We start from the raw sequence: 72089 nt of genomic DNA on the forward strand, positions 1-72089 counted from the left end.
CCAAAAATAAATGAATGTTAAGAAATGTCATCATTCTATATTATTATTTAATATCTATTTTTTCATAAAAATGATATTAATTGACATATTATCTGTATGGTATCAATTGTAATGTAGTTTTTTTGTGTATGTGATTAACCTAAATTCAAATAAATTTCAAAAAAGAGCAAATTATAAATTAAAGTTTCCTGTTCATTTTAATATATAGAAATAAAAAATAAATAATTATACGAGGATTATTTAATTTATATTATATTATCTTTATTATATTTTGAACACCCTTTTAAAATTAAATATTTATTATTATTAAAAGTTTATTTTTCCTTTTTATTTCACTATAAAAAATAAATATTTATAAAGGTTATTTTTTTCTTTTCATTTCATTATATAAAAACAAATGTGATTTATATTATAATTTATTCGTATAATATTTTTAATATTATTAAAATTAATATTATATGTAAAATTATATTATATTTATTAGTTACAGGTTTGTTAAAATTATACTATAATATATTTATTATATTTTGAATGTCATAAAAATGAATATTTGTTACTATTAAAAGTTAATTTTTCCTTTTCATTTCATTATATAAAAATAAAAATGATACATATTATTTAATTTTTTTTTTTAATTAATGTACCTGTGTAAAATTTTTTAATATCAATAAAATTAATATTATATGTAATATTATGTTTATTTATTACATACTTTTTCTATTTCAGTATACAAAAAAAAATATAGTTTCATATCTAATTATTTAATATTTTGGACCCCTTTTTTAATTAATTTACTTTTGGAAATATTTTTAGTATTAATAAAATTAATATTATATGTAATATAATATTTATTTATTATTGTTCAAAATTACATTATATTATGTTGTATTGTATTTTGAACAGTCCAAGTTAAAATTACAACATATTTGTTTATTATTTTACATTTTGAACCCCCTTTTTACATTCATTTTATTTTTGTAACATTGTTAAATTTAAAATGAAAACTGATTTATATAATAAATTAGACGTTTCACGATTTTTATAATAGTAATAATTATTTATATTATATAATTTTTTCCAAGTTTGTTCTCTAAAAATTATATATTAAAAAAATAATTGTTCCTTATTCCTCCATTATATAAAAATGAATATGAATACAAGATTATATTTATTTATTAGAATTGTGAATATTATATTATTATTTTGTTTATTGTATTTTGAATCCTCTTTATAAAAAATAAATATTTGTTATAATTGAAGGTTAATTTTTCCTTTTTATTTCAATATATAAAAATGAGTATAAAATATATCATATTATATTTAATTATTTTATTATATATTTATCTTTATTATATTATAATCTTTTTTAAAATCAATTTATTATTGTTAAATTTAAAATAAAAACTGATTTATATAATAAATTAGACATTTCTTGAATTTTGTAATAGTAATAATTATTAACATGTTTATAAATCTTCCCAAGTTTGTTTCTTAAAATTATAAATTAAAAAGAATAATTGTTCCTTTTTCCTCCATTATATAAAAATATAAATTAGTACAATATTATATTTATTTATTACAAGCTTGGTGTAACTATAATATATTATAATCATCATTGTTATTCATATTTCCTTTTTTAGATAGATATTTCTTGAATTTTTTATAATTATATTAAAATATACCATTCATTTAAAATTAATTTATTTAAAATTTTAATTTAAAGAGGGGAGACAAATTTCTTGAAGTCCTTAACATTAAGAATTTTTCAATTGTTCCAATTTGCTTATAATAAAATAAGGTTTTCTTATTCACTTATTGTATGTTTAACAAATACATAATCATTATATTTTGAAATACTTCTCTAAATATGAATTATTTAATTATATCTTTTATATTTATGATTCAACTATTCTTAGTTATTATATACATATATTACTGTAATTATTACTGATATTTTATTATTCTTTTAAAATGTTCCTAAAAAAGGAAAATAAAAATATTGTGATTAGTGTAAGAAAAGTGCAAAAATTTAAAAAGAAATTAAACAATACAATTTGTGATAATTTAATTTATTATTATTAGTAATCAGTAGTTGTTTGTTGTTTCTTATTCTGTTATTGGAGGACAATTACAAACACATAATAAATATTGATTACAAATTTGTTTTTCTTGTGGTTAATATATTATAATTTATTTATTAACATGTCCTGTTTTATACATATAAGTACCCATTTTATAATAATATATAAATAATAAATATTCAACGAGTTGGTAATATATTTTCCATGTTAACAATAAAATTTGTACAAGAAAATTAATATTTTCTATAATTTTAATATATTAAATTAATAAACTAACTATGATTTATTTATTAAATCGTTAGAAATATTATTTCTTATATAGTATGTATGAAATTAAAATTAAAATCATGTTTACTGCATCAATACTTTCCATTCGTATGCGATGTAGTAAGTGGAAGGGTTAATTGATTATCCTTGAACACAAATGTTACTTTAAAAATTTACCACACTAAACTATTTAAAATCTAATTACGGCCCGAGGATTTATTAAAAATCGTTCTGAATAATCCTCGTTCTTGCTTTAAGTGTAGTTTTTTTTGGTCTATTATTAAATACTCATTAGACAAGCAATGTTGTCAATTATAAAGTAACGAAAAGTTCTAGGTACCTATTATTAAATGGTAATTTTTCGTTTTTTATTTATGGTTTTCACTAAATATTTGCGTATCTTTGTTAATAACTAACAAAATAGGTTAGAGTTTACTTTCTTATTCTTACATACAAAAAATCAAAACAAATATATTTAAAAAGATATTACCATTAGAAGCATTATCAAATTTCATATTATAATTGTTACTAAAAATATTCAAATTTTAATAACATAAATAAAAAAATAATTAGCAAATACCAGATAAAGATAATCCCAACAATTTTTCGTTTAAACTGTTAAACTTATATTTTATTAAGTACTTTATATATTTTTAATTTACTCAGATATTTGTCTATCAGTAAAAAAATTAGTTTTTCAATGCAAATGAATTGATTAATGAATGAATTGCTATTTATACATTTAATCTATAAAACTAAAACTCTCATTTTTGGTTCATTATTTTGTTATATTTAGACCATTCGTTATACAACCGGATACTCTTAACAAGAATAGCTAATTTTAGACTCGAAATTTCTTAGAACATGTCTACAAGTTGTAGACTACTGGTTGACAGGTAACTAAACCATAAAATTTTTCCTATTATTATTTTATTCATTATTTTTAATAATTTATCTGTTGATTGTTTTTAATACTTTTACAACTTTGACAATACAGTTGATAAATATTTATTATGTACTTATAATAACAATAAAAATAAAAATTGTTAATAAATAAAATGGTAAAAGATAAAAATAAAGCATATATTTCAAAATAATTAGAATTATTTCATTTTAAGATAGACAAATAAAAATAAATTTTATAAATTTCATTTTATTTTTAATTTTTTAAAAATTGATAATAATTAGAATAAATAATTTTAGTATATTTATATAAAATTAGAGAAAATTAATAACATTTTTGTATTAACCTTAATAATAAAAAATATTTATTTGATATAAATGAATTATGTATTAATTTTCTTTTTTAATTTAGTGGTACCAATATTTAGACATTTTTTTCTTTTAATTTGAACACTATATTCAAATATTCGTAACCCCAACTAAAAATTGACAGGTAACAAAATCATTATTTTGTTACCTGTCAATTATTCTTGAAATTATTTTATTCAATATTTTTAATAATTTATCTGTTGATTATTTTTAATTCTTTTATAATTTTGATAATACAATTGATAAATATTTAGTATGTTCTTATAATAACAATGAAAATAAAAATTGTTATTAAATAAAATATTAAAAGATAAAAATAGAGCATATATTTCAAAATAATTAGAATTATTTCAGTTTCAAGATGGACAAATAAAAATGAGTTTTATAAATTTCATTTTATTTATATTTTTTTAAAAATTGATAATAATTAAAATAATTAATTTCAATATATTTATATAAAATTAGAGAAAATTAATAACTTTTTTATATTAACCTTAATAATAAAAAATATTTATTTGATATAAATGAATTATATTATTTTCTTTTTTAATTTACTGGTACCAACATTTAGACATTTTTTTTCTTTTAATTTGAAAACTATATTCGAAAATGAAATGAATGAAATTATTTTACTCAATATTTTTAATAATTTATCTGTTTATTATTTTTAATTCTGATAATACAACTGATAAATATTTAGTATGTTCTTATAATAACAATGAAAATAAAAATTGTTATTGAATAAAATGGTAAAAAATAAAAATAAAGCATATATTACAAAATAATTAGAATTATTTCAGTTTCAAGATGGACAGGTAAAAATAAATTTTTTAAATTTTTAATTTTTTGACACCTGATTAAATACAAAAAAAAATGATTAATATAATTAATTTCAATATATTTATATGAAATTAATATTAAAGAAAATTAATATTTTTTTTTATATTAATCTTAATAATAAAAAAATATTTATTTAATTAATTTTCTTAATTTAGTGGTACCAATATTTAGACATTTTTTTTTCTTTTAATTCGAAAACTATTTCGAATATTCGTTGTAACCTCAACTAAAAATATTCCATATTCTCGTGTTTGAAAACTAAATCCGTGACTCGGTACTTAATTATCTCTATCAGACCAAGTCGAATGTTTATATTCGTTCCGCCCTTCGTCCAGCATAAAAAAACGACGACCGAAAAAAATTGGAACGAAAATGTGTTTTTAATTACCCTAAAAGGAATCGTATCGATTCGAACATAGTTTCGGCGCTATGTCAGCCAGTGAAGCGTGGTCAAATTTCCAAAATATGGCAAGATGGCCTCTTTTACAAGGGATTATTATTGGTTAGCATAGTGTGAAACGCTCCGCCTAACGTCTACATTTGACGGCATGATGAATCAGTCTTCCTGGCCACAGGGGTCCCCGGTCTAGCCTGACTTTCACTTGTTTCTACTATTGAAACACCATATTGGGAACGGAATTTGGACCCTTGCTGTTCCGACGATTTCTTTGGGGGTTATCAAATATTTACTAACAGATTATTGACTGACCGCCAGGTAACTGGATCAAAGTCTGTAAAACTAAAACTTTTCAATTTTCTACCTTCACAGTATTTCAGGCTAAATTATTAATTTTGTGAGGTCTCAAATTTCAGTTATTTAGCACTACATCTAACACTAAATAACATGTAATTACAGAAATTCATTCATAAATATATTGAAATATATATTGACTAACAAAGGTAGAGAGAATGAAGGAGGAACAACCACAGTTCAATGATTTACCAACATAATATTAAAGACTAAAGTACTAATTTGATGTATATGTGGAGTCATACTTTAATGAACCACTTAATGGAGTTATTTACCAACAGAGTAGTAAAAAGTAAATTTTGTGCATATTTTGAATAGAAGATGAATCAATGACTATAAATTTTAACTAAGATACTTAAAGAGGAAAGGATAAAATCCAATTATTTAACACCAGAATATTGAATATCATGGATTACCAGATTAATAGTAGTGGTTCCAAAAATAGATATAACCACACCATGTTTGTTTCCATATTTTTTCCTCTTAAATTTACCACTACAATATTGAAAACTAAACTATAAATTGTATGCATATTTTGTGTAAGAATTTGTTAAATGAATATTAAATTTAAAATTTAATTCACCAAAAGAGAAATAATCACATTTTTCAATTATTTACCACCAGAATATTGAAGGACATGGACTACCAAATTAATAATAAAGTTGTTAAAGATAGAATTAACAATATTTTCAATTATAAACCATCAGAATATTGAAGAATAAACTATTATTTTATCCATAAATTAGGTGGAAATTTGAATGGGAACTCTTAAATTTAAAACTATATTTAACTATACTGATGAACTAATCAATACAGCTATTTACCATTAGAGTACTAAAATCTAAACCGTGAATTGTATGCATATTTTGAGTAAGAGCTGTCTATTTTCAAAGAGGGTATTGAAGCAAAAACAGCTAATTTTATTCATATCTTAGTTAAAAATTAAATGAATGACAACTCTTAAATTTAAAGCTGTATATAACTTTACTGATGAACTAATTAATGCAGTTATTTACATAAGAATACAGAAAATTAAACTGTAAATTGTATACATATTTTGAGTAAGAGCTTAATGACTGACTATGAAATTTAAAACATAAATCAACAAGAGAGGTATAACCATATTTTTCAGTTATTTAACATCAGAATATTGAAGAACTACCAAATTAATAATAAAGTTCCTAAAATAATCACATTTTTAATTATTTATCAGCAGTTTATTGAAGAATAAACTATTCATTTTATCCATACTTTAGGTAGAAATTTGAAGAATGAGAACTCTTCTTAGGTAAAAATTTCAAGATTACAGTTATTTAGCACTAGAATACTAAAGAGACTAAACTGTAAATTGTATGCATACTTATCATAGGAACTGTTAAATTTAAAACATAATTTACCAAGAAAGAAATAATCCCATTTTTCAATTAGTTACCACCAGAATATTGAAGAAGAAGGACTACCACATTAATAATAGAGTTCCTAAAGATAGAAATAATACAATTTTCAATTATTTTTCAGCAGAAACTCTTAAATTAAAAGTTTCTAAATGGAGGAATAACCATATTTTTTAATGTTTTATTAGAGGCAACAGAATATTGAAGGGTAATTTTATGTATATATGGAGCCAAAGTTTAGTGAACCATGTTATTTACCATTATTGTACTGAAAACTAAATTGAAAATTTTATGCTTATTTTAAGTAAAAGTTTGAAAGTTCACTAAGAGACAAATAACCACATTTGTATTATTAATTACTGTCCCCTTGAGTACTAAATACTACAATGATTTTCTGTATATTTTGAGTTTGGTGAACTTCAATTTAAAATAGAGAGTGATAAAATTATTTTCAGACTAAATATTGAGGATTATTTTAATTTTTAATAAGCTTTGAAACAAAGAAAGCTTACATTGAAAGCTCGTACATAAAAAAAATAAATTTATTTTATGGAGGGACGTAATAATTTAAAACAGAAGAAGCAAAGTTCATAAAGTGAAAAACGTTACACACAGAGAAATGTATTTATTCGATAGTTACTGTCAACATTTATTAAATTTCTTTAATAAAACTGCTCAAATTTATTTGTCGGTCGGTTCCTTTTTTCCAAAACAGCGCACACCAATCATATAAAGCACAAAGATGTTTTAAATGTACACCGAAAAATATGAATGTTAGATTACATTTTTGCGGTGGTCCCGTTTCAATACGCGGCCGCCGTTTTCATTTATATTTACTTTTTCAACGTTCGCCGCAGCAAAACGAGATGAATATACTTTGTGAGGTTTTGTATTAGCACTTGGCGCGACATTAATTTATTGCAAGTGCGAGGGTGAATAGAGCCGTTCCCTGCCCATTTTATAAATCATATTTCTATTGTGAAACACCGCAAAGCGTTATAGAATAATTTGATTTAAAAACTGACATGGAAATTTTATCCAACGAATGTGAAGAGCTGAAAATATATGACAAGATATATTGCCCCGTTTTTTTTTGTAATAAAACGGTGCTTTTGTGCTTTTTGCGGTTTGTGGTTGGGTGCTAATTTTTGGCATTATATTCATTATGAAATTTGACATAATAAAATATCTGAACTGATTAAAATTTATACTTACCTTAGGTACTACTTAAACACTTCTTTCTAGAAAACTACTGATAATTATGCATACAACCATGCTACAACTACTACACAAACACAAAAAAACATGCACGTCTTCTACTGAAATTTATTATTTATTGGCTGAAACTTTCTGGGATGGGCTATTAAATTTCAAAAACTGAGTAAATTTACAATAATATTTATTTATACATATATTAATTATATGTACGTTATGTATATATATATTTATATAAGTTTAAATTCACAAGACAGAAATCCGAAGAATTAAATTAATAAAATCAAAAACATAATTTATATATATGTAGTTAGATTTAAAATAATAATAATTTATATTACAATAATCTCAAATTTCAAATTTACAAAATAATATTAAAAACAATTCGACTTCGTGAATGAACTTAGTGATTTTCTGTCAAACTTAGTACTTCCTATGTCTAAAATATTACACCACAGCACAATGAATTTACTATACTCTAATTTGAATTTATCCATATAGGTACAAGTACAGTTCAAGTAAAAGTTCGATAATCATGAGTAAATTTTAGTACATAGTCGATATTTAAAGCATTGTGTCGTACATAGGATGAAGATCAAACTTTTATATTAAATTTATATTTACAATTTTGAAATTTACGTTTTATTTTTAAGTTAGTTAGATCTTTAATTTTGATAAAAAGGTGAAAAAGTTTTTGCTACAAAATGAGTTAATCAGGAATCACATTTACCGAACTTCCACCCAAAGATCTAACACTGCAAGATTTCCCTAAAATTTAGAGTATAAATATCTCAAACGATCAAACAATCTAAATAGGGACGTAATTGTAATAATAATAATAATAATTTAATTATATAAACGTATGTGAGTATCAATTTTACATTAAGATAAGGCCTATTTAATTTGTTTAACCATTTTACATAGTCCCGACTTGATAATAAAATAATTAAATATTACGTATACTTCTTTTTGTAGCAGTGTTTTACGTATTTCGTTATTAATTATCACTTGCAGCCCAACAGGAAACGAATCCACTTGAGTTGCACATTTACCAATTTAATTAAAGTGTATACAAAATATCTCTCTTTTTTTTCTCAAAAATCAAAACTTAAATTCTGAATTTTAACATTGCTTAAATAGTAAATATTTTACAATGCTTTTTGATTCTGAGTATTATTTCTCCTCCTACATGGATAGACAACATTACTTCTAGCTTTGGCATGAAAGTGCATAATTTTAAGTATATCGTATATTTCATATCCTTTTTTTTTTTCTTTAACCGGAGATATTTACAAATTCTTACTTATAGTGTATCTTTTTTTAACCAAATATACATATACAATCGAAATATCTACATTTTTCAAGTAATCAAATTCTACGGTACACTTTCCGAATTACCCTGTCTTCCAAAACTACGACGAACAACAAGCAAAATTAGTACTCAACAACTTCTTTTATTTTTTTGAGGGGGAGGTTGGATTAATTGTTTAATTAATTTTAGAGCTTTTAATGTTGTGTGTTTGTTCGGTGTGTTGTGTAGTGTTAATTTTGCGGGTCCGTGGAGCTAGTTTCGAAAAACAAGTCATGAATATTTAAATAGTCTAATGGGTACAAGTTACCTGGAAGAAATTCTTATAAAGATTTAGAAAATATGTTCAAAAGATTCCACGTAACTTGCAATTTTTCACATGGCGACATACACATTTTAAAAACAAAATGCCAGTCACTGACCTTATTATTCCAGAGGGTCCTCAATTAAATTTTAATGACCACTAATGTTTAAAATATTTTAGTAGGTGTATATATAAAATATTTATACAAAAATTTTAACCGGTATAGTTTTTTTTTCTTTCACTAAATTGCGGCAGTCCAATATCTGCATCACTGAATTGCACATTGCACTGGCCTCTGTAATTTGAAGAGTTCTCCGAGTCCAAAAAACTTGCGCAACAATAATAAAATCAATAAAAAAAAATTCTATTTTATCTACAATACATAAATAAATATATAAAAATCGAAATATAACCGCGTCTCTTCACTTCGTAACTAATTATATCGACTTTAGTTATACACAAGGGACTTGTTGAGAGGTCATTGTGGTTGTAGGGGGGTGAATTTGGAGAGATTTCCTGCCGAAAGTTGGGCACGTCGCCTCCCATCGGACGGTAGCGATCCTCAGAGAGAGCAAATGCATCAAAAAATGACTAAAATATGATTTTAGGTACATGGGTTCCGTCTCCGACACCGGAGACCCTCTACTGCGGCGATCCCTGCGGACTGATGTCGTCGCCGCCGCCCTCTGAGCCGCCCTCGCCCTTGGTCTTGTTCTCCTTTTTCCACTTCATCCGACGGTTCTGGAACCAAATCTTGATCTGTCGCTCCGTCAGGCACAGCGCGTGCGCGATCTCGATCCTTCGCCGCCGCGTCAGGTACCGGTTGAAGTGGAACTCCTTCTCCAGCTCCAGCGTCTGGTACCTCGTGTAGGTCTGTCGGCCCCTTTTCCTCTCTGGAAACAAAACGAAACCGGATTAGTGTTTAGCTAATGTATTCGACGATCAAGTTAATTATTAATTTATATTCACGTTGGCATCTCGATTGGCAGGAAAGTTATTAAACAGTCCGCCAGCATTTTATTTTTCGTTTGTAATTGTTTGGATGCTCTGCTTGTTTTGCAGCTTATGATTAAATTGGGAACGGGTGGTCGGGCCGGGGCATTAATAAACGTCGAAATGGGCGAGCAGTTTAAAAATTCACTCGAATCCCAAAAGGTTTTTCACTTATCTAATTAACGATATTAGATTCGGATGCAGCCAGCGGTGATGAACGCGCCTCTACCCCGGACAAGACATGCAATTATTTTTACTCGACTCTTCTGAATTTGATTTATTCCAACACTGACGTGCGCCCCGATTAGTTCGATGCTTCTTTAATTAACGTGATGCTCGCCATGCCTTTTTTATTTCCTCTCCTTTTGGACTGTTTCTGATGCAAATCATATGTCAAATGTCAATGCTTAAAAAATAGACTTGAATTATGTAAATTTACACGCTGTAGTATAATTTCGCCAACACCCTCGTCCCTCAGCTTTGTCTAAGAACTTACAACACGTTTTTTAATTGCCCCGTTTTGGATTGGGGCAATTTAAATGGAATTCGAAATTAGTAGATTTTTTTATACGCGTTGTGATTACAAAAATTATTACCTGGACCCGACCAACAAAAAGAAGCGTCGACAAGGAACAAAAAAAAAAAAAAAAAAGAAAGGAAAGGTGGACGACGAACAAAAAGAACAATAATTATATACATCAGTCTTTGGGGAGGCTTACGACGCCAATCAAGAGCTGCTCTAGGCGGTCCGGGCCAGCATCTAAGATAATGAGTTTATAAATGTTGCATAAATCTTTCCTCGTCGATGACCGGACTCCGCGGCTGTTCGTTTCCTGCGAAATATCCAAGACGCACTCCACGCCACGTAATAATTACGATTAGTTCTGGTATAATAAGGTTCCTGTCGGGGAATGATTATGACGGATGGTCGGGAGATAAAAAGTGTTTCTTTCGAAATTTACATCTCAAAACCGTAACGAAATCGAACGAATGGCCGTACAATTAAAAACGAATCAGGAGGACGACCGAATTCCTTTCGAAATTGGATTGGTTCTAATTCAAGGTGAAAAAAGTTAAAATAATTTGTTATTAAACAGATATAATACTAGTTTTGTTATTTTATATAGTACTAGATGTTTATGGAAGTTGTACTACAGATAATTTAGTATATAGTACTCTAAAATTCTACAGTTTTTATAATACCATACATTTTCTGTATATTATATAATATTAAATAAAGTAATTAAGTCTTTGTTGATTTATTTTTATGCAGAGCTATATGTCTTTATTGATTTATGTAGTACTGTAGACTTTTATTCACATATTAGTGAAGAATATAATTACTAAATATTTTTGAAAATTTATGTAAATAATTCGACTTATATACTAGTGTAAATTTTTGTTAATATCTTTATATATAAAACTACAAAAATACTATATATAGAGTATTATATGACTATGTTGGTTTATGTAGTTTTGTACTATAGATCTTGGTTAATATTATAAAATATAGTACTATATAAATACTTCAATTTTTTTAATTTATATAGTACAATAATTCATTGTTGATTTATAGCATTACAGATCTTTTATGTTTGAAGAATATGTAGTAATAATTACTACATATTTTTGTTAATTTATTTAGTTTTGTTGACATATATATGGTACTGTATATTTTTGTTGAAATCTTTATATGTAAAACTACCAACATACTACAGTTTCTTTATTTTACAGAGTATTTTATGACTTTGTTGGTTTATGTAGTAGGTACTACAGATCTTTGTTAATATTTTAATATTTAGTATTATATAAATACTACAGTTTTTATTAATTTATATAGAACAATAATTCATTGTTGATTTTTATCATTACAGATCTTTTATGTTTGAAGAATATGTGGTAATAATTACTACATATTTTTGTTAATTTATGTAGTTTTGTTAACATATATAGGGTACTGTATATTTTTTTGAAATCTTTGTATATAAAACTACCAACATACTACAGTTTCTTTATTTTACAGTATTTTATAACTTTGTTGATTTATGTAGTAGGTACTAAGATCTTGGTTATTATTTTAATATCTAGTACTATATTAATATTACAATTTTTATTAATTTATATATTACAATAATTCATTGTTGATTTATAGTATTGTAGTTCTATTATCTTCGAAGAATATATAATTATATAATTATTATATAATTACTACATATTTTTGTTAATTTATGTAGTTTTGTTGCCATATATATGGTATTGTAAATTTTTGTTAATACCTTTATATATAAAACTATCAAATATTCTTTATTTTACAGACAATTATATGATTTTGATGGTTAATGTAGTAGGTACTACAGATCTTTATTAATATTTTAATATCTAGTACTATATAAATACTACAATTTTTATTAATTTTTATAATACAATAATTCATTGTTGATTTATAGCATTGTTGCATTTATCTTTGAAGAATAAATAGTATTACATAATTACTACAAATTTTTGTTATTTTATGTAGTTTTGTTGACATATATAAACTGTAAATTTTTATTAATACTTTTATATATAAAACTACCAAAATACTACAGTTTCTTTATTTTACAGAGTTTCATAAGATTTTGTTGATTTATGTAGTAGGTACTATAGATCTTGGATAATATTTTAATATATAAATTTTTGTTAATTTATGTAGAACATTCATTGTTGATTTATAGATATTAGTAGATATTTGTTGACATCTTAGGATATAATACTAGTTTTGTTATTTTATATAGTACTAGATCTTTATAGGTGTTGTACTGTGTGCAGATATTTTATTATACATATAAATACTCAAATTTTTGTTAATTTTTATAATTCTACTAATTTTTGCTGACAATTGCATATTATATAATATTAAATAAATAAAATAGCTCTTTATTGATTTATTCAGTACTGTATTCCTTTAATTATTATATGGGATTTACCTTTGTTAATTTATCCTATACTATATGTCTTTACTGATTTATGTAGTTCTGTAGATTTTTGTTAATATCTTAATCTATAAGACCACATAAATATTACAGTTTAGTTATTTTATAGAGTATTATTTGTCTCTATTGATCTATGTAGTAAGTACTACATTATTTAATTTATATAGTACTATATTTCATCATTAATTTGTATAGCACTGTGGACTTTTGTTAACTCAGGTTTATGTTAATATATAAAGAACTACATTTCTTTGTGAATTTATGTAGTATCTACTGTACATCTTGGTTAATATTTTAGTAAATATTGTAATTTTTTATGTAGTACTATATGTCTGTGTTGATTTATTTAGTAGATACTATGGATCTTTGTTAATAACAGGAAAAAAAAACATGTATTACAATTGAACAAGAACTAAAAAAAAATTAGCCATTCAATGATATCTGAAAATCAAAAATTGGTCGTGAAAAAACACAATTTTAAATCAAGGAAGTGTTATTATTATACGGGAATCTTTGATGAAAATGGATGACAAAAAGCCATTGAAAATTAAATAAATGATTTATTTGCATCCACACTGCTGATTTGCCTCCTGTCGCATTTTGGCAACACTTCCACAAATCCGATTAGAAAACTAATGAATGTTTACATTTAATGCATCGTTTACACATTTATTACCAAAGAAAAAAGCCACCTAACAAATGTTACTGCACTAATTGCAAATAAATGACAATGACAATACAAGCATCTCTTTGAAATTTATTTTCACATGTGAATAAATGAACTGGACCAAAAACAAACCGATACGACTTCATTAATTTAAACTAATTATGTACGTTGGTGCTTTATAAATAGACATTTTGAACTCGTTGTTTCGCCATCGGAACATCTGAACGTCGTTACGTCACCGGGAACCCGGTACCGTCGCTGAAATTCCGCATTTTTCCCAATCGCGCCCTCCGACAAAAACAATCTGTCCGCAACATTCGTCATAACGGCGTTGTTACGTTCCCCCCCGACGCATTAGGTAACTAGATATTTCGAAACACTCATATTTCCCGGCGACTTGATTAATATTGATTAGAGAACGGCGGTGGTGGAGGGTTTCGTTTCTGCACACATGTTGTTTTTTTCCTCTCCTCTTCCACATCTCCCGGAGTGTTCGTGTCGGAAGCGGCCATTCGTCTTCGTCACTTTCTTTCATGTCGTGCCTCCACCCTCTGCACGGTTCTCGCCCCCGGTCTGCGGAGCAGAAATAAGTTTCGGAGCAAAAACAATTATTTATTGATGTCGAAACATGTTTTCGAATTAAGGGGAGCAAAACTAAAGTAAGGCGATCAATTTTGCTGCAGTGTTGTGTGGTGAAATTATGGTAATGCTTGTAATGTTATAAATGGTGGTACGGTAGCTCCAGCTTGTACGTCGATGGTACGCGTTTAATAATTACAAAATGATAAATAATCTGGGCCGTATAAAGAGTTGACACCTGTCCTCCGAACGTGACCGCAAATTACCAACATCCGAATGCAATTTAACGAGTTCCAGACAATTTTCTGAATTGTCAATTAATTAATTTAATCTTCCGGTAATTGGCTTTCAAGACGTACGAAATAGAAGAAAGAATGAGCCGATTCCGTACCAATTATGCATCCAGTCGGGCGAGGAGGCTGCGAATGACACGACATGATGTGCCCGAATAATTACCAATTTAAGTTCCATTGTTTTTGTGCCAGTCAGTCTCGCCAAGGCACAAGAACTATTAAAATAATTAGGATATTCGAAGTGCTTCGAATTCCGGACGTGCTTGATCAATATTATTAGAAAATAATAGGTATACAGGGCAAAGAAAAACTCGTATGTTTTGTTCCATTTCGCATGCCATTAGCAGCAGCCCCTCTTAAAAGAGATATCACACCCATACAAAAGATCCGACACAGAAAAATTACGTTTTATTGTTACGCCGACGTACAATTGCATAATCTACGGAATAATGGGGCCCCCGTTCTTCCATTTTACGTTCCAGCATTCATTTGTTCTATTCAGTGAGTGCGGTGGTCCCCGGGGTTGAGGCCCGACGCTTAGACTGTGACGGCGTCGACGGTTGAGGTGCAGCGTTGTTGCACATTCGACCGTGGCTTTCTTTCGGCTGACGTCCAGTCAGCTCACACCGATATTTGACATGGGTTTAGAAGCGGAGCCGGGGCCCCCGTATCCATCTGATAAGTCGGCCGGAGAACGCGGGGTGGAACTACATGCATCGGAGGAGGCCATTAATCATGCATCCGGACAGCGTCTCTAATTAGAAGGAGCATGAGATCCGTCTAGGAGTATGGTGCGGGCCGCAACCATGATTGTTTGTAACGAATTTCTACTTGCCGTGGATTAAATCGGCACCAGACGAGGCCACATCAAAAATGCCGGTTTCTAATTACGAAACTTGAAAATTAACCGTTTACTTTACTTTATCATTATGGCGTTTTGTTTTACATTTTCGAGATTACTCACGTACGGTGTTTATTTAAACATTCGCGTGTTGTTCCATAACATTCCTTCGTATTCCTCTAAAGTCAAATTATAAAACATAATTAACAATATATTTTATTTAATTTTAGTTTACACAATATAGTTTGTTTATTATTACCCTATTTCACAACTTTTACTAAATGAACTTGAACAAATTGTTTAAAATGTTATTAAAAAGTTTCCTGTGCAAAACTTTCCAAGTTTATTTATCTCTATGTAATGTCTTACAACCTTAAAATAAATAAATAAAGTGTTTTTATTTAAGTTTTTTAATAAAAATTTGACTAAAAGAAAACTACACCTTTTTATTTCATTTTTTCCAGTCAAAAAGTCTTTTATCAGTTAATTATAATATTTATAATATATATTTTTTAATTAAACATTCAAGCATCTTAATTTGACTCATAGAAAGTAATTTTTAGCAATTTAAATATGATAAATTTTGTTAGCACAATTTAATGAATAATATATTATTATTAATTAATACATAAATACTTTTCCAGAGTAAGACACACATCGCACATTATACAAAATAAAATCGCATTAATTAAAATTCTGTACTGTTATAAATATTTCTGAATAGTAAATAATCAATTTTTTTTTTAAATATTGGGTTTTCCAGTATAAAATGAAATGTATGCATAAATTATTTTAATTTTTAAAAGCTAATGAATAATAATTACTTTTTTCATAAATATAATATTCATAATAATTAACATTACTATTAATTAATTTTAACTAATCTATATTTGAATATTAAATAATCATTTTTTTTTTTAATTTAAATTGTTAATAATACGACTCGATGGAAATTATTATTTTAATATTAACAATTTTTAAATATGAAAATAATGAATTTTTAACATCAAATAATAATGTTATTACTTAATTAATCATATTTTTAAAGAAAAATTATATAAGAAATTAAGAATTATTTTTTTATTAATTTTTAAACATAATATTTAATTAAAACAATTCAAATTTTAATTTTTTTACATTTAAATAATTATATATAATTTTTTAATTTAATATTTCTAATATTATAAACTTAAATTAAATATTTTATTATTTTTTATATTAAATTGTTTTTTATTAATTTTTATATATACTTCTTTTTTAAATTTAAATCTTTATTTTTAATTTTTTTATTTAATATTTCGAATATTATAAATTTAAATTAACTATATTACTATATTTTATTATTTTTTAAAATTTAAATGATTATATTTAATTTTTAAATTTTATATCTTAAATATTATAAATTTAAATTAAATATTTTATTATTTTTAGAATTAAATTTTCTATTAAGTTCATGTATTTATTTTTTTAAATTTAAATGGCTTTTTATTTTTTATTTTTATTTAATATTATTTTATTTTTAATTTAATATTTCAAATATAAATTTAAATTAAGTATTTTATTATTTTTTAAACTAAATTGTTTTTTATTAGTTCTTTAAACATAATATTTCAAATAACACAAATTTTAATTAAATATTTTATTTTTTTAAATTTTAAATGATTATTTTTAATTTTTTTATTTAATATTTCAAATATTATAAATTTAAATTAACTATTTTATTATTTTTTAAATTAAATTGCTTTTTATTAATTCTTTAAACATAATGTTTCAAATAACACAAATTTTAATTAAATATTTTACTACTTTTTTACAATTTAAATGGTTATATTTAATTTTTTTATTTAATATTTCAAATATTATATTTTTTTTTTAATTGAAATTGTTGTTTTTAATTTTTTAAGTTAATGATTCAAATATTAAATTGTTTTTTATTAATTCTTTAAACATAATATTTCAAATAATACAAATTTTAATTAAATATTTCAAATAATATAAATTTAAACTAAATATTTTATTATTCTTCCTATTAAATTGGTTTTTATTAATTTTTTAAATTTATTTATTTATAATTTTTTAAATTTAATATTTAAATTATAAATATTTTATTATTATAGTTTTTTATTTAAATAGTTATTTTTATGTGAAATACACAATTATATGGTTCAATTAATAAAATAATTGTATATATAATTAATTTAATTTTACTAAATAAAATTTTAATGTTATCAATTTCTTTTTTGTGATTAATTGTTGTCGACAAATAAATGCAATAATTAATATTATTATTATTATTTAATTAAACATGTTTTTTATAACATATATATTCGAAATACAATCTTATGTAACATAATTAAATAAATTGGTTTATGTAAAAACGTTTAAATTGCAAATAATCTAATTTGTAATTTAAATGTAAGATGACTGAATACCTTAATGATTTTAATTTATAATTAAACTACTGAATTGACATTGTTAAACCATTAATTATATACACAAATGTATAATATAAATAATAAAATAATTGTTACAATATGGCTGTCGAATATATTTTAAATATAAAATATTAGTTGTAAAATGTGTAAAAAATTTTAAATTTATTTTTTAATTTATGTGTTTTCTTGTGGTAAAGTTAAAAGAAATTTATATCTTAATTATATTAATTATTATGTAATAATTTAAAAAATTAATGAATAATGAATAAATTTTGTCGTCAAATAATTATTAACAATGATAAATTATTATTATTTTGTTGTTAATTAATTTTAATTTATTAATTCAGTACCAACGGTCATTACTTTATCATCCCAATTTCTCAATAACTGAAACTGAGATCTTGGTATTTCACATTCTGATTATAATGGCAATAAATCATTAAAACACCTCATTAAACAAATAAATTCAAGTCGCAGTTGCCGACGGATTCCGTTACGTTCCGCGACGGCAGAAATGCATTTCCCCATTTTTGCCGTGGCAATTTTCTCAGGCACTAACTTTTTTATCCAAACCGATAAATCATTCGACGTGGGCATGTGCGATTTTTTTATTTTCCTCGGCGCGACCTTAAACAATTATCATAATTACGCTTAGCATGCATACTGCAATCCCGGGTGTCGTGATAAATCAATAGGATATATAAAAATGTTCAATCTTAAAAAATGTGTTGGTCATTTGTAAACAAATATTAATAATATTAAATTAAATAAATCCTTGTCACGCCACGTTTCATAAACAATTATGGTCGCGGTAAATTGTGCAATGTGGTGTGAGATTACTTGCCGCAAATTAATTACAACAGCTATAACAAATATAAAAGTAACGTTCCCACATAAATTTGCCTTCCTAAACGACCCATTGCCCAACGTTTTCGAATATTTTTGATGTGCTTATCTCGGAGGCTGGATCAGGTGCTAGAAATGCCAATTTCATGGCTACTGGCACAAGATGAAGACGACTGAAAGCTCATCCAATATTAGCAACGTTCTATTCCAATATTTGGAAGATATAATTTGATGATTTAAACAACAATATGTCAGTAAAACTTTACCATAAACCACAAAGACTTCACTTGAAAGGAGATTGAGTCAATTTAACGTTTAAAAAGTCTTCCAATATCAGCAACAATCCTCTTTCAGTACTTTCATCAAGTTGAGTCAGAAAGACTACTTTTTGAAGGCCTCTACCGAATCTCATAAAAATAACTGACCAAAATGTAATTAACTTAATTATTCTCAATTGTTTATTTTAGTACCAGTTGTGGTACTCCTCCATTATTAGTAATATTCTCTTCCAGTACTCTCGTTAATTATTTATATCCAATTGTTGAAATAAGAAACAATATGTCAGGAAAACTTTACGTTTACAAAGACTTAGTTCATTTGAAAGGAGTTCAGTCAATTTAAAAAGTTTTCCAATATCAGCAACAATCTTCTTCCAGTACTTTCATCATATTGAGTCAGGAAGACTACTTTTTGGGGGCCTCTACCGAGTCCCATAAAAATAACTAACCAAAATGTAATTAACTTAATTATTCTCAATTGTTTATTTTAGTACCAGTTGTGGTACTCCTCCATTATTAGTAATATTCTCTTCCAGAACTCTCATCAATTATTTTTGTCCAATTGTTGAAATAAGGAACAATATATCAGTAAAATTTTACGTTTACAAAGACTTAGTTCATTTGAAAGGAGTTCAGTCAATTTAACGTTTAAAGTCTTCCAATATCAGCAACAATCCTCTACCAGTAATTTCATCAAGTTGAGTCAGAAAGACTACTTTTTGGAGGCCTCTACTGAATCCCATAAAAATAACTAAACAAAATATAATTAACCTAATTATTCTGAATTGTTTATTTTAGTATCAGTTGTGGTACTCCTCCATTATTAGTAATATTCTCTCCCAGTGCTCTCATCAATTATTTTTGTCCAATTGTTGAAATAAGTAACAATATGTCAGGAAAACTTTACGTTTACAAAGACTTAGTTCATTTGAAAGGAGTTCAGTCAATTTAACGTTTAAAAAGTCTTCCAACATCAGCAACAATCCTCTTCCAGTACTTTCATCAAGTTGAGTCAGAAAAACTACTTTTTGGAGGCCTCTACCGAATCCCATAAAAATAACTAGTCAAAATGAAATTAACCTAAGTACTCTCAATTATTTATTTTAGTACCAGTTGTGGTACTCCATTATTAGTAATATTCTCTTCCAGTACTTTCATAAATTATTTTTATCAAATTGTTGAAAAAAGGAACAATATGTCAGTAAAATTATACGTTTACAAAGACTTAGTTCATTTGAAAGGAGTTCAGTCAATTTAACCTTTAAAAAGTCTTCCAATATCAGCAACAATCCTCTTCCAGTACTTTCCTCAAGTTGAGTCAGAAAGACTACTTTTTGGAGGCCTCTACTGAATCCAATAAAAATAACTAACGAAAATGATATTAACCTAAGTACTATTAATTGTTTCTTTTAGTACCAGTTGTGGTACTTCCCCATTATTAGTAATATTATCCTCCAGTGATTTTATCAATTATTTTTATCAAATTAATGAAATAAAGAACATAAAGTTAGAAATAAAAATGAGGAATCTATGACTGATAAAGACATTTTTAGAGGCCCCCACCGCCACCCATAAAAAAGCCTCAAACCACAAACAATTATTATCAAGTTAACCGATGCACTCTCAATTGTTTATTTTATTACCATTTGATTCGTTACACACGCACTCACATCGGTTCAGCGGGACGTAATTTATGGTCGGTCCGATGCCATGTTTACAGTTGTAAAATTTTATGGGCTCTCTTAAGTACTGCCATGACAACAGTGATTTATGTCTTCATTTCGCGCATCCATTTTTATTCATCGACTATTGTCGGTGATTAATTGCAATTGATCTTAAGTAATTACATCAATCGTAAGACCACGAAAAGACCTCGTTAAAGCCGAGAGGAAAAGAAGGCAGTGGTAACAAGTTGGTAAGGATATTAAAGCAGTGCGATTAAGCTAATAGAGCTAGAATTTACATCTGTTGGCAACCATAAGCACAGTAATAACAATATAACCGCCAACGGTGTATATAGGCTACTTGTTGAGCGGAATTTATGGAGACCGAGGATGCTATTCGGGACCCGTTCGTGCCCTTCCGACGTTGCCGACGCCATTAAATAAGCATTCCAGTGATATATTGTGACGGCAGGAGATTTGATAGTGAATGTAAATTATTTAACCCTTTTCATGGGGTAATTATTATTAGGTTAAGCGACGACGCACTCTCGATTGTTTATTTTATTATCTTTTCATTCCCTCAGCACTCGTATGACCACGGCTGATCAAATTTATGACCGGCAACTTTACACGACAATTTTATTTAGTTTATACTGTTTAAAATTCAATGAAACTCCACTAAAGTAACTTACAAATTAAGTTTGGGGCTCAAAATTTGTGCAACCAGGGATAATGCCGCCATAAAACCACAGGACATTTTATTACCAGTGCTTTAGCTTGTCACTTTGAGGCCACCTGCCAAGATAACAGTTTTAAATTGTTCTGCAATTTGCATCTTTTTTATTTTACCATCCTACTAATGTAATTGTGACTCAGTAAGTCATACAACCATTGCCAGGGCACGGCAACGTCTTCACCCAATTAATAACCCTCATTACAACTAAAACGACAGACAATACATCAAAAACCAACAGAAATATTTTAGGGACCACCCCCCGGGGTACGGGAATTGAGACATTATGTAAAATTGAATCAGATTTTCTGCAGAAAACCCATAAATCCAAATAAATGTCGACTTTTATAAAGGCGGCAAGGTCGGAACACCTTTTCGAGAAAAATTTCGTTTGCATTATGTAATTGTTACCTACGGCCGTGACGCATTTGCATAACTAAAAAATACGCCGAACAACAGTCATGACGTCTACGAACTACTCTGGTTAATGCGTTGTTATTTATCTAACGATAGTGGGATGTCAAAGAGGATAATGACTCTTTTTGGCTTTAGTATCTTAATCTAATTCAGTAGTTAGTTTATGGTAATTCGATTAGGTGTAATTAAACGGCGAGGTAAATGAGATAAGTAAGAAAATCGTGAACATTGTACCACGGCGAGGTAATTAATTTATTCGTTCGTGCCTCAGACTTACCAAATTGACTTCTCATCCAAGGATAGAGCGGACTAGGTAACGCCGAGGCGTTGTTGTTTGGAGGTTGTTGGCCTTGCGGCTGCTGCTGCAGGGGAGGTTGCTGATGCGGCGCAGCCTGCTGATGCATGTTGTTGTGCTGGCCGCCGTACATCATTTGCTGGTGGTGCTGCTGCTGGTGCTGGGGATGTTGCTCCTGCATGTGGTGCCCCATGTGGTGGTTGTTCATGGTCTGGGAGTCGAGGGGCGGACTGCCGGTCGGTCCCAAAACCCCGTTCTGCGTCACCGCCGCCGCCTGCAGCTTGCAGCTGGCGTACACGACGGGTGTTTGGTGTCCGTTGGGGGCGGTGCCGCCCATGTGCATGCTGTTGGGGCTGTCGGGCCGGTAGCCCTGGCCCTCCATTTGGGGTTGTTGGGCGCCGTAGTAGCCGGCGTTTCTGATGTCCATGCGGTCGTAGGGGGGGAATCGGGGGTAAGGGGCCATGCCCTGGGGCGGCTGGCCTGCAGCCGGGGGACCACCATAGTGGTGCGGGGGTACGCCCTGTCGCAGGCCCACCACGGATGGGTCTCCGGCGCAGGGGTTTGGGTCCGTTTGGACGGCTCCGCCGCCTTGTGGCACTTGCACGGCCGCTCCATAGTGCTGCTGATGGTGTTCCGCTGACACTACACCACCATTTCGCATGTCCGGCATATAATTCGCGAAGTATGAACTCATGCTAATTACTTTATTCTTGGGTTTAGATCACAGCAGCAATTCCTACACTGAGTTTTACACGAAATGAACACTTTTAACTACAGACGCATTCTAACATCTGATCACCTGGGCACAGTACACACTAAATTCCGTCACTTGGCTGAAGTGAATTGTTCCGCAGTCAGGCCGAAGTCGATTGCTTTTCCATCCAACGTAAAATAAGAGGAATCATATGATCCTGAAACAAAAAACTATTGTCAACATTCTGCGTGGACCACCAATTAAGCCGAATTAGGTTCATTTCGGCTGGACGCCAGTTAACTAGCTCTGTTGCAACAATATTCATTGAAACCCAACAAGCAAATGAGCTCCGATATGTACACACATAAGTAAAGCCTCTAAACAGAAATGACTAACATATGTAAAACTTTAGTCTAATAGTCAATTTAAGTTACACGCTTCATATAAACATGTGTCCGCGAAATGACACACTTGCATCCAGTTAACCATGGCATTTCCTAAATTAAGGAACCAATCCCAGGAATTTTGGGTCTTTTGATTCGGAAATGGGTCTTGGGCACTAACAAGAGGAACACACATATAGACCTCATTTATCAAGTTTAGGTTTCAAACAAATCCATCTTTGTGTTACACCTAATAACTTATTTTTAGTTTTTGAAGTATCACAAATACGTTAACAGTAGTTAAAATGATGAGCTTTCGTAGCTTTTACCTTGTTGGAAATGGTGCACAGCACTGAAGCAATAAAACATTTTTGATACGGTTTTGTGAATTATACTAAAAACCAGCCACACTTTATAGACAGAAATCTAAAATAAAAATTCTTCTCTACTTTGATCTAAATATAATTTCTGTAGTAAATGAATTAATTTGACTCCCAAGAATTAATGGCGACTGCTTTTTGTTGACACCTAATTTTTTTCGGGCCACTTTGTAACATTACCCTTGTTATATTTATAAAGAATGTACGTGGCAAAATAAAAAGCAATAAGCAGTTGCAAAATTGTCGACTTTTATTACCTTGTATTTTTTGCAAGTGGTTACATAAATAATATTAAAATTTCTTGTTTTATATCAACATAATGGCCATGTGAATGTGTGAACTTTTCGTAGAACACAATAAAAATACCACTTGTTTATTGAAACAAGCGTCGTGTCCCATGATGTATCATGTCCTCAACATGTCCACTTTTTTCTATTCGTTTGCAATTACTGCTGCGTCTTCAATGTCAGACGTTACAACAACTTAAAGTTTGACCTTAAATAATACCTCAAGTGCATGTGCATCAAGACCTACCCCTATCATTGGTGGTACCAAAGTGAGGAAGTACTAAATTACCACACCGTTAACTGTTAACCGATTACTCACACCCGACATAAATTACTTTAAACAATTTTACAACCCATCAACGTTTTTTTTTGGACTGCACATAATTGCAACAAATTAAATTAATTAAACCCGAAGTAATTGGTTATTATAACGCAATTTCCGTCACAGCGTATTGCTTTTGTAACGTGCGGTGCGTTTTCCTGTCCCGTACCGAAGAGTGAACATCTGAGGAATTCCGAAATAATGGTGGTAACAAACAAATATTCTAATTAGCCGTAATTAGCCCGCCACAAATTCCGCCTTGGACTTGCTGATTGCGTGCAATTTACAACAACAAAAAAAAATTAGCCACAATGGGCTTATGTATGTATTATTTATGGTTGCGAAATAAAAATGTCTTGTGGAGCTAAGTTATGTAGGAGATTATGTGATAAGTCGATCACGTTAGTAAACAAGACGTTTCTGTCGAAGATAAGGACTGCTTTGAAATTTAATTTATTAATCTGAACTTTGGCCCGAGTCATTTTGAAGTGATACTCGATTCCCAGTAGTAACATATGAGTCAGATTGATAACCTGACATCAGAAAAAGCGAAGATAAGGATAAGGTGATGAGACTGTGGGTCTAAGTAAGCTTCTTAACATCTTTGTTAAGTTGCCCACTCACATTTTCGTGGATTAAATCACGTCTAGACTGTTCCTGGTAAACCTCAAAACGGAGGAAAATGTGTAAATGTAATAAACAAGCGGCCATAATTCATCCTACGGGCAATAAAAACCAAGAACGCGGTGACTCAGCCATCAAAAACCAAAAGAAGAAAAAAACCAGTTGACATACGTGACATGTCCAGAACACGTGTATCAAGTTTATGGAGAAAACAAAGTGGTTATGTGTATACGTTAACTAGGTGTACATATTTTGGCGTTGCGGAGACGGTGCACGGTTTAATGGGGTCGGGTCAGAAGTCGTTTCTGGCTTCGTACGACCGGACCGGTCGGCCCGATCTAAACGAGATCCATTCTAGGAAGGTAACGGCACACAAAGAAGAAATTCCTTACAAGAGACAGGATTCCGTATATAGACGCATCACATGTAAATGCACCGGAGAGAGATTGTAGGAAAAAACGGGTTGGGTAATAGGTTTCCATGTGATAATTACAATGGAAGCCAGAAAACCGGTAGTTTTTTGTACGTACATCAGTATTTTTAATAAAAGCGTGCTTTTTACATCTGTAGGTGATAAATTAATGTTTTTTGCTGCGACCGAGGAGCAATTCCCATTAAATCCAACGTGGCCCACAATAATGAAGAGCACACAAAAACTAATTAATAAGAATGACAGTGGTACGTGTATGAATAATATTTTCGTTTGCCCGCTGAAAATGACCGCGTACCGAGTCCGGGCAAAAAGGCGCAAAAGGTGGGGCGGCCGAACAACGGCTGGAAATCTCATTTGCACATCCAAAAGCATTTTCTCTTCGCCCGCGTACCGACCCATAAATCTGCGACATTAAAAAACAAAAGCGGCGAGTACATCAAAACATGTCTGTGCGGGCAAAAAATGCGGCGGTTTTGCAAAAAGTCAAAGGCAACCGGGATGGTGGCGTCACGTCGGCTGGCCGCGGTTAACGAATTACATGTGTGTCGGAGCCACTTGACAAATCACGCCACACTCGCCCATCACCGCCGCACCGGGATGGCCACGTACGGGAGGAAAAAAACCCGCTCTTGTTGCCTTTCTAGGTTCAATTATTCAATATTAGAAGGGAACGCGGCCATTAGTTTCTCGCAAAAGAAAAGAAAGCAACGACCTCAAAAATCGATGGATGGAATCCTCGTTCTCGTGTCGCGGACAACCTTGTTTTATGAAAAATTTCTGTGTTCCCCAACTAGTTTCGAACATGGTGCACGAGCAGAAAGTTTGACACACGAGCCGAAGAAGCAACACTTCACAACTTTTATTTTTTCTATTACCACATTGGATTCAAGTTCTTAATGCCATTAGCAGAAGAATTTCATGAAGAAATGTATCAATAAATGTTTCTAGTCACCAATTATTGAGTAGCTATTAGCATCGATCGTCTCCTGATTGAAAATTTGATGGCTAAAGACAAAAATCAACATAATTTACTTTGTCTAAGACAACTACTTCTTAAGAAATAGCTGAAGGAACTCAGTCTTCACAAGGAGACTGTAGAATCAATAATTCCTAATGTCATTAATAGAAGAATATCATGAAGGAACATATGAATAAAAGTTGCTGGCCACCAATTATTGGTTAACCATTATCATCCATCGATTCCTGGCTGAAAATCCGGTGGCCAAAGATATAAATCAAGAGTCAACTTATTTTGTCTAAGGCAGCTACTTCTTAAAATTAAGACCTTAACTGAAGGAACTCAGCCTTCACAAAGAGACTGTGGAATCAATAATTCCTAATGACATTAATAGAAGAATTTCATGAAGGAACATATCAATAAAAGTTGTTGGCCACCAATTATTGGCTAGCCATTATCATCCATCGTCTTCTGCCTAAAAATCCGATGGCCAAAGATATAAATCAAGAGTCAACTTATTTTGTCTAAGGCAGCTACTTCTTAAAATTAAGACCTTAACTGAAGGAACTCAGCCTTCACAAAGAGACTGTGGAATCAATAATTCCTAATGACATTAATAGAAGAATTTCATGAAGGAACATATCAATAAAAGTTGTTGGCCACCAATTATTGGCTAGCCATTATCATCCATCGTCTCCTGCCTAAAAATCCGATGGCCAAAGATATAAATCAAGAGTCAACTTATTTTGTCTAAGGCAGCTACTTCTTAAAATTAAGACTTTAACTGAAGGAACTCAGTCTTCACAAAGAGACTGTGGAATCAATAATTCCTAATGACATTAATAGAAGAATTTCATGAAGGAACATATGAATAAAAGTTGTTGGCCACCAATTATTGGCTAGCCATTATCATCCATCGTCTCCTGCCTAAAAATCCGATGGCCAAAGATATAAATCAAGAGTCAACTTATTTTGTCTAAGGCAGCTACTTCTTAAAATTAAGACTTTAACTGAAGGAACTCAGTCTTCACAAAGAGACTGTAGAATGAATAATTCCTAATGTCATTAATAGAAGAATTTCATGAAGGAACATATCAATAAAAGTTGCTGGCCACCAAATATTGGCTGACCATTATCTTCCATCGTTTCCTGGCTGAAAATCCGATGGCCAAAGATATAAATCAAGAATCAACATAATTTATTTTTTCTTAGGATTAAGACCTTAACTGAAGAATATCAGTTTTCACAAAGAGTTTATAGAATCAATAATTCCTAATGTTATATTAATAGAAGAATTTCATGAAGAGATGATGGCTATCCATTAATATCGATGTTCGCCTTGCTGAAAATCAGGTTGTCGAAGATATAAATCAAGAATCAGCTACTTAGAATTAGAATAAGACCTTAACTAAAGGTGCTCAGTTATCACAAACAGATTGTAGAATCAATAAATTCTAATGACACGCCATTAATAGAAGAATTTTATGAGGGAATGTATCAATAAAAGTAGCTAGCCACCACTTATTGGTTAACCATTAGAATCGATCGTCGCCTTGCTGAAAATCCGTTGGCCGAAGACATAAATCAAGAGTCAACTGGCTTAAAAGTATCGTATGACGCCAAAACAAATGGTGTTTATTCGAAAACAGGATGCTTAACCTATTGGCAACTGTTAACGTTTGTAAATGGACTGATAATTCTCCATTTCCTCATGCAAATTTTGAACGAAACACTAATATTGTTTTTTCCATTGTTTTCGCCCACGCCCATAATTTATTTCACCCCTTATACTTTGCCCATTAGATAACTTATTCAGCTATTCAAATCATGGCATCTAAAATCGGAATAATTCCATTCCGAAAGCGATTCCCTTGATTAAAATCCTTGGCCAAATAAAGATGTCTGTTTAGAATTTTGAATAATTCATATATAGATTCCAGTGTGCCGCACGAGACGAAACAGGGGCCGGCACCGTTAAGGGTTGTGAATATTAATTGGCCCGCTGCGTGGGCCCCGAAACCGCCATCCGACTAACGAAAGTACACCCCGCCACCGCCATTTCATCCAAAAACACCCCTGAGTGTCAAGTTATTTGATTAAATTAAAAGTTGCGCCCCTACCACCGTTGCCATTTACATGGAAATCTCATTTAAACATCAACCCAATTATCAACGTTGGATGTGAGGGATGCACACACGTACAACTAGTGCTGTTGTTAATATTTGCAGCCACCCCACCCGCACCTGTGTTGTAGTAAGTCGAAGATAATGGGAAATTTACCTTATCACAAAGGATGTTGATAATTTAATAGACACATCCGGTGATATAACTATAAGAATGGGCACATTTTGTGGAAATGAATAACGATTTTCTAAAACGCCGATGAATCCATTTCATTTGTCATTGCAACAACAAATAATTTTTGCAACTGACAATTAAAAATGGCTCGTAAAGTAAACAAATCCGGGCATATTGTTTAATTTATCATATATCATGACAATTCGCGACTGGAAAAAAAAATGTTTGAACAGCGAAAATATAGAAATTCCATCGATTTCGGATTATAAACGGACGACGGCGATAAAATTTATGCGTCCCAGTAAATTATTATGCATTGTTGTGCAATTTTAATAAGCTTTTATTCGCAAATTAAAATAAATTATTTATAAAATAGCTATAAATCGTCTAAATAAATTTATCATTTAACTGTTATGTTAAAAATGAAAAGCATGCGATAACCGTATGAGTGTTTGTTCGGGTAGGTATTGATTTATCGTTTGGATTTCTCACACTACCATTCCATACTAAACACCGGACCCATTACTACATGATTTCCAGACGAATAATTAAGTCTTTTTTGGGTTAATAATTAATGATTTATTAAAATCAATGTCATGAAGTCATAAAGTAAACGACAGGACATTAATAGAGAGGTTATTTATAGGCGTAACTGTTTAAATATAAATCTTTGGCGGTACCACAGGATGTGTAGTAAACAAGAGTTAACACCGCGTTTATTTTGTCTCAGCGAATTAACGATCTAAATAATCACGAGAACAATCCATTACACCGAAAATAACAAATCGCCCTGATTAATGGGCACGTAGCTTCTTATTTTACCATTGCACGTTGTCTTGTTGGTCCTCAAAAACCCGTGCTATGACCGGTCGACTTCGGTTTGATTTACGGGGCCCGTTTTAAAAATAGCGCCCCGTATCGATGGGCCTCTATCGGCTGGAGGTCGAAGTTTTTTAAAGATCGTAACATGTATCGTCGCCGGTAAAACAGTTAACTGGACGAAACGCGTTTTAATGGGGTCTTACGGGGCACCTGTAAAATTTATGGGGCGGTGCAGTTACCTGTAAAGTAAACCGAAGACAACTCTCACAACAAATCTTATAAGAATTACTCATTATTATTATTATTATTATTATTATTAAGCTTAATTAATTAACCCGTATTAAATGGTTTCCTCAAGTTTAATTATTTTTAAATGTAGAAAGAAATAATCAAAAAAGTCATAACAGAAAATTGGACTTAACTTATAAAAATTAATGTTAAAAATTATTTATTTAATAGTAAAAATTGTGAAGTTTGTTCTAATTAACAGACACTAGAAAAATGAACAAAAAATGATTAAGATACAATCAATAACTTTTCCTGCGCATTCGCCATTTTTAAATAAATTAAATTAAATTGGAGTTTGATTTTTTCGAATTGCTAAGTGTATTTTCTGGTCGTCGGCGTTTGTTTATCAAAAAATGATCAATGGTTATATAATTTTTGACGCTGCAACAGCAACAATAGTAGGATTTACGAGTTGTAGATAAAAGAGATTGTCAACTATCGGGTGATGCATTCCATCCGCAATAATTCAGTAAAAAAAAAAAAACAAATATGTACACATGCATGTATATAAAAGCCGACCGTGTCGTTTGGGGCCGGTGTAGGTCGCAAAATCATAAATTAAACATGGTGCCGACACTTTGTGCAGTTCTATTTAATCGGTATAGTGATCGAGTATACGGAAGTTCGGGTAGAAGTGTACCGAAATAGGATTTATCTCCATCCGGCCTAAAGTTGGACGCAGATTGTTTTAGCTCGATTAAAATTCCTCTCGCGGAACGAAGGGGTCCGTCGATCGAGCCTTTTGTCGTTCGAACGCCGACCGTTTTCATAAAGTACCCCGACGCACAGTGATGGGAATTTATTGGGTAACAGGCACATCAAAATGTGGAAGTCAAAAAGGAGTTGGTGGTGCACTGTGAGAGGTGTTTTTGGTCCTTTTGTCGTTGCGGGCGATATTCGGTTAGCATTTTCATGCAGTCCACCCCCATGGCTGGCAGCTATCGATTCCCCATCCGCGTTGATGAATTGTTTTCATCATGTGCGATTACTCCGCCGCCCGATTTCAATTGGCTTTTCAGTGGTCCCTTGATATGCAAAGCGGTAAATCACGGAGACACTATCAAACCGCTACGATAGGTGCAATAGCTTGTCCATTCCACGTCAGATTACAACGGTCCGTCGCATTGTTCCAACCTTAATGCCACTATCAAACGACAAATTCCCATCGTGCCTCCGCAACGCTACTTCTCTTCATTCATTCATTTGTTACTATCTCAATCACATAAACGAGCCACATAAATCCATGGACATACGCCAAATTATTCCAAAGTATTCGATCGTTTGTTCCAGCCGGATGCATTGTCATACGTGTTTGCATGTGTGATTATCGAAAGCGGCACTCAATTACATCCTGTGATAGTTCTAAAGATTGTATTGGCCAAGGTATAAAATCCATTTTGCTGATAAACCAATGTGACTAACCTTTCACACAAAAATTATATTAAATTAATTCAAAATATAAGAAAAATCCTTCCACTGGGTTTATGTTCAAAAGTAATAATAATAGATTAAATGAAGAAAGTCTTTAATGACATAAGTACTTCTATATATCTGCCTATGGTGTACCCCTTCATTCAAATATCTCAACCTATCATTGAATGAAGGAACGTATGTAGAAGGACCTTAATGGATATACATTGTAATTCTCAATAAACAAACTTAATGGCACTTTGAACTCTTTGTAAGACCTCAAATTGACATCAGTTGCTCAAGCTTTTAGTGGACTTCTTCAGTGATGTAAATATTTGAATCTACATCATTGATTAAATGGCACCAAAAAAAGTTTCCTATTGGCTATTGTCACTAATTTATGGTATTTTGAATTCTTTGTATATCCTCAAGTTGACACCAGAGCATACATCATTGATGAACATGGGAAAAGAAAGTTATTAATAGATGGCCTTGTTTTTCTCAATAATTAAAATTAATGATATTTGGAACTCTTTGTAAATACTCAATATATAAGTCCACAGTGGACTCCTTCTTTGAAGCAAATATTTCAACCCACATCATTGATTGAATGGAATCAGAAGCTTCTTAATAGATTTACTTTGTTCTTCTCAATAGGTAATTTGAATCCTTCATGTTGACAGCTCAACTCATTGATGAAGGTATCAATAGAAAGTTCTTGATAGATATACTTTAGTTTCCTCAATAATTAACCTTAATTATCATTCATTCCTTGAATACCATCTAAATAAAGTCCTAAGTGGACTTTTTTATTAACACAAATATGTCACATCAATTGATTGGATGACATGTTGTCTTCAGAAGCTTCTTCCTATACAAATATCTCTATGATTGAATGAATTTGTCACGTCCTTTAAGAAACCGTAACAACCGAAGAGCTGATATCAATATCATTGATTGATTAGAGTCAGAAGAACCTTCTTAATAGATTTACTTTGTTCTTCTAAATAACTAATAATATTTTGAAACCTCATTGATGAATAAATCAATAGAAAGTTCTTAATAGATATGCTTTGGTTTTCTCAGTAATTAAACTTAATTATCATTAATTTCTTAAATATCATCCATATACAAGTCCACAGTGGACTTCTTCATTAACATAAATATGTCACATCAATTGATTGGATAACTTGTCTTCAAAAGGACCTTCCTATATAAATATCTCAATGATTGAATGTGTTACGTCTTTAAGAAACCTTCTACTGAAAAGCTGGTGTCAACATCCTTGATTGAGTGGAGTCAGAAGAAGCTTCTTAATAGATTTACTTTGTTCTTTTCAATAACTAATGATATTTTGAATCCTTCGTATATCCTCAAGTTGATAGCACAACTTACATCACCGATAAAGGTATCAAGAGAAGGTTCTTAATAGATATGTTGTGGTTTTCTCAATAATTAAACTTAATTATCATTAAGTCCTTGAATATCATCTATATACAAGTCAGTCCACAGTGGACTTCTTCATTAGCTCAAATATATCACATCAATTGATTAGATGAATATGTTTTCAGAAGGTCATTCCTATACAAATATCTCAATGATTGAATGTATCACGTCCTTAAGAAACCTTCTACTGAAGAGCTGGTGTCAACATCCTTGGTTGAATGGAGTCAGAAGGAGCTTCTTAATAGATTTATTTTGTTCTTCTCAATAACTAATGATATTTTGAATTCTTCGTATATCCTTAAGTTGACAGCACAACTTACATCATTGATGAAGGTATCAATAGAAGGTTCTTAATCGATATGTTGTGGTTTTCTCAATAATTAAACTTAATTATCATTAAGTCCTTGAATATCATCTATATACAAGTCAGTCCACAGTGGATTTCTTCATTAGTTCAAATATATCACATCAATTGATTAGATGAATATGTCTTCAGAAGATCATTCCTATAAAAATATCTTAATGATTGTATGTGCCACGTCCTGTAAGAAACCTGCTACCGAAGAGTTGGTGTCAACATCATTGATTGAATCCAATAATTAAGCTTAATTATCATTAACTTCTTGAATATCCTCTATATACAAGTCCACAGTGGACTTCTTCATTAACTAAAATATGTCACATCAATTGATTGGATGCACATATCTTCAGAGGGAAGAGCTGGTGCCACCTTTAAAAGTGATAAATATTATAATGGCTTTTAAATTGAATCTGCAATTTTTCGTCATTATTATTAATGACCGATGCAGCGAATTCATCCAAATTCCACTCATTAGCGGCCAAAATTAAATTATGTAAATTCATGCAAACAGCCACTAATTTGCCCGGTAATTATATTATTTTCGGCATCGGCGAAAGTTAATTGCGGCAACTGAGATCTAGCCAGTCCGAGATTCGTATCTTTGTATTGTACCTGTTCCTCGAGACGATAACTCATCGTTCCGCCGCCCCTTGAACTACTTTTTCTTAGAAATGATATTTTAACAACGTACAATCATATATCGTCGTGAATGTGACATTTCGTCAGACCAGAACCTGCTTGACCTCTTGTCTCTCGCCTTTCCCGCCTCGAAATCCCAGAAACAAAGTTTAAAAGTTCATCGCGATCTTTTACGAGATTATTTTTAGTGGTTCACGTAACTTTTTTAATGTTTTCCATGAAGACTTGGATTTATGGCTCCGGTTTTGGAGCCCAGGAATTAAAAGGGCTCCCGCCGTCGAGCCTTGTACCCTCTTTCAACAAGTGCAAAAACTATCAATTAACTAGTTAAAGATTCCATTAGGCCCGGGGGATCAAGATGTCTTGGTCGCACCTACAGATGGCGGCAGAAGTCATACGAACGGTGCTAATCTTCGGGGCCGGCACGATAGCGGGGTGGGGGTCTGGCAAAAGGGGTTGTCGGCCACCCGAAGTGATTGAATACGGGGTGGAGTTTAACCCCGATGGGGGAGAAAAGGAAAAATTCAAAACAATCATGGCTGCTATCCATCAACATGGCTGCTATTAGAGTCACGGCTTCGGCGATGCGTCCGTCGCTAATTCGTTTCTTTTTATTTTATTTTTTTTTTCTCTCCCATTTCGGATCTAGTGGGCCGGATGAGACGAATCAAATTCTACGCGATTAAAACAATTGAAGCAATTTAGATTTCGTGTTTTATTTCGTCGGGCGCCAACTCGGAAACTAAAAAACGACGACCGGCTATCGATTTAAAAGAATTATTGCATCGGGGATATTCATTATGTATTAGGTTGTTTTTGCTACTTCCAAACAAAGCACTACTATCTAATCAACCATCTAATTAATATTTTGCTCCCAATGTAACTTTAGATTAATCAAATTGGACTATTTATAGGTTTTTATCAGCCAATTAAATTTTAGCGCCATATTAATATTTCACTAATTGAGTGTAGAAAACCACTCGTGCGAATAGTTAAGTGAGAGCTGAATTTTTTCGAATATATTGTGTCTGTTTTAAGTATTCACTAATGATGTCACTGAGCTATTAATAACAGCCGCTACATGACTAGAATACAACCCGATGATATAATGATAGAATGGTTTGTGTACCTACGTTTATATAAATCAGACTTTTTTGTAAATAACATTTGTACGATTTCCCAGTTTTATGATTAACGGAACATCATTTCGGACAACATTGTAAAACAGCCAAGCTGTAAATTATGATGACAAAGTGTCGCGCTTAATTTAGGCCTAAAATATTCGTCGGATACCATTATAAAAATCGGGTTCATTGATGATGTTTTGCCGCATCACGTTTGGAATTTGTATTCCATCAAGGCTAAGATAAACAAATTTTCCATTTGGTACATTTCAAATCAATGGAAACTTTAACAAACTTCTTTAAGAATTTATATTCTTAGTGAAGACCATTGAGATAAAATTAAATTTATTAAATTAGTAAGAGGTAATTTAAATGCATCATATAATAAATAGTGTTTCCTCATCATTAACTACTGTTAAAAGATTATACAACTAGATAAATTTTATTGAATATAATTAAAGTAATTTCTAATGTTAAATGGTACGACATTCAGTGGAATCATTGGTAGTTATCAAGTTAATTGGGAAAACAGTACGGTACATCCAAGTCATTGGAAATTTTGTCAAAATTTATTTCAAGTTTATATTCTGACTTATGACAATCTAATCAAAATTAGGCCTATTAAATTAATAGAAAAGAATTTAATTTTAAGAAGATTCTCCTTTCCTTATAACAGTACTACTAAGAGATATATGCAACTAAATATATATTATTAAATCTGGTTAAAATTTGCTTATTTTTATTCAATTGAACATTTAGTAGTTTTCAAATAAGGTTTGGAACAATACGGTACATCAAATTTTATAAAAATTCTTTAAAAGTTTATATTGTCACTTTTATCAAAATTAGCCGTAAAATTGCTTATTATCTAATGTAATGGTACTACATTCAAATGAACCACTAGTAGAATTCAAATGAGGTTTGAAAGAGTACGGTACATCCAAATCGATGGAAATTTTGTCAAAATTCTTTAAGAATTTATACTATCGCTTATCAAAATTACCCGTTTTAAATTAATAGAAGAAATTTTAATTTCAAAAAGATTCTTCCTGACTTATATTAGTGTGTTTCTCCTCTGGAAGTACTCTTGAAGATCTAGGCAACTAGATAAATATTACTAATCTAGTTAAAATTTGTTTATTTTCTAATGTAATGGTACTACATGCAGTTTAACCTTTAGTAGAATTTGAATGAGGTTTGAAAGAGTACGGTACATCCAAGTCAACGTAAATTTTGTCAAAATTCCTTAAGAATTTACATTACCGCTTATCAAAATTACCCTTTTTAAATTAATAGAAGAAATTTTAATTTCAAAAAGATTTTTCCTGATTTATATCAGTGTGTTTCTCCTCTGGAAGTACTGTTAGAGATCTAGGCAACTAGATAAATATTATTAATCTAGTTAAAATTTGTTTATTGTCTAATGTAATGGTACTACATGCAGTTTAACCTTTAGTACAATTTGAATAAGGTTTGAAAGAGTACGGTACATCCAAGTCAACGGAAATTTTGTCAAAATTCCTTAAGAATTTACATTACCGCTTATCAAAATTAGCCGTTTTAAATTAATAGAAGAAATTTTAATTTCAAAAAAAATTTTCTTGTCTCATATCAAATGTGTTCCTCCTCCGTAAGTACTGTTATAAGAACTATTCATCTATATAAATATTATTAGATCTAGTTAAAATTTGCTTATTTTCTAATGTAATGGTACTACATGCAATTTAACCTTTAGTAGAATTTGAATGAGGTTTAAAAAAGTACGGTACATCCAAGTCCATGGAAATTCTTACTTATCACAATCTTATTTGTATGAAATAAAAAGAAGAAATTTTAATTTTAAGACCATGTTTTAACAGGGTGTTTCCTCCTCATTAAGTACTGATTAAAATTTTCTTATTTTACTACTGGTACTACATTAAATTAAACTAGTATCAAACTTACATGTATTAAATTAATAAAAAACATTTTAATTTTATGAAGATTTTTAAAGTCTTTCCCTCATTAAGTACTTCAAAGACGTATTGTAGGTGAGTATGTGAAACTAGACAAATATTAATAATAGATAAATTGATAAAAATCATTATATTCTATATAATTTAATCAAAATTATCTGTTTTAAATTAATAAGACTTTTAATTAGATTTAAAATATCTATAGTAGTACTGTAAGAAAGTTATTGAAACTAGTGGAATTATGGAACAGTTAGACAGTGCACGAGTGTAGCGTAAAAGTGTAAAACTTTTCGAGCTCCCGTCCAGCAAAACGGCATCTCACAACAAGATTCGGTGCAAATTTCTCCTTAGCACGCTGATGAATATTAATTATCTCCGGGACTAGAAGTGCAGACACAGACGTGGCACTCGTGCAGCGAAATGTATGCAATTTTAAATGGTGAAATTTATGATTACGGCGATGTGCGTTGAGTTGAAAGTAGGTATGTGTGGTGAAGGTGTGAGGGTGTCACAGTGACGGTGAATTATGGCTGCACTTTATCGAGTTTGGAGCGCTCTCTCGCCACGCTACACCTCCCGGTCGCTCGTCGTGCTGATGCTGCAACACTCCACTCATGTGTGTGCCATGCCTGATAATCGGGCCTTCCTCCAGCTACGACTCTGGACTGGATATATGTACATACTCACTTTTTTGTCGCCATTTTTGCACTGTTCCCGGTTATGTTTGTTACTAACTAACTAACTGGTACTAACATTTTTCGGTACTCACTCGTTAACAACGTTGGAAAGTATAAAAAGCCAATTACCTGTAACAAAACACATTCGTTAGGCGTCAATTACATGTTCAATTTATGCATCATTATATCAATTAATCCATGTGTAAAAACTAATATCCTCCAGGCCTTCAATCATTATTCAAATGGCTGGATAAAGAACGAATTTCTCCATCGTGCGCCGCTAATAGCGATACGCAACAATTAATAACAATTATAACTATTAATAATAAATTGTTTACAATCAATAAACGACTGCAATTATAAGAACCCATACATATTTAAATGGCAAAAATAGTACCACTGGTAATCGTAAATGGAGAACGATTAGAATGAATTGATTCTCGGCCACTCAATGTTTAAAATTGAAAATGCATTTTACTGCACGCTGTTCCAGTTAATAATTATATACCTGCATGCCTGCTGATTTATTTAGTCGATGTTTGTATGTTTAACTTTAAAAGAAATAAACCAAATTATATGCATTAAAGGCCCCACATATCAATTATTTGTTGAAGTGGAGCAACCGTCCATTATTGTAGATTTTTTACCATTTTGTGTGTGTGGAACATTTTGAGCCCGCCTGGTCAGATGATAATCGAAAAACATATTTGCTAGTTGGGCGCAAGCATGAAATCATTTTCAGCTCCCGGAAACTATAAACATGCCGGGCAGAATTTATCTCGCCGAGGGGGGAAAGGAATTCCATCCAGTCAATTTTTATAAACGCTTTTTCAACTAAATCACCTTCCAAATTGATTTAAATGCGGAAGATATAAATTGCGACGAAAACCGCCATTTGCCCGATTAAAACTAAACATGACCTAATCGGGGGATGAATGGGGCCCAACAGCAAACCCTAGTTTTTTTCGGGCACGGCCGTTACACGCGATTTACATTAACTTTATTGATTCTTTATTAAATTCGGCCGCGGATCGATACAATGATAACAACAAAAAATGCACCACAGCATTAAAACCAAAGTATGATTTATATTTGTTGCATTTAAATTGACGTGTAATGAATTCTAACGCCGATGCACAAGGCAATTAAATTGTGGATTTTAATTAATAGCCCCGAGTGTACTTTGTTTTGAATTTGGAGTGTAACTGAAAATTGGTAACTAATCGGAAATCGATTATCATAAATTAGCCCCGGACATACGTTTTTAATAATGCACCATCGGCGTCCACCGAAGGTCTCATTCAATTTTGGAAAACGGACACACAACTAAGCACAAAACTAAAAACTGCGCCACAAAATGCGGTTTTCTTGTTGTAATTCTCTAAGAAGACGTGCCATAAATCATAGTCTTGTTTTATAAGCTCTTGGCAAATCTACCTTTTCTGATATTTTTGTGTGGATCGTCGTAAATCCGTGCTGACCCAATTTCTTGTGCAATTTTACCTACAAGGACAATGCGTAATCCACTTGAATAGATACTGACTCGCCGGTTTGGATATGACTAAAAACTGAAAGGAAATAGAAAGTTCTACCTGATTCCACGAAATTGGGCCTCAGAGGAATGTTTTCTCTTGCGCAACACACAACAGTTGATGCAAAAATCAACATCCAGTCGTGTCGTGTTGTAATTAAGATAAATCTAACATTTTATACGTGCACCACTCATAATAGTTAAAAATTAAGCAAAAATACGATTTGAAATTAACGCAATATCTACTCAGTGAATTAATTTTAAAATGGCTCAAGGCTGGCATTTTAAATTATAATGGGAAGTCCAAAGTTTACGTAGGTTGCACCAGGAAACATAACGAAAACTGGTTTCACAATTTTTTCATACTGTTGTTACACCAAAAATAAAATAAAAACGTAGTTCTAACATAAAGTAAGTTGTGACTAAAGTTATGGACTCCCTTTACCAAAAACTTAACTGAAGAAAAAACATAAGGAAAATAAAATTTTCATAAAAATTAATCTTCAGTTTTTGTTCAGAACTCCATTAAGAACTTATTTATATTAATGTTTAAGTCATTTATGATCAAATTTCGAAAGAAAATAATGTTGTTTCTTTAAACATTAGAAAAATTGTTAGTTTTATTTAAAAAATATTAGAAGAAATTTTATATTTCTTCAGCTTCTATCCAGAAATCTAAAGACACTTTTATTTATCTTAATTTTATATTATTTATTTATTTATTTCAAAAAAATATATATTTTTTAATATCAGAAGAACTGTATGTCTTACGGAAAAAATATAAAAGTTTTATAAATCTTTATCTTCTATCCAGAACTCTAAATAGAAATTTTCATATTAGTTATGGAAAAATTTTATTTTTCTGGAACAAAATCTATTTTTTAAAATACAATTATTTATTTTGTATAAAAATATAATAATATATAACTTTTATTTCTTCATTTTCTTCCCTTTATTTTTATTAATTTTTATATTATTTATTATTATTCTCGAAAAATATATATTTTTTTAAAATATCAGCAGAACTTTTCTATTCAGAATTTGTATGAACTTATTAAAATTATTACCTATTTTATATTAGAAGAAATATTAATTTTCTATAAATATTACAAATATCCAGAACTCTAAAAAGAATTTATTTGTATAAATTTTCATATTAGTTATGGTGAAATTATATTTTTTCAATACAAAATCTAATTTTTTTAAATAAAATTATTTGTTTTATAAAAAAAAAGAAGAAAGAAAAAGAATTTTTATATCTTCCTTTTCTTTCTATAACTGTAAATATAATTTTATTTATATTAATTTTAATATTATTTATTATTTATATTTATATAATAAATATTAAAATATATATAAGAAGAACTTTTATAATTCTTCATTTTCTATACAGAATTTATGTAAAGTTTCTAAAATTATTTATTATTTTTTTTTTGTAATTTATCGTAAAATTTATATTTCTTCAAAATATCTATTTTTTTATATTAGAACTGATAATTTTCTGAAAAAAAAAAAAAACAGTTTGAGTTTTGTAAATCCTCATCTTCTATCCGGAACTCTAAAGAGAACTCTTATTTGAATAAATTTTCATATTAGTTATAGTAAATTATATTTTGTTGAAAGAAAATCTAATTTTTTAAAATAGAATTATTTGTTTTATAGGAAAATAGTTAGGAAGAAATTTTATATCTCCATTCTCTTCTCATAACATCAATTAATATTTTTTATTGTAAAAAAATTAATATAATTCTAAAAACACATTTTTTAAAATATCAGGTTAACTAAAAAAATAACGGTTGGAATAACTTTTTACTTTCCACCCAATGTGAAATTATTTAATTTATTTTTTATATAATTGTATTATAAAATTGCATTTATTAGAAAGAAAAAAGTAGAAGTAGTACTAAATGTGCTATTTTTTTTTATTTTATATGATAAAATAATTAGAAGACACTTTATGGCTCCCAAATTTCTATTTAGAATTATATAAGACCATATTTATACTAATTTTTATGTAATTTATTGTAAAATATAATTTTTTTAGAAAAGGAAATCAATTTTTTTTAACTTTTTATACTTAATTGTTATATAATTTATTGTAAAATTTACGTTTTTTTAAAGAGAAATCAAATTTTTGAATGTTAAAAGAACTTTTTGATTTATAAAATGACTAGACTAAAAGACTAACATCATAAAACTTTCAGTAATTAATTATTGGTAGACCAAGTCACGTCTATGCATAACAAATAAAATATTCAGCCTCACATTGTCAACGGTAATAAATTATTGCTCACTTTTATTTATAATTAATAATTCATTCATTAATTGGGCTATCCTTCCTCAAATTTCGAGGGTGTCCCATTGGCGGCGTGCAAATTACATTCGCCCGAACGAGATCCATAACCAAGCACGGCGTGCTAACGTATTTTGATTTACGATTCCGGGGAGAATCGAACCTGATTAGACAGAAGCCAGATACATGCATATGCATGACCTCGTGCTCCACATTGAGACCCCGCCGCGGATACACTTATTCGTAGGTGATGTTGGGAGATCTCTCCCGCTCTCCCTCGATTTCCCCATAATTTATTGCGTCGTGCAAACTAACACATTAGCGATTTTTTTTAGCAGTTTTTAAAGGGTGTTTTTGGTTGAAGCGAAGCGCAAGGGAAACGTGTGTACGCGCCGACAAGATAATGTGTATCCACTTTTCAGGCCAATACATCATAATGTTTGTACGTTGTGAAAAATGGGCATACATCATCCGCCGTAATGCGGTACACATATAAAATAAAAGAACAAACAATAGAGGGAACTCTTCATATATTACATTTGTGCTAATGTTGTTGCCGGGAGTGAGAGTGCAAAACTACAGTCAACAAATCGGTGGGGGAGAGAGAGAAATGTCGCGGCAGCGAATTCTGAAATTGATAAATTGACCTCGGCCCTGGAGCGTTGGCGGCATCAGCGGCGGCTGCGGAGCCGACCCGATGAAAATCAAACGATCGCCTCCGGCCGCAACTAGCACCATCGTGCATTTCATAATAATAACAGTTTAATAAACTTTTATTGTATTAGCTTGGCGCGCAAACGCCTCCAGATCCCCTATGGATGCCACAAAAAAAGTACCGAACCGTTGTAAACGATAAATTTTATTTAAAATTAACTATAATATTATATTATTGCAGTTCGTTCATTTTAAGTACGACGTATTTTGCCAAAGGGAGTGTACAACTTTTATCACAAGTTACATTACAACTAGTGTTACAATTAATCTCATTATTTATTTTATTAAAATCAATAATGCACCATGAAATGATTAGAAGAAATTTTTCTAGTCAGAATTTTCTGAAAAACTTTTTATTTACATTTATTTACTAATAAAATTATTAGAACCTTCGTAAGTTCTTTTCTATCCAGAACTGACAGAACTATAATCAGAACTTACAGCATAAACTGATTAGAAGAATTTTTTCTATCCGGAGTTGTCAAAAAAACTTTATTTTATAGGATAAAATGGTTAAAAGTTTTATAACTCTTTATTTTCCATCCAAAATTGTCAATATTATAAACAGAATTTTATGCTATAAAATTATTATAAGAATTTAGATCTATCCAGACTTGTCCGAAAACCTTTTTGTTTTATAGGATAAAATGATTAATAGTTTTATAACACTTTATTTTCTATCCAGAATTATTTGTAATGTAATCAGAATTTACATCCAGAACTGAGAATTCATTTATATTAATTTTTATGTATTTATTGTAAAATATACTTTTTTTTAAGAGGAAATCAATTTATTTAACGCCAGAAGAACTTTTTGTTATATATATATATATATATATATATATATATATATATATATATATATATTAATTTTAATGTAATTTATTGAGAGACACATATTTTTTGGAAACGGTAAAATAAGGACATTTTATTTTACATAACATAAAAGCATCAGAAGAAATTATATAATCCTTTATTTTCTACTCACAATTATAATAAAAATTTATTCATATTTTTATGTAATTTATTGTAAAATTTACATTTTTTAAAAGAGAAATCAAATTTTTTATAATTAATGAAATTTTTCTTTTATAGGATAAAATGATTAGAAGAAGTTTTATAACTCTCCTATCCAGAACTGTAATTAGATCTCATTTATATTAATTTTTATGTAATGTATTGTCAAAAAGTTACATATTTTAAAAGAGAAATCAAATTTTTGATTGTTAAATATTTTTTGTTTTATAGGATAAAATGATTAAAAGAATTTTTATAACTCTCCTGTCCAGAATTGTAATGAGAACTCATTTATATTAATTTGTATGTGATGTATTCTAAAAAATTTTCATTTTTTAAAAGAGAAATCAAATTTTTGATTGTTAAAAGAATTTTTTGTTTTATAGGATAAAATAATCAGAAGAAGTTTTATAACTGTCCCATCCAGAACTGTAATGAGAACTCATTTATATTAATTTTTATGCAAACTATTGTAAAATATACATTTTTTAGAAAAAGAAGTCAATTTTTTGTAGTATCAAAAGAACTCTTTATTTTATATAGCATGAATTGATAAGAAGAAATTTTATAAACCTTCATTTTCTGTTAAAAATTATAATGACAATTTAATTGAATTAGTTTTTATATAATTTATTGTAAAATAATACATTTTTTAAGAAGTAAATCATTTTTTTAAAAGAACCTTTTGTTTTATAGAATACAATTATCAGAAGAAGTTTTATAATTTTTCTATCCAGAACTGTAAAATATAATTAATTAATATACAATTTTTGTAATATCAGAAGAACTCTTTTTTTTTTTGTTCGAAAGAAATTTTATAACCCTCCATTTTCTATCCAGAGTTATAATGAGAACTTAATCAAGTTAATTTTTTATAATTTATTATAAAATTTACATATTTAAATGAAATAATTTTTTTTAATGTCAGAAGAACTTTTTGTATTATAGTAAAAATGATTGGAAGATGTTTTATAACTTTTTTTATCCAGAAATATACCTAGAACTTATTTATATTAATTTTTATGTAATTTGTAGTAAAATATAATTAATTAATATACAATTTTTTATATCAGAAAAGCTCTTTCGTTTATACATACAACATAAAATGTTGTAAAAATAAAATTTTATAATCCTTCATTTTCTATCCAGATTTATAATGAGAACTTGAATAAGTTAATTTTTATATAATTTATTACAAAATTTACACATTTTAAAAATAAAATAATTTTTTTTTAACGTTATAAGAACTTTTTGTGTTATAGAATAAAATTATTAGAAGAAGTTTTATAACTTTTTTATCCAGAACTGCAATGAGAACTTATTTATATTAATTTATTGTAAAATATTGTTAATTAATATATATTTTTTTATAGTAAGTAAGTGATAGGTAAGAAAATGGTATAGAACAACTAATATATTCCATATGATAATACAGGAAGGCACCAGTATTTTTTATTTTATTAAAATAGCAGGTGAACAGTCGCTATATTATGGCAATATGACATATTGTATGCAAACTGCGCCTACGATTGAATCAAGAAAAAAGTCCGGAGAGCCGCGTATTGAAATTCCCCGTAAAGCCGCCTAAATCTCGTATGCGGATGCGAGAGTACGCGGCGGCCGTAGCCTGCGTTTTTGAATTTCCGAATTGATATTCGAAACGGCGCACGGACTACGGGGCGGCCGAGGCGGGGGCGGCGAAATTCCCGAAACGCGGAACTACGGACGGCGCGCGGCCGCTTTTAATCGGCCGGGCTCCCGGACCCAACGGAATTATTTTGCGGTCACGATAATTTCAACAATTAATTCATCGGACCATGTTAAACGAACGTCGACCGTATGATTTATGGCGCTCATTTCGGGTAACTATGCTTAGAATTTTCAGCGCCGATTCCGAACGGCCGGGACAACAAATCATAGGTCGGGGCCCCGCGGAAACAACGGCCCGGCCCGGCACGTCGATTGGGCCCATTGCTGAAATTCTTACGCCGCTTTAATTAGATCGCGGAAAAATTGTTTAATCGCACCCGATCAATTAACGCCGACGCCGGATTCCTGCGAAGCTTCCCTTGTCGATTCACTTAACGTTCAACATGTTTTTAACATTATTTATTGTAAACGTATCTTGTTGCCAACTTTTTATTTACAATTTAAATAATTTATTAATATGTATCAGCAATTTACAATGCGCAAAAAATTGTTTAACACACAAATATTAGATACGTGCTTTAAAAGTCCAACAAACAATCTCACGTAAAAAGCAGCACGAACAAAACGAGCATTAAATTTACAAAGAATTAATATTAATTAGCGCAATTAATATTCCTGTTAATAAAGAATAAATATTCATGACTTTTTAATTACTGTACTGCATGTTTCCAACAAAACAAGCAAAGTTCTGTTATATCCATATTATATAACAAGTCTTAAACTGAATTAATTATATCAATTCATTAATTTATTTTATGAACGGACTAATAATAAGTTAATTAAGACAACTTTGTTGACAAGTGTGCGCATTTTTCATTCATTTATCAGACCTAAGGACGTATTCATGTAAATAAATGCATTGTTGTTACTTGGCGATTGAAAAACGATTTTAGTTTAGCCTTCACTAATATATTAACCATTTTGAACTTGAAAGTTAAATTCACAGAACAGGTTGTCCAATTATTTTATTTTTTGTTCATGTTTTTTGTTTTAATATTAAATTATTGAAAAAGGAAAATTTGGCAAATTTCTGTTCAATAAATTGTATTATGTATCAATTTACCAATTTTTTTGTTAATAATTTTATTTATTTAAAACATTAAATAAGGTGAATTCGGTGTATTCGTGTTTAATGAGAATTTTAGTATTCAATGAGTAACTTAAATAGGCGAAACTTTATTACTATCGTCATTTTAAAGGAAGCGGCACAGTCAACCATTTTCAATCACTTAGTATGCTTTACGTATCAATATATCAATTTTTTGTTCATATTTTTGTTTCTTTAAAAGTGTTCTAAACATCAAAATATCCAAAACAATATTAAAACCTCAAAAAAGGTTAATTTTAGTATTCAACGAGTATCTTAAATAGGCGAAACTTTTTTACTGTCATAATTTTAAAGGAAGCGGCACATTCAATCATTTTCAATCACTTAGTATGCTTTACGTATCAATATATCAATTTTTTGTTCATATTTTTGTTTCTTTAAAAGTGTTCTAAACATCAAAATATCCAAAACAATATTAAAACCTTCTGGCGAAACTTTTTTACTATTATCATTTTAAAGGAAGCGACACTGTCAACCATTTTTAATCAGTTAGTATGCTTTACGTATCAATTTATCAATTTTTTGTTCATATTTTTGTTTCTTTAAAAGTGTTCTAAACATCAAAATATCCAAAACAATATTAAAACCTTCTGGCGAAACATTTTTACTATTATCATTTTAAAGGAAGCGACACTGTCAACCATTTTTAATCAGTTAGTATGCTTTACGTATCAATTTATCAATTTTTTGTTCATATTTTTGTTTCTTTAAAAGTGTTCTAAACATCAAAATATCCAAAACAATATTAAAACCTCAAAAAAGGTTAATTTTAATATTCAATGAGTATCTTAAATAGGCGAAACTTTTTTACTGTCATAATTTTAAAGAAAGCGGCACATTCAATCATTTTCAATCACTTAGTATGCTTTACGTAACAGTTTATCAATTTTTTGTTCATATTTTTGTTTCTTTAAAAGTGTTCTAAACATCAAAATATCCAAAAACAATATTAAAACATTAAAAAATGTTAATTTTAGTATTCAATGAGTATCTTAAATAAGCGAAACTTTTTTACTATCATCATTTTAAAGGAAGCGGCACAGTCAACCATTTTCAATCACTTAGTATGCTTTACGTATCAATTTATCAATTTTTTGTTCATATTTTTGTTTCTTTAAAAGTGTTCTAAACATCAAAATATCCAAAACAATATTAAAACCTCAAAAAAGGTTAATTTTAGTATTCAATGAGTATCTTAAATAGGCGAAATTTTTTTACTGTCATAATTTTAAAGAAAGCGGCACATTCAATCATTTTCAATCACTTAGTATGCTTTACGTAACAGTTTATCAATTTTTTGTTCATATTTTTGTTTCTTTAAAAGTGTTCTAAACATCAAAATATCCAAAAACAATATTAAAACATTAAAAAATGTTAATTTTAGTATTCAATGAGTATCTTAAATAAGCGAAACTTTTTTACTATCATCATTTTAAAGGAAGCGGCACAGTCAACCATTTTCAATCACTTAGTTTGCTTTACGTATCAATTTATCAATTTTTTGTTCATATTTTTGTTTCTTTAAAAGTGTTCTAAACATCAAAATATCCAAAACAATATTAAAACCTCAAAAAAGGTTAATTTTAGTATTCAATGAGTATCTTAAATAGGCGAAATTTTTTTACTGTCATAATTTTAAAGGAAGCGGCACATTCAATCATTTTCAATCACTTAGTATGCTTTACGTAACAGTTTATCAATTTTTTGTTCATATTTTTGTTTCTTTAAAAGTGTTCTAAACATCAAAATATCCAAAAACAATATTAAAACATTAAAAAATGTTAATTTTAGTATTCAATGAGTATCTTAAATAGGCGAAACTTTTTTTCTATCATCATTTTAAAGGAAGCGACACTGTCAAACATTTTTAATCACTTAGTATGCTTTACGTATCAATTTATCAATTTTTTGTTCATATTTTTGTTTCTTTAAAAGTGGTCTAAACATCAAAATATCCAAAACAATATTAAAACCTTAAAAATCGTTAATTTTAGTATTCAATGAAGCGGCACAGTCAACCATTTTTAATTACTTAATATGCTTTACGTATCAATTTATCAATTTTTTGTTCATATTTTAGTTTCTTTAAAAGTGTTCTAAACATCAAAATATCCAAAACAATATTAAAAACTTAAAAAATGTTAATTTTAGTATTCAATGAGTATCTTAAATAGGCGAAACTTTTTTTCTATCATCATTTTAAAGGAAGCGACACTGTCAAACATTTTTAATCACTTAGTATGCTTTACGTATCAATTTATCAATTTTTTGTTCATATTTTTGTTTCTTTAAAAGTGGTCTAAACATCAAAATATCCAAAACAATATTAAAACCTTAAAAATCGTTAATTTTAGTATTCAATGAAGCGGCACAGTCAACCATTTTTAATTACTTAATATGCTTTACGTATCAATTTACCAATTTTTTGTTCATATTTTTGTTTCTTTAAAAGTGTTCTAAATATCAAAATATCCAAAACAATATTAAAAACTTAAAAAACGTTAATTTTAGTATTCAATGAGTATCTTACATAGGCGAAACTTTTTTACTATCATCATTTTAAAGAAAGCGGCACAGTCAACCATTTTTAGTCACTTAGAATGCTTTACGTATCAATTCACCAATTTTTTGTCCATATTTTTGTTTCTTTTAAAGTGTTCTAAATATCAGAATATTCAAAACAATATTAAAACCTTAAAAATAGTTAATTTTAGAAGGAAGCGGCACTGTCAACCAATTTTAATCGCTTAGTATGTTTTACGTATTAATTTGCCAATTATTTTGTTTTCACCTTTCAATGATGAATATCTGGTAGTAGTCCAATAAACAAATTTAGGTTTAAAATTATAAAATGAGTGAAGAGAAATTTGAGTTTCTTGTATTCTTATGGCAACGCCAGAAAAAAATGACTTAAGATGTATTTTTTCATTCAAGTATTTTAATGAAGACCTCCTGCATGCTCACATCGAGGCACATTTGCAAATTGCCTCACGTATTTATTCAATGAAGCTATTAAAATATGCGGTACAATATTTCCATGCGTGCAGAAATATCCATACAGAACATCCCCGTCCCCGTCTGGCCGGAGCCGGTCGTTTTCAGTTATCAACGGTCATTTTTTTTTTTTGTATCGAGTGCGTACAAACCGAAAATGCAGGCCCAAGGTCGGTTGAAATTTTTAACAAACAATAATGATATAATAAAAAGGATGGCCCGGCACCGACTTGGCTCCATGTAAATATTAAATTTTAGGTTGCGTCATCGTCAATTTCGTACGTAATGGACCGCCAAGCCTGTTATTATTATAGAGCATAACTCAAGTGATGCACGATTTGTATAGAGTAAAATGTATTGATGGATAAAGTGACAAGTTTAACATGTCAAGGTGATTTATCTTTACGGATATTATTAAAAAACTTGCCTCAGGAGGGAAGATAAGACCTCTTTATTATTAAAATACGTAATTAATTAAAGAGATTAATCCACTGCGCAAACATTTAATCCCGGAAAGTTTTGGAATCGATGCGTGGCTTCAGCCGAATGGACAAAATGAAAAATTAAGACATTAAATATACATTAGGAGACGGCGTTCATTTATTATTTGTAATGGTCGAGGTGCTCATTGCTTCCAACTTGAAAACTACCGGTTGCTTGATTGTGATAGGTGGCAGTTGTTTACATCATTTGTCAATGACAGATCGTTCATCCATCTTCGTTGACAGCAGTTGTTAGCTCGTCATTTGTCTATTTACTTGTAGATAGAGACATTTTAAAAAAATGGGCTCGGGAACAACATGGCGAATTGATATTTCCATTTTATCTTTGTGTTTTGATGTATGTGGGTTCGAATGTTTTTTGTTTATTCATGTTTATGAATAATTATATCATTAGATAATGGCGGGTTGTCCCAAACTAAGTTTGTTGCTGTTGGTTTACTAATTTTTCGTCACCACAATCAATGATTTTAGTACAAGGTCAATGCTAAACCATGGAAGATAATGTGGCTTACATGGAGCCTTAAGTTAACTCTTTTAAATTAACGTAACGAACTAAAAGAGGATTCGCCTTCACAAGCGGGGAGTTATCTCGTTTGACCTCCGCAACAAGTACCGAAATTATCCATGTGTGCCACATTCGTAGTTTCGGTACGTCGGCTTTTCCATTTTCCCCCACACAAATAAAACAAAGCGTGCCGGTGGCGGCGGCGGCATTACACGAAATTAGCCGCCGATCGCCCCACCCCATCGGTACCAAGACCACACCACCTGAAATTGTTTAACTGCCCGCCGGCATGCAACGAAATAATCCTATTAGCGGCACAAAAATGAAACGAAAAGCGAAACAATTGTTTCGTAGTTGCGTTATCGAATTGTCATCCGTCATCCGGGTCAATTATCTACCTCCATATTTGCGTAAGACCCTTTTCACGTGGTGGGTGTTTCTTAATTTCGGTTGCGCCACCGTTCGCGCTATCTCGTCTTGTTTACCGATTACCTCGTACCACATTCTTTGGCAGTTTTATCGATAATTTTCGTTGTTGGGACCCGGGCAGATTGGGACGGCGATTACGCTGAATTTCCGATTAGGTAACAGCTGCTGCCGGCATTAAAACTACGCGTTTTGTCTACTAGGCCAGTGGGCATTTGTTTCCCCACGTTGATTACAGTTATAAAACACTTGAGCGTCGGTAATTTTATTTTGAAATTTTCCGATCGCGGTACAGGTGCCGACCGATACCGTAATTTATTAATTTATGATTGACTCTAATAAGGATTTATTATTACACTCCAATTTATTTATAACCAATCGGTAATTAATATTGTCGTGGGGCACAGAAAACGGGGCAATTAGCATATTTCAATAATTTGTAACTTGACAAAATGGAGCAACAACAACAGCCGTCTAAAAGTTGTTATTGTGTGGCATAATAAAGAATTTATCGCAATATTTTATTCATGATAAAAATAAATACTTATCGTAAACAAAAATATTGATATGTAAAACATACTCTATGTTCAAAAATGATTGATTTTGCCGCTTCCTTCACATAGATATACAATAGTACCAATGTGCCGCCTTTTCTAGATAGGTTAATCTTTAAACTTCATTTAATATTTTAAGATTAATTTGAATAAAAAAATAATAAATAAAAATTATGAACAAAAAATCATGAAATTGATATTTCAAAACACTATGTGAATAAAAATGATTGATTATTAAAAATGGTCGAATGTTTAAGATACTTATTATAAACAAAAATTAACGTTTTTTAATATTTTAATAATATTTTGGATATCTTGTCCAGAATACTTGTAAAACAAACAAAAATATGCACAAAAGATTGGTAAATTGATACATAGAACACACTTCAAGTGATTAGAAATGGTTGAATGTGCCGCTTCCTTCAGAATAATGATAGTAAATGACTTTCACCTGTTTAAGATACTCAAAGAATACTAAAATTAACGTTTTTAAAGGTTTTAATGTCGTTTTGGGTATCTTAATGTTTAGGGCACTTGTAAAAAAAATAAAAATAAGAAAAAAAAATTGGTAAATTTATACGTAGAACATACTAAGTGATTAAAAATGATTGACTGTGCCGCTTCCTTCAGAATAATGATAGTAAATGAGATTCGCCTGTTTAAAATACTCAAATAATACTAAAATTATCATTTTTAAAGGTTTTAATATTGTTTTGATTATCTTAATGTTTAGGACACTTGTAAAAAACCAAAAATAAGAACAAAATGTCGGCAAAATGATACGTAAAAATGAATACTGAAATTAACGTATTTAAGACACTTCTTACATTTGATAATTTTAAACCTAAACAAACAATATTAGTTCTCAAAGTATTAAACTTTAATTGGTTAATAGTACTGCCTAAAATTCATCAAACTTGAGACATTGTAAGAAGGAAACAATTACCCATTGTCTATTGTCAATCACATAATTTTTCTTGTATTATTATTATTATATCAATATTTTAATTTTCAGAACATTAAACCTTAAGTTGTTTACAGAAGTACTCCCAGAAACTCATCAAGCTTCAAAGTAGAAAATAATTGTCCATTTAATTAAAATATTCTATAAAAATACATAATTTAACGTTTCTTGTATTATTGATGAAGAAGTACTTATAATTTTATTATACCCAATATTAAACATTAGATATTAGGAGGTACTGTCAGAAACTAATCAAGCCTGTATATTCAAATGAGCAAATTATTGTTACTTAATTTTTCTTGTGAAGTTGATGAAGATCATCAATTTTAAAGTTCATAATATTAAACCTTAAGTTCTTTATAGAAGTACCGCCTGAAACTAACTCATCAAATGTGGAAGATTTTGGAAACAATTATCCATTATCCATAGACAATGATATTATTTTTCTTGTATTACTAATAAATAACACATAATTTTAATTTTTATTATATTAAATCTTAAATTGTTTACAAAAGTACTACCAAAAACTCATCAAAATTAAATATTCAAAGGAGAAAATAATTGTCACACATTTTTCTTGTATTATTGATGAAGTAGTTATAATTTTATTATTACTAATATTAAATCTTAGATGGGTACCTATAGAGGTACTGTCAGAAACTAATCAAGTATATTGAAATATGCAAATTATTGTCCATAAGAGAAAATAATATATTAATTCACATAATTTTTCTTGTAAAGTTGATGTAGAGCGTCTAATTTTACTGTTCATAACATTAAATCTTGTTGTTTATAGAAGTACTGCCAGAAACTCATCAAGCTTGAACATCGAAGCAGCAAACAATTGCCCACTTGTCCATTCATCTATGACTCCAAGATTATTATTAAACCTGCTGTTAGAATTGTCGTTTTACCACAAGAATGCCAGTCCAACTTCGGACACAACATCAAAGCAAGATGAACGAGGAAACGTACCGGTTTAGCGCCATTTCCTCAGAATTAAAACATCAAAAGCCGTTCTAACGTTTCCTCGGTTTCACCAAGTGAATTTTTTAGCAGCCTACGGACAGATGTACCGTCCTTTTTTTTTTTTCGAACCAGCGACAGGGGTCCGACCCAGCCCCACCGTCCGCGACTATGGCCCTTATGGGTGCCGACCCAATGTGTGTGCGCAACAAAGTGGCGGATACTCTTTCATACTCGGGCTTGATCAAGTGATCCGGGCATGTTTGACACGGATAGGTCGGTAATTTATGGCGGACGAGAGATATTACCTAAATGATGAGATGGATTCGTAGCTTTTTTTCCTCGGCTGTCTTCGTGTGGGAAGATATTATTGGATCGGCGGGGATTGGGGAAACTGCATTAGGCAATATGATTGATGGGTGATAATTATAAGCCTTCTCCGTCTTACCACCGTCGAATACGTCACGTCTTTATTAATTGAGACGTTTCATTATTCATAAGCTTCGAATTAAATTGAAGTGGAACCATTTTTCATCCAATTCTGGCACAAAACTAACTTGGTACCAAATTCACACGTTGATTGGAAATATTGAAAGGAAACGGTAGAAAGCAGGTGTAAAAGGTATAAATAAATATGTGGGCTTCCTATTAGAAACCCACCATCGTTAACAAAACGACAACCTTTCAAAAATTACTTGTTTTACTATTCTGGTCAATTGGCAACGACTTAAAATTAGGTGAAAGATATTTAATACAAACTACAACGGTGTAAAAGAAGTAATTTATTAATACGGAACCTGCAGATATTGCATGGAACCTTCCCTATCACGAACAAATTAATTAACGCCGGGTTCCAGTATAAATACAATGAAAAACGCAAAAGCTGGTCAATGTTATTAATTGTTGTTAATTCCCTCGTGTGATAAGAATACAATGGGAAGTCGAGCTGTTTATAAATAATTTACAATTACAAATTGCATTGAATAATACATGCGTTTGTATCGGAGCTCGGGCAATTATTTCGATTGTGTACGTTTAATGTCGATATGGATCTTAGCTCTGGAAGCCTTTTTTTTTATTTTAATGCAAGGGGAAAATCTAAATTTGTAATGTGTAATGGACGATTATCTAGATCCACGAGTTAATTAATGTGGAGGATTTTATGCGTGCATGGGAAACATTCGCCAAAATATTGTTCATTCGTTTTGTCACGGGTCCAAAAATGTTGTAGTGTATTAATTTAATTTTCGCATGCGTAATCAACAAAACTGTATAGTAATTATTCATTGCCCTGGCACGGGAATAGTAAAAAATCAATTTTACAAAAGTAATAACCAATTTTTATCTGTTTTATCTTGACGCACACTGATCAGGTATAATAATAAATGGTTCAGATTGTTACGCTTTTAAACTGTAGCATAATTAATGAAGGTTCTACCCACTTTAATATCTGTGTTTATTGGGCTACAATTTATTTAATTATTTTTATTGCTTGTAATTTAGTTAATATGAATTTAAATCAGTTATACACCAAAGTTTATGTTTATGTAGATCAGTTTTCTGTTACATTTTGTGACTTACTCGGAGGGTATTTTAATTATAATAATAAAAAAAAACAATTACTGTGACTGCACATGGGTCACATATTGTTGTTTATTTAGTAAAAATATTTGTACGTACTTTATCTTCTCAAATTGCTTCGCAATTCGATATTTCAATGTATAATTGCAACACCAATATATATTCCATATTTGTTTTGCAATTGTAAACGGACTATTTGACATATAAAAACTGCAGAATAAATTTTAAAAAAAGTTTAACGCACACCAATTAATTATAGTTCAGCTAATTAAATGCCTAGGCGGCACCCCAAAGAGAATTTTGCCGCAATTTTACTAGTTAATTCAGTATCTTTCCAATTTGTTGCACCACGTAAATGTTAATTATGTTGTTAACCGAAAATTACCATATAAATGTTGGTCGAGTTATCAACAGATGTCTCCAAATGGGTTTTTATCAGAAATATTGGTATTTTATTTAAATTCTGTCACAAATAAATAAATGGTCAAAACAAAAATATTGCGAAAAAAACAAATTTTTTATTGATTATTTTTTTATGTTAAAATTAAATTTCAAATTGTTTCTTCAGCTACTGAACAACAAATTGTTTTTTACGAAATTTATATTAATTATTTCAATACAAATATTATATTATCATATTATTTTAATAAAAAATAAATCGAATGTATATAAAAATATTTTATTTGTACTACTCAAAAGTTAATTTGAATTGTTCTAAAAAAAGTGATAATTTTAATAATTTTTCAGTTAGAAAATGTTATGAAAACTTAAATAAAATATAAAATGAAGGTTAAAAATTTAACTAATATAAATAATATTATAAAATTAATTAAAATAATAAAATCTTAAACAAAAATTCATTTAAATATTGAATAATTATAAAAACAATTTATTACCAAAAATTCATTTTTTTAGATTATATATTGTTAAACTTGAAAAATTATATGGTCATTTCAGGAAATATTAAAATTGTTTTAATTTGATTCTAAACAATAAATTAAAATAAAAAAATTGGTTATTTTTTGTAATATATAAATAAATAATATTTTTTAAAGACTATTTTTATTTTTTATACAGATGGATTTGATAAAATTAAAAATTAATAAAAATATCGAAAAATCTAACAATATTAATTATTTTTTTTTCTTTCTACTTAAATATTATATAAATTTTTATTTATTAATAATTTCTTATACTACGTTAGTTAATTAAATTTTAAATATGAAATTTTCATAATAGACACATTTTTACATATATGAAAACTATTTTGTTTCTCTTTTATTATAATAAATTAATATATTAGGATTTGTACTTTTTATATTAATTATAAATAAATAAATTTATAAACATATTCTGACAATTAAGATATTTTATTTTATAATGGATTTATTCAATATTTGTGATTTAAATTGTGTGTTAGAATTAATTAAATTAATAATAATGTATAAATTTTAAATACGTAATTTTACGGTCAATTTAGTAGACATAATTTTAGAGACAAAAAACCAATTTTGTAGCATAAATGTAGATTCTTTTTAATTATAAATATTCAATAAATTAAATAATAAGAATTTGTACTATTTTTGTGTCAATTATAGAAATTAATATTTTTTTAAAACAATTCTATTAAACATTTTGATACAAATTTATTTAAAAGAATTAAAATATTTTATTTAATATTAATTTTGCTGATATCTGTTAATATAACAATTTTATTCAAAATAACCCAGTTCACATAACAACACAGATTTAGGATGAAATTTCTTCTGTTTTTTTTATTAGAATTGATTAATTATAATATAATTTAATAAAATCTATTACCATTAAATTAAAATTTAATATTGAAAATGTTGATTAATATTTTACCAGAATATTTTTTATATTAACTTTGTTGTATAAGTCTTAAATATGAAATTTTATTAATCTTTTAGTAGATATAATTTTAGAGATAAAAAAACAATTTTGTTGCTAAAATGTTGAATATCTTTTTTTACACTATAAATAGTCAATAAATTAATATAATAAAATTTGTTACTATTTTTGTATCAATAATCAATGAAATAATATTTTTAAAACAATACTATAAGGTATTTTTAAACAAACATATTTGAAAGAATTAAAATATTGTATTTAATAATAATTTTGCTGATCTTTATTAATGTAACAATTTCATTCAAATTAACACAGTTCAACAAATTAATTTTTTGAGACATATAATGATTTTTTTTTAAATTAAAAATTAATATCAAAAATATTATTTATTAATATTTTACTAAAATAATTGTTTATATTAGTTAACTTATAACTTGTATAAATCTTAAATACGAAATTTAAGAATATATAATTTTAGATATAAGTAAACAATTTTGTTGCTTTATGATTATTATTTTTTTTAAATTATAGTCAAAACATTAATATAATAAGAATTGTTTGCTGATATTTATTAACCTAAACTATTTTGTTTAAGTTAACTTAGTTTAACAAAATAATTTTTCCAACATTTAAGATGAAATTTTTGAAATTGAATAAAAAGTGTCTAAGTCAATTAAAATTTAAAAATTTAACATTAAATAGCATTAAAATCGGAAAATTTATTATTTATTTATTTATATAAATATAATTTATTATCAAAATTGACAAAAATATCTTGGTTGAGAATTAATATAAACAAAGTAAAAATATTTTTTTACATTAACAGTTGATAAAATTCCAAATATAAATACTTATTTTTTAGTACCAAATAATCTTATAGATGAACAAACAATTTTGTTGCTTATAGTTATAATTGATCAATTAATTAGTATAATCTAATAAGATTTGTCGCCATTTTGTGTCAATTATAAGATAAATAATATTTGTTTAAAACAATATTTTTTTAAAGAGATAATTATGACAGGATTAAAATTGAAATTGCCCCTTTATAGTTAAATTTAAACAACATATTCATTAAAATTTAAGATTAACGACGGCCGAACAGCAAAATTTAATTAATTATTGGACTGCAAGCTTGTTTGTAAATTCATATTTACGGCCCGGCCGCAAATAATCATATCGGATTGTAAATTAAACGAGACGCGACTCCGGAATATTGTTTATTTACGTGTAATATTTGCGGAATTTATTAATCCACGCACCGATCGCGATAATTCACAATCGCGTTTAAACGTTGTCCGGCTGAAATTTCAGTCCGCCAAACGGCGTGTGGCGTCGTTGATTGGACGCGCGGGGCACGTGGAGCGCCGTGCCGAACGCGACACGCTCAAAAATCCCCCGTTCGCACCAAAAATCCCCCGTCCCGATGGGGCATAATTGGATAATGCATATTTTAAATCGGCAAACTGGTTTCAGTGCGCGTCGGGTCGTTATGTAAGCGACCCTAATGGCATTATACGGCCGTGTCGGTGTGCCGAATCGGCCGTCTTGTTTTTAACGTGTCAATTAACCGAATTAGCGTTCAATCTTTGCTTGTTCCTTTTTGGGTGGACCACACGCACTGCTGAGGAGTGGTGACGTTGGTGTTGGGGGTGTAATTGTTGGTGTTGGTTACCTCGCAGGAAAATCCCATGGGTCCCCAAGGTGCGTGGTACTAAACACATCACAACCAGGTCCATTTCAATCAACGCACACACACACACCACCGAAAAACGTCGCGCACACCGACGCGTTAAATAAAAAAAAAATCGGGCGACGCGCCGCTGACGCCGCTTCCGAGTGATCTGAACTGATCTGTCAAAAATGTTGAAAAGCGCGACCGTAGGAGAGAAGGACGATCCCTCGACAGTCAGTTTGCAGTGTGGAACTGACGTCGGATTGGTCGGCCCCGCTTGTAATAGCACTGGCAAGCTGTCAGCGTTTCAAACATCACCGAGGCCCGAGCGCACGCACTCCCCGCCGTCCGTCTCGCTTTCGCGCGCAACCGCCCCATAGGTCCCCTCTCGATCAGTCACGCGGTGCCCCGTAGCCTCCTACCCCTATTTTTGAGCGGCTCGTAATAATAAGTGTGTTTCGGAGCCTCGGCGATCCGTTTCATTAGCGGACCACACAGGACTTGGGTCGTTTTACATGTCCGAAACGGCGGTCGCGACAAATTGATGTGGAGTTATTGTGGACGGTCATGATTTTGAGCGTATGGGATGTTGGGTATTTGGCATACGTGGTTTCTTGGGAAAGGCCGACCAACATCTTCATCATCATTAGTCATCGAATGTTCTAAGAATTTTGCTACCGGCAAAGCAACTGAGACAAAGTGTTTGTCGTCGAAATAAATTACCCATGTACTCAAAGAGCTCAAACTTAGTTGTCATCAAACTAAAGCAATAACTCACATTTATGTTTTTTACAAGCTCCGGTTATTTTATCTATCCACTTTTGTCTACAAACTAATGGATAATGGAAAGCAAATTAAACAATGAATCTCTTTTTTGTGAACTATCAAAAATTTTCAATATTAGTCTAATTCTATAATCAAAAATCCTAAAGATTAAGCTCACATTAACATTTTTTTAATTTTAGTTGTTTTGTCTACAAACTTGTATGCTCCTTTTATTACTTATAAAAAAGCTTATTCCAAATTTGATAATGAACAAGTTGTTTAATTTTTTTGAGTAGTTAAATTAGCGTAAAGTAATTTTCAAGATTAGCTTTTAATCACGTTATTAATTAATGATTATACTCGAATAATTTTGTCTGATTTTGTCTATAAACTACGTCAAGTTTTTAAGTTTTTTTTGGTAGTTTATTCTACATTTGACAATGAACAAATTGTATATTTTATTTGGATAGTAAAATAATAATATAAAAAGTGTTCAAAATTAATTTTAATCAAGTTATTGATTATTTAAATAAATGAATTACCTTTTCACATTAATACATTTTAAAAATTTTGAATTATATGTCTACAAACTTTGTCAAGTTTTTAAGCTTCTTATGTCAGTTATAATAAAGTTTATTCTATATTTGACAATGTACAAATTGTACAATTTTTTTGAGCGATGAAATAACTATAAAAAAAAATTTCAACGTTCGTTTTTAATTAAGTTATTGATCATCAAAATAAATTAATCATTATCTCGAAAGGTTTAAGTTTCGTTGTTATCAAACTAAAGCAATGACTCACATTAACACGTTTTAGGAATTTTGGATGTCAAATTTTTAAGCTTCGTTTGTTAATTATAATAATATTTATTCTAAATTTGACAATGAAAAAATTGTACAATTTTCTTGAGTAAAAAATTTCAATATTCGTTTTCAGTCAGGTTATTGATCATCTAAATAAATTATTCATTATCTCGAAAAGCTTAAGATTCGTTGCTATCAAACTAAAGTAATAACTCACATTAACACGTTTTAGGTCTTTTGGTTGTTTTGTCTATAAACAAGACAAATTTTTAAGCTTTTTTTGACAGTTATAACAAAGTTTATTCTAAGTTTGACAATGTACAAATTGTACAATTTTTTTGAGTAATGAAATAACTATAAAAAAATTCAACATTCGTTTTTAGTCAAGTTATTGATCATCTAAATAAATTAATCATTATCTCGAAAAGCTTAAGTTTCATTGTTATCAAACTAAAGCAATAACTCACATTAACACGTTTTAGAAATTTTGAATGTTTTGTCTACGAACTATGTCAAATTTTTAAGCTTCGTTTGTTAAGTATAATAATATATTTCTAAATTTGACAATGAACAAATTGTACAATTTTTTTAAGTGATGAAATAACTATAAAGAAATTTTAACAATCGTTTTCAATCAAGTTATTGATCATCTTATCTCGAGAAGCTTAAGCTTCGTTGTCATCAAACTAAAGCAATAACTCACATTAATACATTTTAGAAACTTTGGATGTTATGTCTACAAACTGTGTCAAATTTTAAAGCTTCTTTTGTTAGTTACAATAAAATTTATTATAAATTTGACATTTAACAAATTATATAACATTTTGATTAATGAACTAACTATAAAAAAATTTCAACATTCGTTTTCAATCATCTAAATAAATTAATCATTAACTCGAAAAACTTAAGCTTCGTTGTTATTAAACTAAAGCAATAACTCACATTAATACGTTTGTATGTTTTGTTTATAAACTATGTCAAATTTTTAAGATTCTTTTGTTAATTATAATAATATTTATTATAAATTTGACAATGAACAAATTGTACAATTTTTATGAGTAATGAAATAACTATAAAATAATTTTAACATTCGTTTTCAATCAAGTTATTGATCATCGAAATAAATTAATCATTATCTCGAAAATCTCACATTAACACGTTTTAGTAATTTTAGATGTTTTGTCTACAAATTAAGTCAAATTTTGAAGCTTCTTTTGTTAGTTATAATAAAATTTATTCTAAATTTGACAATAAACAAATTGTACAATTTTTTTATGAAATGAAATATCTACAAAAAAGTTTCAACATTAGTTTTCAATCAAGTTATTGATCATCTAAATAAATTAATAATTATCTCGGAAAGCTTAAGCTTCTTTGTCATTAAACTAAACCAATAACTCACATTAACACATTAAACTATGTCAAAATTTTAAGCTTTTTTGTAAATAATAATAGAGTTTATACTAAATTTGACAAAGAACAAATTTCAAGAGTAGCTTTTACTATAGTTATTGCTCATCTAAATAAATTAATCATTATATTCAAAAAGCTTATGCTTCGTTGTTATCAAATTGAGGCAAAAACACGTTTTAATAATTTTGGATGTTTAGACTGGTTTTATATACTATACAAATTGTGTCAGCTTATTTTATTAGTTTATTCTTATGTTTCACAATTACCAAGTTATATATTTTTTTTCAGTACTGAAATAAAGATAAAAAGTTTTCAAGATTAACTTTTAATCAAGTTATTGATTATCTAAATAAATTAATCATTATTTTTGAAAAACTTAAGCTTCGTTATCATCAAACTAAAAGACTAAATAAATTACTCAGGTTAAGGTTCATTGTCATCAAATTGAGGCAATAACTCATATTGACACTTTTTAAAAATTTTGGATATTTCGATGAGTTTTATATACAAACAATTTTCAAATGTTTTTTTAGTTATTAAAGAGGTTAATATAAATTTAATAATGGACAAATTGTATCATTTTTTTTGAGTCGTAAAATAAATATCAAAAGTGTTCATGATTAGCTTAATCAAATTCACCTCAATAAATTAATCATTATTTTCGATTAGCTTACTTAAGCTTCGTTGTCATCAAACTGAAGCAATAACTCAAATTTATACCTTTTGGAAATTTTGGATGTTTCATTCATTTTTATTCACAAATGACTTTTAGCTTTTACTTAGTTTCTTCTACAAATATTGTCAAATTAGCTTCCATTATTAGATTCTTGAAGGTTAATTATGTAAAATTTAATAATAAACATTGGCATTTTTTTTTTATTGTTTCTATCAAAATTAGCTTTAAGATTTGTAACCATTATATTCGAAGAACTTAAGTTTCATTAATATTAATCTGAAGAAATAACTAATATTTACACAATATACATTTGACAATAAATTATATGTGTTCCATTTTGCTCATTTCTACAACTTTATAGAAATGATAATGTTTTACAACACCATTCCTTCATGTCACGCTTCATTTTAGTGAAAGAAAATTGCTCTAATAATCCGATAATCATCTCAGTATTCAACATACCTAAATACCGCTACACATAATCCTAACATCATCAAATCGTGCCTTCCTATTTTTTTAAAACGATTTCAAATACCATAAATCAGTATTTAATTACAACCTCCTGTAACTTGTGATCGAACACTCCTTCCTTGATTTACGACACATCCCAAAAATTAATTCACTCCCGATTATCTCCACAATGCATTCAATACAGATACAAATTTATTTGCACGTTACATCCACCACCTGGCTTTTGAAAATATGGGGGTCTTGTTAGTAAAAAACTTACAGCTTTTTCGCCATCGGTAGTTTCGTTAAAAAGGGTGCCGCAAACAGCACAAATTGGATAATTCAGCCATACAAAATGGCCCTTTATAGACCGCATTCGGTGGACGTATTTAAGATATATGATTTACGTGAGAAAATTTTGGTGTTTTTACCTTAAATCATGGAACTGGTCGGACACGTACCTGAAACAAAAACGAATAAATTGAACCTTTTCCTTACAAGATGCAGTTTGTGAACAGTCCTCGGGGATGGGTGGCGAAATAGTGGAACCGTGTATGTGGGGGGATGGAATGGATGTTCCTTTGTTACCCAATAAATGTGTTTCGATCTTTACCACTTTCCGAGATAAATCCGCAACGTCTCCCCGTGTAATCCGGCCCGTTCGTAATTTAAATGCGGACGGGTCCTTGGACGCAGTCAGTTTCAGATGGGAACTCATTTCTGGCATAATAGATTCATTACTGTGCACGATTGTTTTCCTTCGGACGGCTGACAGTGCGTATTAGTCATCCCCCGGAGCCTTTTTGGAAGCTTTTCGCATGGCACGCTCATTATCCTCCCCTTCTTCCATGCTAATACCGTAACGTTGTCCACTACGCCCCTAGGGTCGGCCATGGCCGGATTTTCGGGGTCCTCCGCTATTATTAATTGAGTCTTCCCCTGTCACTCGGCCTATGATTTATTTCCCTTGCATGATGGACGCTCTGTTTCCACTCTACCCGGCTTGTTTTCCAAAAATAATAGATTCATTATGTGTTATTAAAATGTATAGGGCTAGAGGACGATACCATCGAAAAACAACCCTCGACCAATTCTTAATTCTCTACTTCTAACGTGTAATTATCGGTCGGGGCCTTTTTTGATTTTATTTCAATACAAACTAAACTTCAGACCTTTCTTTTAAAGGTAAAACTTCTTAGTTTTAGCCTCGATTTGAACTATAAATTAATGAAAACATCATAACCTGATCGTACAAAAGGGTACTCGGTAATTTAAATAACAATCGAAGAGATAACTTCACTTTGAGAAACACATCCGTTTTAATTTAAATAACTGTAACTGAGTGCTGCTTTTATTAGTAATAAATTCTTTTTCCCATACAGTACCTACATAGCCAAAGTTTTTAATTGACTCGTACATTTAGGATTAATTTGTCGATCATTTATTAAATTGGACGACTTCAACACTTCATATTTATTAAATAATAACCGTCCTAATTAAATGGAATTGAAAATTTCACGCGACATCCATTTTATCTTCTAATTAGTAACCTCTTATTATCAATGATCCAACCGAAAAAGTGCAATTTATTAAAGCGACACAAGCATGCGACAGCTCTTTAATTTTAAAGGCCGAAAGCCCATAAATTAATTGAACAAAATCCATCACGGAGTAAAAATTAAAATGGTGGCAAGACTTGCGATGGCAGGAGTTCCATCTTCCACGCTTGAGTGTCCATTGGCAAACAATTAGAGTGCTTTTAAAGGCCCCCAGAATCGAAAAGTTGTCCAATAAATAACATGTATCCAGCCGATGAAAATTAGAGCAGAACTTTTTGGACGGCTTTAATAGAAGTTAAAAGCTCTCGGTCCCGGCATTGAAAGAATGGAAGGAACAAAATGTTTATTGTTGTGTGTGCGGGGGTCCCTGAAAGCACTTCGACTGGTTCAATCAGCGTAGTTTTTGCTCCAGTGAAAATTTACGTTTCCTGTAGACTGAACAATTTTTAGCAAGTTGATAAATGGCCGCTGCCGATGACACCTATGAAATACATCAAGCCGGCGGGTGAGCGGATGGCTGGTGGGGCCGTGGGGGGACGGCTGCGCCCGGGGGAATTCAATTAAAACCCATGTACGCGGAATAACGTGAACCCGAACTAACTTTTCAACTCAAAAAATGCTACTCTGAACTTATGCCAAAACCACGCCGGAATTTCCGCATCGCTGCCTATTACGTTGTACGTTTTTGGTGAAAAACTATACTTCAAATGTTAAATATAAAAGGGAAATGAGTTATGGCGCGTCTGGAGCAGAACCTCCCCCTTTGTTGTGCGTGAACGTACAAAAGTCTCCATTGATGCCTTTCGAAGAATTTCATTAATTACATGTTATTAATTAATTTTCTGTGTTATCGCTTGACCCTTCCTCGTTGTTGGACGCATGTTCGAGATAGGTTGCCGTTACAATTTGCTCCCAATTAAAATCGTCATTAATTTTCATACATCAAACAAAACAGTTACGGCGGAAAAAGTTGTGCTGAAACAGTTATCCGCATAACTTTCTGCGTAAGCGAGCTTGTTCAGGCCGCGTGAAATCCAAACGATTTAAATAGATGTTGGAGCGCATTTTTCGGATGTCCATAAAAATGTTTCCTGGTTAACAGTTAGCAGCGATTTTTTAATGTCCGATGCTTGAGAAAATTTTCAGTCGTTTAGGCTAATTAATTAGTGTTATTTATTAAGCACGCCGGCGGTGAAATTTTTAAAAGTTTCTATATGACAACATTGTTATTATTAATGCACCGTGAATTTCTTTGATGATGTTACATAAATCAGACGCAATTATTAACGTTCCTCGGAACGTCATGTCGGGTTTTTGGTGAAACACAACGACATAGTTTACGATAAATTTTTAAGGTCTTGCAGTTCAACACTGTTATTAATTAAGAAATCGTGTCCATTAATTAACTGGAACCATTAACCTCATATTTCAATTCTTTCACACATCTTAGGATAAACTTTTGCCAAATTAAACATTAAAATAAACCCCGTGGAACGAAATTAGTTTGCGCCTAGATAAAAATAAAACATCTGATTGCAGCCAATATTAAGTACATTATCTCGGGAATGCCTCGACAGAAATAAATTAGTTCGAATTTACGGCCGAGAGTCGGATAAAAACAGAAGAGGATATTTAAGAAACTGACAATAGGGGGAGTGATTCATGTTGCTGCTCCTGCGACAGGAGGTTCTATATTTACAAACAAGAGTGTACACTTACACCTAATGAATCGTAACTGGAAATAAATCTGATTTTATCTTCTGTAAGTTCTTTTCAATTTCGAGGTATAGCAACAACGAAAATCCATACAATAATTGGTTGGGAGAAAAATAATTCAAGTCCCAAATGGACTCAACTGTTGTAATATACATGGAAAAGATAATGAAGTAGGAGGAAAACATTGTACGTAGATAATTGGTTTGAGAACTGAAGACCTAAAATGATCAAGTTAACGTAGCAAATTTCATCCATTATGATCCCAATTTTTGTAATTTGAATGGAGAAGATAATCAAACAAGAGAAAAACATTGTGGCTTGATATTTAGTTTAGAGGAATGAAAATTGAAGACTCAAGCAGTTAATACATCAACTCTTTCCATCTATTATATACTCAGTTCTTGTAATATATAAATGATGAAGACAATTCAAAGAGAGGAAAACATTGTGCATGGACAATTAATTTGTAAGAAAACAGTTGAAGACCTAAATTGATAAAGTTAACGTACCAACTCTTTCATTCATTGTGTTCCCAATTGTTGTAATACAAATGGAGAAGATAATTAAACAAGAGGAAAACATTGTGGCTTGATATTTAATTTAGAGAAGGATGATTGAAGACTCAAGTAGTTAACGCACCAACTCTTTCCATCTATTATATCCTCAATTCTTGTAATATATATAAATGATGAAAATAATTCAAAAAGAGGAAAACATTGTCCATGGACAATTTGGACAATTAGTTTGGAGGAAAACAGTTGAAGACCTAAATTGATAAAGTTAACGTAGCTACTCTTTCATCCATTATGTTCCCAATTGTTGTAATATGAATGGAGAAGATAATTAAACAAGAGGAACACATTGTAGCTTGATATTTAGTTCAGAGGGGGATAATTGAAGACTCAAGCAGTTAACACATCAACTCTTTCCATCTATTATATCCTCAATTCTTGTAATATATATAAATGATGAAGATAAGTCAAAAAGAGGAAAACATTGTGTATGGACAATTAGTTTGGAGGAAAACAGTTGAAGACCTAAATTGATAAAGTTAACGTAGCTACTCTTTCATCCATTATGTTCCCAATTGTTGTAATATGAATGGAGAAGATAATCAAACAAGAGGAAAACTTTGTGGCTTGATATTTAGTTCAGAGGGGGATAATTGAAGACTCAAGCAGTTAACACATCAACTCTTTCCATCTATTATATCCTCAATTCTTATAATATATATAAATGATGATGATAAGTCAAAAAGAGGAAAACATTGTGTATGGACAATTAGTTTGAAGGAAAACAGTTGAAGACCTAAATTGATAAAGTTAACGTAGCTACTCTTTCATCCATTGTGTTCCCAATTGTTGTAATATGAATGGAGAAGATAATCAAACAAGAGGAAAACATTGTGGCTTGATATTTAGTTTAGAGGAGGATAATTAAAGACTCAAGCAGTTAACACATCAACTCTTTCCATCTATTATATCCTCAATTCCTGTAATATATATAAATTCAAAAAGAGAAAAACATTGTGCATGGACAATTAATTAATATTACAACAATTGGGAACATAATGGATGAAAGAGTTGCTACGTTAACTCTATCAATTTATGAATGGAGAAGATAATTAAACTAGAGGAAAACTTTGTGCCTTAATAATTAGTTTGGAAGAGGATAATTGAAGACTCAGGTGAATGAAGGTAATGTAACCACTCCTTTCATTCGTTGTAATAAATAGATATAAATGGTGAAGACAATTCATAAGAAGGAAAACATGGTGGATGTTGTAATACAAGTGGAGAAGTTAATTAAAAATTAAAAAAGAAGAACACATTGTAGCATAACAATTAGTTAGGAAGAATGAATTGAACATAACATAACAACTTTTTTCATCTGTTATATCCTCAATTGTTGTAATGGCGAAGACAAATTCAAAAGGAGGAGAATATAGTGCGTCAATAAAATCCGATAAAAAAAATCCCCTCCATGCAAGACAAAGAGGCAGCGCCCAGCTGAAAAGAACAATTTCAATTTCAGCTCAAAACATCCGAAAGGGATGACGTACGACGAATAATTGTTTTCCTTTCAGGCATTAATGAATTATATGCAGCTGTAGTCGGGTGCTAATTGAAAAAGAAAATTAATGCGTACATTTTTATTGCAAGTCGAAGGTGCACCGCCCCGCAGGCGGCGATTTTAATCTCCGTCCCGTGCATCCCCCATGTCTGAACGCCACTAAACTTCCCATCGGAACACAATGCACTTTTGTCTCGCTTGTAATGGGCGACACAAAATGTCTTTAATTCAATTAAAAAACCTTCTATATTAAGTGGAAATTGTAAATATTTAAAAGGGGTTAGGTGCAGATAAAGCAGTCCAAAAGTGGTAAAAACTGTTATTGGCGTTAGACCTTAGAAAACGATGACTTATTCATGAGCATCTGGCCAATGTGTCGAGATGCGGCCTGACTGGAAGGGACACCGTTATTAATTTCGGACAATATGTTACCATCGAACCCGTTGATTAGCATAGTTTTCGGCTTTGGAAAAACATCCACCGCATCCAAGAGGAACCGACCCGGGCCCCGTCTACGTCGATTTATAAACACCGCGTTTATAATTAAGACGTCAGAGGCGGCGAGGTGAATCTTAATGTCCGTGAAAAGTTCTCCGTTCACGCCTGCCCTCCGTGTCGGTAACGCCGTTCTCTATTCAAATGATATTTAAATCCAGAACGCTACCCCCCTATAGGATCCACCCGGATTCGGAGCCGTCGGTAGCTTCCATGAGGTTTAGGGGATTATCATATATGAAAGAATTGCAAAAAAATGGGATTTTTTGAATTATAATCTTCGTTGTTCATCGAACTCCTGTGGGGACATATCTTTGTTAACCATCTTAGTACTTGGTTATTGAAAATTTGGACGGCAAAGACTTCATCAGCATCATTACTTCATTCATCAAACTCTAAAGTTAGTCACAATGAACCAAACAATCAGTTGGTGTCTTGGTGCATGACATATAAGGTGATTTCGAAAGGAAACTGCTAATTACACATGTTCTTTATCAATGACAACTGAAATTATAATTTTTTCATCTGCCCCTTCAGTTGTTTTATTGGAAAATGTCTTTCGTTGTTCCGGAGTGTTGGTTCCAGTCCCGAGATAATTGTTTCTCCAACTACTTTTCTCATTAAAAAACTGTGTATTGTGCATGAAAACGAGGAGGGTGTCTGGGCGTTGGGGGTGCGGTGCGGCGTTTCGGGCGAGGATTCCTAATATCCGGAATGTTCGCGATCTTAAAGCATTGTGTATGCCTCGCGGGGATTAGGCCATTAATCACCCGGGTCATTGTATCAACTATCAAAGCGTGCAAGGTCTCGCAACAATAGTCAGCGCGCTTGGGTGCACACCCCCCGCTTGGCCCTGGCTCGCTGCTCGCCTTGCCTTCGCCATCGCTTTAGCCGGGCATCCCCCCGTGTTTCGCACCCCACCCGCACAATGGATAACGGACTCCCGGAACCCGGGGGTGGAGGAAAAATTTCAGGAAAGAATGACGAATATTGGTGCCGCTCGCAGGAATTTATTCGCCGGGATTTTCCGATCAAATAAGGGTGGGCGCTTAATTGGTGTAATTGTTTTTAAGCGGTTTATTGCACGGCACTAAAATGTAATTGCATTGTTTTGATTTCAGCTAATATTGTATGAAACTTGAAGGTAGAATTCAAATGAGTTTCAGCCATTCCATCCCGTTTCAATTATGGCATAACAAATGCCTGAATTTTTATTGGAAACAAACTGTGACATTGAGTGATTATCCCGTTCTCTAGACACCAATCAAAATTCAAATATGAACTCACGACTGGGTGCCTACCTCTTTATTTTTAACCTGTCGGTTACGCCAAAGACTTAAAACCGTCATTTGTCAGATGTCGCTTGGACCTAATATTAGCTCCTTTAACCGCTTTAATCATATTTTAACTAAAAGTATATACCGCACGTTCATTTTTCAATTTTTTTTCCATGATGTTTTTCTATTTTTCTACTATTTATCACGATCTTTTCCAAGTTTCGTCGAGTTTAGACCAACGTTTTACGTGCCAAGAAACTGTTACACTAAATCATCAGAAATATTGGGTCACTTTATTGAAACAACATAAAAATTTATAATTGTTTTCACATAATTAATTATGTTAGACTTACCCAACTTCTAGATTAATAAACAATATTTGACTAGCAGAGTTTATTTCTCTTTTTCATGTTATATTATTCTGGATACTTTCGACTGTGTCTTTTCATTATTTTTGTTGTTGACTTTGTGAAACATTGATCATAAGTAATCTCTAAACTTTTGGATTAATAAACAGTTTGTTATATTTTTAGAAAAACTGGTTGGAAAGTCTTTCACGAGTAGAGTTCCTTTCCCTTTTTGATTCTAAATTGTTCTTGCCACTTTCAACTATGTCTTTTCACTGTTTTTGTTGTTGACGATGTGGAACATTGATCATAAATAAGCTCTAAACTTTTGAATTAATAAACAATTTGTTATATTTTAAGAAAAACTAGATAGAAAGTCTTTGACTAGTAGAGTTTCTTTCCTTTTTTGATTCTAAATTGTTCTTGCTACTTTCGACTGTGTCTTTTCATTGTTTTTGTTGTGGACGATGTGGAACATTGATCATAAATAAACTCTAAACTTTTGGATTAATAAACAATTTGTTATATTTTTAGAAAAACTGAATGAAAAGTTTTTGACTAATAGAGTTTCTTTCCCTTTTTGATTCTAAATTATTCTTGCCACTTTCAACTGTGTCTTTTCATTGTTTTTGTTGTCGACGATGTGAAACATTGATCATAAATAAACTCTAAACTTTTGTATTAATAAACAGTTTATTATATTTTTAGAAAAACTGGATGTAAAGTCTTTGAATAGTATAGTTTCTTTCCCTTTTTGATTCTAAATTATTCTTGCTACTTTCGACTGTGTCTTTTCATTGTTTTTGTTGTGGACGATGTGAAACATTGATCTTAAAAAATCTCTAAACTTTTGAATTAATAAACAGTTTGTTATATTTTTAGAAAAACTGGATGGAATGTCTTTGACTAGTACAGTTTTTTTCCCTTTTTAATTCTAAATTGTTCTTGCTACTTTTGACTGTGTTTTTTTATTGTTTTTGTTGTTGATGATGTGAAACATTGATCATAAATAAACACTAAACTTTTCGATTAATAAACAGTTTGTTATATTTTTAGAAAAAACTGAATGGAAAGTCTTCGACTAGTAGAGATTCTTTCCCTTTTTGATTCTAAATTGTTCTTGCCACTTTCAACTGTCTTTTCATTGTTTTTATTGTTGACGATGTGAAATATTAATCATAAATGAACTCTAAACTTTTGGATTAATAAACAGTTTGCTATATTTTTAGAAAAACTGGATGAAAAATCTTTGACTACTATTGTTTTTTTGCCTTTTTGATTCTAAATTGTTCTTGCCACTTTCAACTGTGTCTTTTCATTGTTTTTGTTGTTGACGATGTGAAACACTGATCATAAATAAGCTCTAAACTTTTGAATTAATAAACAATGTGTTATATTTTAAGAAAAACTGGATGGAAAGTCTTTGACCGGTAAAGTTTCTTTCCCTCTTTGATTCTAAATTGTTCTTGCTACTTTCGACTGTGTCTTTTCATTGTCTTTGTTGTTGACGATGTGAAACAGTGATCATAAATAAACTCTAAACTTTTGTATTAATAACAGTTTATTATGTTTTCAGAAAAACTTGATAGAAAGTCTTTGACTAGTAAAGTTTCTTTTCCTTTTTCACCCAAAATACTTCTTGATACTTTCGACAGGGTCTTTTCATTGTCTTTGTAGCTGACCCTGTGAAACATTCACCGTAAATTAAATGTTTTAGCGTAATTTCTATCATTTTTAATTAGACATTTACGTCAGTTAACACGGCCTCGACGAGACCGATGGCAACGTTACGAATTCAACTAATTACCAAACCCCGATAAATTAAATATTGCACACAACGTCCGAATTTGCACGTCCACGATATTCGTTGTCTGTCACCGTTGATATGGGTGTATTCGAAATATTCGGCCAGGCCGCAATTTGAATGCTTCGACCGTGTTAACATTCCCTGGAATACCGTACAAGCTTAATGGAACCTGACCCTTCACTTGTAATGCCTCTGTTACAACATTACAAACTGAACTCCCTGTTTGTCCCTCCTGATTCCAAATTGTACAACACCAACGAATACTGGTTGATATTTATGCAGGAACACCGTTGACACTGATCCAAAATTGTAATCCATTCATTTTAAGTAAGTATGTTCTGGAGTCTTCGATGAGACGAAATTTTTTCTATTTGCTTATTTGAATTTCATATTCAGCGTGGGATACTGGTTTTAACGGTTTTCAAATTTATGCATGTGAACGCCACTTTAATCCTAATTTATTGTAATTAAATCTTGTAAATAATATTTATAGAAATATTTTCCAAAAATAAACTCTTCCAGTTTGTCCATGGATAATTAGGACATTTGTATGCGTTTTTTGAAACAATTCATCAACAAGCTGGTAAATTAATTTATGCAAAATTAGATCTAGTTTTCGATAATTTCCAATTTCTGATTTGCATAAAATTCACATTAATATTACGGCTAAAAGTATAATTTATATCGTTAAATATAAAAATGAATGGTCCAATTATACAAAATAGTAATAAACAAATTAATGGAA

The 72089-nt window shown here is 30.2% G+C and overlaps 1 protein-coding gene across 1 annotated transcript; it reads right to left on the reverse strand.

The window, feature by feature from the left end:
• Nucleotides 1-7987: 7987 nt before the first annotated feature.
• Nucleotides 7988-58226, reverse strand: LOC109597273 (homeotic protein antennapedia). The gene is made up of 3 exons (XM_049965489.1): nucleotides 57961-58226; nucleotides 22429-23357; nucleotides 7988-10326 (listed from the first exon to the last, which is right to left on the reverse strand). The coding sequence occupies exons 2-3, from the start codon at nucleotides 23138-23140 to the stop codon at nucleotides 10076-10078; spliced, it is 963 nt and encodes a 320-aa protein (XP_049821446.1). The 5' UTR covers nucleotides 23141-23357; nucleotides 57961-58226; the 3' UTR covers nucleotides 7988-10075.
• Between the last annotated feature and the right edge of the window lie 13863 nt (nucleotides 58227-72089).

The sequence above is a fragment of the Aethina tumida genome, chromosome 3 (genome assembly GCF_024364675.1).
Source record: "Aethina tumida isolate Nest 87 chromosome 3, icAetTumi1.1, whole genome shotgun sequence".
NCBI classification, from domain to species: domain Eukaryota; kingdom Metazoa; phylum Arthropoda; class Insecta; order Coleoptera; family Nitidulidae; genus Aethina; species Aethina tumida.

Excerpts from the sequence above, each read along its gene's own strand:
- LOC109597273 (XM_049965489.1), bottom strand. The coding sequence starts at position 23,140 with ATGAGTTCATACTTCGCGAATTATATGCCGGACATGCGAAATGGTGGT. Across the intron at positions 10,327-22,428 it reads TTGGATGAGAAGTCAATTTG|AGAGGAAAAGGGGCCGACAG; the intron begins GTAAGTCTGAGG and ends TTTTGTTTCCAG.